We start from the raw sequence: 69,407 nt of genomic DNA, 5'->3' as shown, positions 1-69,407 counted from the left end.
TTTCTGTTTGGACCCATTAGCTGGCTCTTTCCATGTGCTGGGATCTCCTGGGAGCAGGGTAGGTCTTGCCGTGTTTGGACATCACATAGGTGTGATGTGGCTTGCAAGGGGAAAGGGATAGTAATTGCATTGAGTTGAGTTCCTCCTCGGCTGTGTTAGCTAGCCATAAATAAGATTGCATTGGCACTGTCAGATATGTTCTGTTACAATAAATAGGGAAATGTGTGGGATTTTTCTTTGCCTTTTCTAAGAGAAATGTGTCAGTTCTCCACCGATGGACTGGCTGACCTCTTGGGACATGCCACCAACAGGGAGCTGCCATGCCTGAGCTCAGGGCTGTTTCCCCTGAGGGAGGACATAGTTCATATCAGCCGTGCTCATGGACTGGGATTTTCCTGAGGATTCCCATCCTGAGGTCTTCTGACACAAATAAGGGACCAGCTGGGTGTCGGGGTGGAGGTGCATGAGGTGGAGGAGTGGTTCAGCCTGTACGCTGTCAAGAGGAGGAGCGGGTATGTTGCCCCGCTTGATCCAGGGCAAGATCTTCTGCTGAACAAGGGCTGGGTGCTGCTGGATCATGGCCCTGAGAAGGATGCTGGAGAGGGCAGGGGGTTGCAGGAAAGGCTGTGGTGGATGTTCAGTGCTGGGACAAGAGTTTTGGTGCATGCCTTCACTGCCAGCTTCCCATCTCATATGTGCTGCTTAACCAGTTTGTCTACAGCAGTCCAGTTCCTACCTTTTCATCGTGGGGTAGTGGTGCATGCAGTATTTAAATGCAGATTACCTGGCATGGAAACACTTCATCTCATACTCGCTGGTGCTTAAAAGAGTTCTGTAGATTGTCCAGCTTTTAAACAGCTAACTGCAGAGCTATTGGCATGTCTGCAGTGGAGGCTCGAGACATACATTTTGTTGTAGGCCTGCAGAAGATTAGATAATTCATACAGATCTGCTGACAAGAACAGACTTTGACACAGACTACCTAGCTTATTGCCAAATCCAGCCAAGCCCCTGGTAGGCAAGAGGAGCGTTTTTAGGGAAGTGGAGCCTTTGCACTGAGCCTTGGGGAGAGGCAAAGCCCCAGGAACACAGTGGGTAAAGCCCAGCCATTGAGGAATTCTGGGTTTCCACCACTTTGGGGGGAAAAATAGGCACAAAATGACCCCCTCTAAATTCACTCACCACCCAGAAGTAGCTGAGCTCTGACCCACAACACATCTCCAAAGCACCAGCCCCCAGGGGATGTCCACAGTTGACTGGGGGAGAAATAGGCTACCTCTTCACTCTTTCAAATGCCCGTGGCAAGTAGAAGAGGAAGACATCTTCTGTGGTGCTGGTCTGGCCAGACCTGATGGCAAATGTCCTGGTTCACCAGGGCCTGTGGTAGGCACATCATGACCACCTAACCAGGGCAGTTGCTCCACCACCACCAGGAAGGGTTTCTCTGTGGTCGTACCCCCAGCAAAGAGCCCCAGATTGGGCAGGACAAGGTGCCCATGGCACCCACTTCTCCTGGTCCTTAGCTGTTAGCCCGTAACTCCGGAAGTAACTGGCCACCAGCCCTCTGCGTGGGAGAAGGACGGGTGGAGAACAGAACATGGGCTCAAATCCAACACGAAGGACTCCCACCCGAGGCTGGCTGGAGGCAGCGCTCCCGAACGGTCAGGTCAGGAAGACTGGACCATCCTGACCCTTCACTCTGCTATGAGATGCTCAACCCCGCATGTGCTGCACCTCTCCCAGGCTGCTGCTACGGTCCGTCACCGAGTGTCTGGGTGCCGAGGGCATGCCAGGTTTTGCGACGGGATTGCGTGGGTCAGAGTTCACAAGTGCTGGTGCACCTGTGGAGTGTGCATGGTCTGAGGATGAAGCCTCAGAGGTCCCTTCCTGCCCTTGGCCAGGTGCTTGCCTGTCACCTCTCTGTGCTGCAGCAGTACCCATCTCACACCCTGCCCCTTGCACAGCTCAGCTCTTGCAAGCTACACCAGGGTTAGGGGAAACTGAGGCTGGCAGGAGAAGGGTCTGGGGAAGGCAGAAGGTCTGCATTGCTGCAGGCTGGAAGCAAAAAGCAAGCAGCACGAATTGACCCCGCCATCCCCAAGGCAAGCAGGGAGCAGGTGACCACATCCATCAGGCTCCTCCACGCAGGGTGGGACCTCCCGCGCCAGGACCCGAGGGCTAAGGTCATGCTGTTTATTTGCAAAGCTGCTGGAGAAGAGCTGGCGGGTGAGCGTGGCCCCAGGTTTCAGGCCACGTGTCAGCTGTGGCAGGGAGGGTCAAGCTCTGCTGCCGGATGGGTTCGCCTTTCGGGATGTCTTGGGATGGGTGCCTTGTGCACGGCTGAGCAACTGGAGCAGGAGACGCGCCTTGCTTTGGGGCGTCCCAGGAGCGGAGCTCTCCTCCGGCGCTCTTGGAAGGCCTGGCGTTTCCTCCTCCCCGCGGGCAGAGGCAGGGAACTGCACGTCCTCCCCCGGCCGACCTCTCCTGCAGGGTCAGCAGGTCCCCGCTGGCCCGAGCCGCAGGAATGCTGGAGCACAGGCCGTTCAGATGCCGCGCTGGTTAACTTCAGCCTGAGTGCTGTGTTCATTTAAAAATATCCTCTGACAAATACCTGCACAAACAGGGGAAAAAGAAACCCCACCTAACCCTTTAAAAAAAGGCATCTAATTTTCCACAGGACGGAGGCATATTTTTTTGGCGTCCCTACCCTGGAGCTGCTCCGAGTCTCTTGCCCACCGCCGTGAGGTTTGCAGCTCCTCCGCTGTGGGTTTGCAAGTGGGGCCGAGCCGGGAGGCTGGAGTGGGAGGGAGCGTGTCCTGCCCAGCGCGGCCCCACGGGGTGAGGCTCGCAGAGATGCGAGCACCCGCCTCAAGCTTCCCGGCAAGCCTCTGGCACGGCAGCACAGGGAGCGGGTCCTGCGCTGACCCGCTCGGCCGCACCCTCCTCCCCGCCTTGCACCGGCTGTTTTCCGCTCGGGGTGGCTCCCCGTGCTCCAGCCGGGCTGGCAATGCCTGCGCCGGCGCTCGGCATCTCGCCTCCCTCCCAGGCAGGTGCAGGTACTGCCCGGCTGGCAGCCAGCTCCCCTGGGAAAGGGCTGCGATGGGGTCCCAGCAGGAGGGGGATGCCTGGCGCCGGTTGGGGCTTTGGCAGGTGAGGGATGTTCCCTGGCACGAGCCTCAAGTCCAGGTGCGTGGTTTGGAGGTGAGAAATGCTTCTCAGCACCACTTCTGCCTGCTAAAGCTCCGGCTGGGTTTCGTGGCACTGGAGGCTATGGGTGAGAAACTCCCAAAGCACGAATGGGCTGCCCATCCGACTGGGAAAAGGAGGTGAAGCAGTGGCTCAGCACAACGGGAGAGTGCAGCCCAGGGAAAAGCCCGGTGGGGACCAGGCACAGGGTGCAGATAGACTGGGACAGGGCTGGGGTGCCCAGGCTCTGGGGTGCCCAGGCTCTGGGTGCAGGACTCAGCCCCGTTTGGTGAGCTGGAGGCAGTCCTGGGGACACCCCCACTTTGTGGACATCCACCAGCCAGCCAGCCCCGCGCTGTGAGCACTGGCTCAAGGGGAAGAGCCACAGGGTTGCCTGGGAAGGGGACCAGGGTGTGCGTGTCCCTGCCACGGAGCACAGCCCTCCACCTCACCGAGGCACAGCAGAGGGTCCCGAGGTGCTGGGAGACACCCAGCCCTCCAGTGTCTGGCCCTCCTGAGCATCCCCAGCTCAGCCCCCTCTCTGCAGGCTCGCGCAGGACTGTGACATTGCCGGCTAGGTCTTTGCCTCTGTATGGGCTCCCCTATGTCCTGCTGGGACCTCTCTGCTCTCCCTGCACCTGAAGTAGGGAGGCAGGACCCTCAACACCGGCTGGGGTGTGTGTGGGAGTGGGATGGACGTGAGCCCAGTGCAGAGACCCAGGAGCTCAATGGCCCTGGCAAATCTCCTGTCCGGCTTCCCAAGATCAGTGCAGTGCTGGTACAGTGATGCTCTCAGCTCCCTGCAACCTCTGGGATGCAGGACCCACCTGGATCTGGTGCTGTGATGGGGTGAGACTCTCACGGTCACTGTAAGAGTCAGGTTTGTGCCTTTGGTGGAGGTAACCTCCCTCTTGCAGCGCAGCACTGGCAGCAAAGCCCAGCAAAGTGTCAGCTGGCTGTACCGAGAAATGCTCTGAGTGGGCCAGATGCTGACCCGTGCTCATGCTCGTCCCCACGCTGTACCCCCATGCCTCGCGGCACACACTGACGATAAACACATTTCCCTGCCACGGTGACCAGCAGCACTGCCTCCTCCACCCCCCCGGTCGCTGGCTCCCTGCCCCACGCATGCAAAGGATGCTTCATTCCTGGTTGATGACCGAGCCGCCTGCCCAGAGGGTTTGCTCTCCGAGGGGCAAAGGGACATGGCTGGGCTGCATGGCTGGTGTGGTGGGACAGCTCTGAGGGGCAGCAGGAGCCCAGAGCTCTCCTCCAGGGCTCTCCAGGAAAGCGTCAGAGAGCCTTGGTCCTGTCTGAGTGGCACGGGGCTGGCTGTCCCCATGCAGTAAGTCAGCATGGCTGGGAGAAGGTCCTGAGCACTGCAGCTGGGTGTTGGATCCCAGTCTGTGCAGTGTAGGACAAGGCTGGGTGGCTGTGGAAGGGCATGGGAAGGCCTGGAGCAAGGGATCTTCAAGGGTCTTGGGCATCTTGGGTCATTCCTGTCCTCCTCCTGGCTGCTGTGGGGACAGAAGGGGCTCTCTGGAGCGCATGGACACGCAGGGACACAGCTCTGCTACCAGGGCAGTGTGGCCCAGGGCAGCCAGAGCAGCCCAGCTTGGGGACAGAGCGGGTCCCAGCTGGAAGAACCAGGGCCTTTGAGCAGGTGCACGTGTGTGCATGTGTTTGCATGGTGCACCTGCATGCGCGTGTGTGTGCATGCATGCGCGTGGACATGTACATGCATGTGGGCACACATGTATGTGAGTGCATGTAGCATGCATGTGAGTGCACATGAGATTGCACACATAAGCATGTCAGCAAGTGTCTGTATGCATATGTGTGCGTGTGCGCATGCATGTAAGTGTGTATGCCCATGCTCCTAAAGCCTTGTTTCTTTGCTCTGGGGTCCTGCCCACCTCCCCTTTTGACGGGCAGGGCATATGTAGCCCCCAGACCTTTCCTTTGGAGATGCAGGTATTTATATGTGAAAATACGGAAGTGTGTTCAGTCCCTGCTCAGTGACCTTCAAAACCATCCAGCAAATTCAGCTTGGACCGCAAGCCCAGCCAGATGGCCCTTCTCAAACACGCTGGCCGTACAAACTGGGGTTTTACTCTTGATTCCTGCTCCTGCTCCAAGGCAGGCTCGTGAAACAGCGTATTCAGTATGTGCTCTGGGAAGGCAGCCACGCAGCCCCGCTCCGAGGAGGAGGCGGTGGGGAGAGCGCCAAGCCGGGGTGGGGAGGGACGACGCAGCCACGGGCCGGTGGCCGAGAGGCTTTGGGGTTTGTAATTGAAATGTGAAGGACAGAGTGAAGTTTGGGGGATCCAAAACTGGAGGGGAGGGGGCTGCGTGCGGGTGTGCGGGGCTGGCAGCGCTGTCTCCAGCCAGAGTGGCTGCTGGGTGTGCGAGCAAGGTGGGAGGTGGTGGGAGACATCTCTGAAGCTAATGGGGAGGAGCCCGCAGGGGCGATTGGACCACGGGGAGCTGTGCAAGGCCAAGGGTGACTCCTGAAGCCCAGGAGAGGAAAGAGGAAACCAAAATAACATCATCTAACGGAAGGGAAGGGTTAAAAGACCTGTCAGAGCTGAGCCTCTCTGAAAACATGGGAGACAGCTGGAAAAGACTTAAATAACTCTTTGCTGTGTGTCTGCAAGCTGTGGGTGCCAGCGAAAGGTAGTCTTATTTCTGATAATATCTGGTCTGACACACTCAATGTGTTTAACAGTTTTCAGTTCACTCAGGCAGATGAGACTAACTAGGAAGCGATCACACAGGGATTCCTGGATGCTGCATTAGCATGCAATCTCCGAAAGGAATGTTTTCGCCTCTAAATGCAAATAGAGGTCGAAGCTGTTGAAGAAGCTGTGACTGATCTCAGTCTGAGGAATCAATCTTGCAAATTTAGGGGTAGCCTAGCCCCTGATGTGGATGGGCGAAGCCCAACAGGGATGTTGAGGACCCCCCTCCCCCCGGTGTGGTGCCTGGAGGGTGTGCGTGGAGCTGGCTGGTGGGGTGTCCGACAGCAACAAGGAGGGACACTGGGGCAGGTGGCGATGCGGGCGATGTCCTCCAGGTCAGCAGGGCCCTGGCAAGGCACAGGCAAAGCAGAGCCTGGGGACGAGGGGCATGCTCCCCGTATGGACCTGGGAGGTGGAGGGGCTCCCCGCAGGCGCTCAGCTGCCAGTCAATGCTTCCCATCGGGACTGGCACAGCCCCGCTGATGACCTCGCGGGTGCTAACGGCGTAGGGATGCATCCACACAAAAACTGGGGCTCTGGCAATGGTTTTGTGCCCTCACCTGTGGGACACCAGGGCTGGGAGCCGCCCGCATCCTGTTCAGGTCTATTGCCAAACAGTCCTTGCCTAGATGATGAGGGACTCTCTCTGGGGAGACAGGGACTGTGACAAGTGACTGCGAGCTGTCAGGGTGATGCTGAGCCCAGAGGAGCTGATGAACCTTTTGGTGTGGAGACAGGGAATAGTGTCTGGAATAGGCTGGAGGGATTTTACTGCCTTTGTGTTTGGCTGTAGTAGCTATGCCAGGAGGTGAGATTAGAGGGTTCATGAACTTGTTGCATGACATACACTGTTTTCTATCCAGGAAAGGTATATTTAATCACATGGAATTAGCATTGAAAACTATTATTAAGCATTACTATTATTAAAGAACAGATTTTTCCCTAAGCGCTGTTCTGGAGCAAAATTTAATACCGATAGTGTACATGAAAGGTTGGTCAGAAATTTTCCACTCAACTCATATCACATAAAAAATGGAGCTATCAGCTACACAAGACTATTCCTAAAGTGGCTGCTTGGCTTTTCAGCAAAACTCCAGCACTTCAAAATGCAATGATTTTGGTTTTCAACTGAAAACGTTTGTTCTTGAGATTTCCCCAAATAAAAGTTTGAAAATTTAGTCCTGCTATGATGCACTTGGTTTGACATGTGAGCATGAACGTGGGCACGAAGGAGGGGACAAACTCTGCTGCTGTTGAACTGCTTGTGCCCCTTTCCCAGACTAAGGCTTCAGCATCAGCCCGTACGAGACACCAGAGAATCCGACCCCAGTGCGCAGGGGTGCGTCCGTCCCTCCCCATCTCTCCCTTTCCCAGCAGGATGCAGGCAGCTTTCCCTCCCCGCTGCAGCTCCAGGAAATGACTCGGGTGCCTGGCAAGCGGGTGACCCAGGTCCCTCCTGGAAACGTGCTCTCTGCACGGGGCTGAAGGAAAACATTGCCTGGAATAGTTTTTCCATCAGAAAACTGGGTTTTATTGAAATCAAATCCTTCCCTGGGAACCTGTCGATTTTGCTGCCATTTTCTCCAGGAAGAAGTCTAGCAGAATCACTTTGACTTTCTTGTTTCAGCAGTGTCAAAATGTTTATTCCGATCATGTCAAAACACCAAGCTCATTTCAGGAAAGTGAAAATATTTCATTTTGACTTTATCATTTCATTCGCTTAACTTCCACTTTATGTTCCGTGAAAGTATTTTTTAATACGCGCCGCTTGAGATCCTTTTGCACCGCAACATCCAGGCGCTCTGTGAGGAGACGATACTGGATCGTCACACGCGGCGTTTCAAAGGCCCGAATTAGCATTCGGGTGAATTTTCATTTCATGGGAAGTGCTGCACGTGTGGCTTTGCTTCTCAATGCAGAGCAGACGCCTTGAACGCTGCTGGGATTTTCTTGGTACTTCCCCCCCTCCCCGGCCCAGCTCTCTGCAGACAGTCATGGGAAAACCTGTCCGCTGATTCCCGTTGGGATCACGGGGCTGGTGGGGCGGCCTGAGGTGAGGGTGATGGGCTGTGGGGTGAGATGGGCACTGCTCGGTCTCCTCTCACCCAGCCAGACCATGGTGCCAGGGGAGAACCCTTGCAGTTGGGTGCCCTGAGTTGCAATGCTGAAAGCTGGATTTTTCCTTGGCAGTGAGACAAATTGGTCACAAATGCAGTCCCTGGAGCCTGCTGGTGTTTTTTTGCGTGGGCAGACATCCCCATCTGCCTTCTAGCGGGGCACTGCCCAGCGCAGTCCCTCCTCGGCTCCCACGCTGGCTCCCACAGCTCTGCCACCACCCATGGGGCACTGTTCTGGACCCTGGAGCTGCTGGGCACCCCCTGGCAGGGATGGTGAAGGACATGGGGGCTTCAAAACAGCCTCAGGTGTAAATCGGAGCGGGGGGGAGGAAGAGGGCAGTGGGAGTCTGTGTGGGATGTTGTGGGAATCATTCAGGTGGAAGAAAGATGGAGATCCTGGTAGGACAGGAGGTGATGCCAGTACTGGGCAAGGGCACCAATCCTTGGCTCTGCCCAGAGCTGCAGGGGAGATGGTGGAGCAGGGGCTCAGGCTGCACCTGCCCTGGATCCCAGCAGTGAGGAGATGCCTGGAGCAGCAGCCCACGTCCTCCTCCTCCTCCTCCTCTCACTCCTCCTCCTCGTCCCACAACTGGCCCCTCTCCCTTCATGCCTCCTGTTAGTGGGTATGATCCCCCCCCCCCAGCTCTGCTGTCTCGATTCCCCCTTCACAAGGAGGGTTTGCCCTGGGGAGCAGATGCTATGGGGCTTGGCATGGTGCACGCTGGAGGTCCTCCTGTTTGGATCATTCTGGGACTGTTCAGATCAGTTTTGCAGGTGACTTGCAGCAGCCAGGGCACTGGAGCACCCATCCACCGATGGTGGGCAGTTGTGCTTTCTGGGGTGCAGTGCTGGGACAGGGCAGCTACAGGCCCCTCACTGCCACCCTCACTTGCAAGGAGCAGCTCACACGTGCATGGTGGGACGTATCAGAGCTGGTCCTGCTCGCTCCATCCCCATCCAGCTCTCATTTTCCCTGTCAAGTCTCATTCTGGACAGATCCATGTAAGGCACCCCTTCCCTTCCTCTCACGGAACGTGAGCTTAGCATGATAAACAAGGTGTTGAGTGGCATCATCAGCATCAAGAGCAAACTGTCTCCGAGCCCCATTTCCTAGCCAGGTGGGAAGAGGGGAGGGGGGCACTGCCCCCCCATGGGACACCTTTGCCCAGATGCTGCTGGAAGCCAGCAGGGAAAGGACAGAGCAGGGAGTTGCACCAGATGGTGGCTGTACTGGCCGTGGGAAGCAAGTTGGAGAGAGGGGTGTGCCTGGACCCCGCAGCCCCAACCACCCCCATCACCCCCTTCCCTGCTGCTGCCGCTGCCCGGCTGGGCTCTGCTCTTCCCCCCAGACCTGCTGCTCTGGTGCTCGCCCCGGCCCCCAGAAAAACAGGGCCGGAGGAGCAGGTGAGAGATGTGGGAGGGTTCTGACTAACAAAAATCTCTGAAATCCCAGTGTTTACCCTGCAGACACTCCCTGCTTCCCGAGGCATGGCCATGCAGTGTGGCGGGTGCCTGGCACCTTGGATTGGGCAGCCGGGACCAGGGGGCACCCCGGGGTGTGAGGGAGAGGCGAGGCAGCTCGGTGTCCCCCAGCTCTGCTCCCAAGACTGCCTCTTACCATAAAGCGATGGATAAGTAGCAAGCACTGCTGCTTAACGGGGATGGTGGCAGCATGCAGCTGGCTTGATAGAGATGCTCCTGCCTGGTGCCAGGCGGTTAAGTGATAATTAACCAGGTGCTTGGGAAGGTGATGCTGGAATCCAGCCCCGCGTTGCTGCTGCGGGGTAGAGGGCTGAACACCCACCTCTGTGCACCCCAGACCTTGGTTGGGGCCACGTGCACCCAGAAGAGTGCTGCTCTGCACCCTTGGGGCCAAGCGAGGAGGCCAGGGATGAGACCCTGGGCAAGCCAGGGATGGGAGTACTGGGCAGCTTTGGTTGCTTTTAGGTGCAAAGAGCCATGAAGCCATCCAACACCTGCCTCTCACCTTCACCACCAGCAGCCATCCTTGTCTGCAAGGGTAAATACTGGGGAAACCAAGGCAGCAGACGAGCAAGACCGGTGTGTTTCTGCAGCATTAGGTATTGATAAAGCACCGGGGTGACCTGGCAGTGCAGGCAGGGAGGTCTGAGCACTGTCACCCAAGGGATGAGGTGGCTCAGGGTGATTGCAGGGAGATGCACCCACTGCAGTGGAGAAGTGCTGCTGGAGAAACCGAGCGGCACCGGGCAGGGGGAGGCACCGGGCAGGGAGAGGCACCCATGGGAGCAGCACGGAAAGGGTTGTGCGGGCTGGGACCCTCCTGCCCGGCTTGGCACTGGGGAGCTGAGCTCGGGCTGGAAAAACAAGGCTGGAAGAGTGGGTGAGAAATGTGGGAGGGTTTTGACTAATGAAGGAGAGACTGAGGGAAGAAACACTGCCAGGCTCCAAGTGGGCAAAAGGCTGCCGAGAAAAGGAGGGAACGATCCTGCCTCTGGGCCCTCGGCATGGGGGAAGGACACTGTGGGTGTAAAGCGTAGCAAGGGAAATTTGGGATAGATCCAAGCAGAAACGCTGCAGGGAGGAGGGAGGCACAGGAGATGCGGAGGCTGGCTCCACCCCAGGGTCTGTAGGGTCAGGGGGGGTCTGGGGTCAGGTCCGTCCCCAGGCTGCTCCAGCACTGCACACGCTGCAGCCAGGCTGGCCGGGGCACGTCTGGTGCCTGCCTGCACCAGCTGAACCAGCTGACGTGGGGCTCGGCCAGCAGGTCCCCGCCGGCACGGCAGGGGCTCGGGGAGTGCAACACCTCAGCCCCCAGCTTGCTGGGATGTGTCCCCAGGGACAGCTGGGGCATCTGCAGCCACCGCTACCGCTGTGGTTGTGTGAAACAGAGCACTTGTCAAGTCCCTCCTGTATATCGTATTATATTTATTATATTATATTATTATATTATATTTATTAGATTATATTATACTTTATTATATTATTAGAGCTGTCAGACCAAGCACTTTCAAGGCTGGAACCATCAGCTTCATAGTTGCTTGGGTAACCTTAGCCCGTCCCCTTGGACAATGAATGGGACTGCAGGAAAAGCATTGCATGTGACTGTGGCATTAGAGACACTGTTACAGGCACAGCTGGTGGCAGCAAGGGTGACAAAGCCCCAGAGCAACCCAGGGTGCTCGGTGACAGTGTCCGCAGGGACAGCGAGGCACGGTGGGTGCGGAGGGATGGGTCTGCAGTGGGGACGGTCAGAGCAGGCAGCGTGGGGCAGGCAGGCAGCGGTCCCTGGGGACACAGGGGAGGCTGTGTGTGTGGTGGGTAGGGGCTAAGGGCGGGGGGACGCAGCTGCTGCAGACACCCATGTCCCCAGCGGGTGCAGGGGCAGGTGTGTGTCCCCAGTGGGTGCGTGAGGAGGGGTCTGTCCTAGTGTGGTGCAGGCAGGAAGGTGGGTGTGGGCAGGGTTCAGGCGTGTGTCCCCAGTGGGTGCTGGAGCAGGTGTGTGTCCCGAGTGGGTGCAGGGTGAGAGATGCGTGTGCACGCCCGTGGACACGTTTGCATCCTCGTGGGCGCGAGGGGAGGCATGCGTGTCCGCAGGGGTGCGGGGGGGGGCGGGCATGCAGACGGGCAGGGCTGCGTCCCCGGCGCCTGGGGGGCAGGAGGGCAGGCAGGTTCCGATGCAACGGGCTGCCCTCCCGCCTCGGGCCTTGCCAGGCCCAGCACGGAGTAGGGGGGGCTGCGGGCATCCGCCCCAGCCCCGGGTGGGCTTTGCGGATCTGACCTCATTGCCACCTCATACCCCTGTGGTGACATCGTCGGGGCGTCACCGGCCCCGCCGGGAGCCCGGGCTGTTGGGGACAGGCAGGGAGCGGGCTGGGAGCCCGGCGGGGCCCGGGGGTGCGAGCGGGCGGGTCGAGGCCGACACCCCGGGACGGGATCCCCTGCGTGGGCGCGGCCCCTCCCCGGAGTGTGGGGGCGGGGCTTCGGGATAGGGGCGGGGCTTACGGGGAGGGGGCGTGTCCTCCGGGCAGGGGCGGGGCTGTGTGGTTTGGGGGCGGGGCCCGCTCGCCGGGGTCTCCCCGGCTGCGCCGACGGGGGCGTGGCCGCGGTGGGCGAGGAGGCGAGACCCGTAGTAAAGGGGCGTGTCCCGCCGCCCGGCCGCGGCGGCCGCGTTGCCCGGGGTGACGCGCGGATGCAGCCGGCACCCCTGACGTCACCCGCGGGGAGGGTCCGCTCCCCCCCCCCCGCCCCAATCCTCCCTCCCCTCAGCGGAGGGTCCCGCCGGCGCCGCGCCAATAGGCGGGCGGGGGGGGCGTGTCCACCGGGCACCTCCCGCCAATGAGGCGGCGGCGGCGGCTCGGGGCAACAATGGGGGGCGCCCGGGGCGCACGTGGGGCGCCGCCGCCGCCGGGGGTCCGCGGCCCGGGGAGGTGGCGGGGGGGGGAAGCGGTGCCGGGGCTCTCCATTCCGCTGCGCTCCGCGCCGTCCCGCCCCGCCGCTGCCCCGTGCGGCGCTGGGGCACTCCCCTCCCCCGCCCTCCTCCCGCCCCTCCGGGCCCTCCCCCTGTGTCACGGCGGCGCCAGCATTCGGGGACAGGCACGGCGGAGGGAGGGAAGGAGGGAGCGAACGAGCGAACGAACGATCGAGCGAACGGCGGCCGTCCCAGCATGTGGCCCGCCCGCGCCGTGGCGGCAGCGCGGCGGCGGCGGCGGCGGCGGGCAGGTGCGCGGCCGCTGAAACGGAGCGGGGGGGCGTAGGGGCGGGGAGCCGCCCGCCGCCCGCCCGCCCGCCCGCCGCCGCCCTCGCCCGGCGCTGTCAGGTGCGTGCCGCCCGCCAGCATGGCTCCGCCGCGCCGCCGGACTTAGCGCTGGGCCGCCCGCCGCGGCCCCGAGCCGCCCGGGGGGAAGCTGCGCGCCCGCCGTGCCAAAGGCTCCCCCCCACCACCACCACCTCCATCCCGCTTCTCCCCGCCCAGGTGCCCCGCCGCCCGGCTCCGGAGTACGCCGGTCCCCGGCCGAGGATGCCGCCCGCCGCCGGCCGCTCCGGTTCATCTGTTGCTGCCTGACCGCGCCGCCAGCCCGGTGCAGCTTCCGCCGATGGATGCGGCAGCCCCCGCGCCCTGCCCGCCCGCAGCCGCCCCGCTGCCTATTGTGCCGGGAACGACTCCGGAGCTCCGCGGCTGGTAAAAAAAAAACAAAAACAAAAAACCAAAAACCAAACCAAAAACCAACCCCCCCGTCTCGCCCGGGGCCGGAGAGGCGACTGATGAATATGCAGCATCCCCCCCCGGCTCGTTTCTCCCGTTAGCCTCCCGTTTCCCGGCGCGGAGCCGGGCAGAGCCGCCTCCTAGAGCTCCGCCGGACTTCGGGCTGCACCCCCCGCCGCCTGCGCCCCTCCAGGACCCGGGCGCACGGAGCGGGTCCTCCTTCCCTTCTTCGCACTCCTCTCCCTCTCGTGTTTTTGGGGTTTTTTGTTGTGGTTTAATTTTTTAAAAAAAATTTTTATTTTTTTGGGTGGAAATCGACCGTAACTCCGGGGAGAGGGTTGTTGGGGCGGGGGGGTGGGGGGGTCGGCGGCTGGGAGGGGACCATGGAAGAAAAGCTTCAGGCGCATCAGGTGGAGATCGACCCGGATTTCGAGCCGCAGAGCCGGCCCCGGTCCTGCACTTGGCCTCTCCCCCACCCCGACTTCGCGGCGGAGGAGGAGGATGGGGGCGCGGCGGGAGGACCCCCGGCGCTGGCGGCCGGCGGCGGGGAGGGAGCCGAGAACGCGGCGGCCCCGGCGGAGCGCAGAACCGCCGCCGCCGCCTCCCTGCCGCCCCCCGGCGCGGACGTCGGGCAGCTCCGCAAGGCCAAGACCTCCCGGAGGAACGCCTGGGGCAACCTCTCCTACGCCGACCTCATCACCAAAGCCATCGAGAGCTCGCCGGAGAAGCGCCTCACCCTGTCGCAAATTTACGACTGGATGGTGCGATACGTCCCCTACTTTAAGGATAAAGGAGACAGCAACAGCTCCGCCGGCTGGAAGGTACCTGACCCCCCCACCCCCCGACCCGAACCCCAGCGCAACTTTCCCCCCCCCTGCTCCCAAAGACGCTCCGGAGCTCGGACGCTTTCCCCGGGGCAGCCGGAGCTCGCCCCTGGCTGGGGGATCCCCGCTACCCTCACGGTTGGGGGGGGGGGGAGGGAAGGGATAAGGGCTCGGTCAAGTTTTGGGGAGAGCCGGTGCCTCGCGGCGTTGCGCGTTGGACCCGGGGTGATGTGGTTGCCGGTTCCCCCGCCGGCCCCGGGCTGGGTGGCCCGGCAGAGCCGGAGCGCCGTGCGCCGCCCTCCCCGGGGAGGGGGCGAGAGGGGATGGCGGCAGGGAGGGTGGTCGCGGCCGGCTCTCCCGCTGCTGTGCGAGCACCGGGGAACGGGGAACGACGATCCCGCCGCCGCGGCTCTGCGTGTCCCTGCCTGCGGGCACCCCAGCCGTGCCCGGTGCCGGCGTGCCCCGGAGGACACCCGGAGGGAGGGCTGTCCCCAAACAGGTGTCTCCGGGCTGGCTTTTATCCAGTTCTGGGTAAAAAGACGTACTTTTACCCAGTACGTCTCCCCTGTCTCAGCCCCCGCCTTCCCGGGGGCCGCGTCCCCCTCCCGGGGGGCCACGCAGAGACCTCACGGCCCCACGCTGCCTTTCCACGGCTCTGCTCGGGGCTGGCACCGTGGGCTTGTCAGAAATCCCTGGCGCGGGGAGCAATCCCCGTCTCGCTCGGTGCCAGCCAGGGCCGCATCGCACCGACCATCCCGGTGCCGGGTCCTGGGGGGGGCCGCACCGGCCCCTGCCTCTCCGGCTGGCGCTCGCCCGGCTTCGCGCTGGGGAGGGGAAGAGATCGCCTGTGTCCAGATGGTGTCAGTAAAAAAGAGAGGGTTTCTCTTAAGCCCTCCCCTAAGCCCTGTCACCTCCAATGTGATTAGTGTGTAATGAAGCTTCGGGGGCTCTCACACCAGCCTGCGGTCCCGGCACGGCGTGCCCTGGCTCCGTCGGAGGTGGCCGGACCTGGCCTGCCTGGCGGGGAGTCCTTCTTGGTTGCAAACGGGGTTCTTTTGGGGCGGGGAGGCCGGACTCTGTCTGTCTGCGGCACCTGTGGTCGGGCCGTGGGAGTTGGTGTTGCGTGGACTGGGTATCCGCTCTGCCTTGCCCTGCTCGTGGTGGGTGAGCAGGGGGCAGCCGGCGTACCCCTGGTGTGGAGATTCACCGGGGGAGGGTGTCAGGGGCTGCAGAGGTGATGTTTGCATGGGGGCCACTCGAACCTCCACCTGGGGTGAGATCTGTGTGGCACTGGGTGCACGCTGGGGGAGAAGGGCCTTGCCAAGACTTGCACTCATTGGGGACAGTGTGGGGACATGCACTGATGGGGTCTGGGGGCGTCATGGGGAGCTTTGTCAGGACTCTGGACTGGTGGCTGGGAGGGCCGGGATGAGGAGGGAAGGGATTCCTGGGCAGCTGTGCGTGTCACTGGGGGTGTGGGATGCTCGGGGACCCCCCCAGCCAGGTGTCTCTGAAGGGCAGGCCGGGGAAGTGAGGATGAGAGGACAGCGCTGGGAGCAAGTTTCTGTGCCCAGCCGTGGCTAGGCAGGAGCGGGGAAGGGTGATGCTCATGTCTCCTGGTACTGGCATGCGAGCCAAAGCCGTTGAGCAAAGCCCTCCCCGGGTGGGAAGGACCCTGGCTGGGGATGGCAGGGCCAGCAGCCGTCCTTGTCACAGGCGGGTGCTGGGGTTTGATCCACCCATGGCTTGCATGGGATGGAGGAGTGACCCGTGTCCTCTCTGGGTGTGCCAGGCTGAGCACAGGAGACAGTGGCAATGCATGAGTGTGTGTGGGTGTGCAAGGTGGCACAGGCTTCCCATCCCACCTATGCCAGCACCAGGTTTGGCCGCTGGGTAGGGACAGGCTGTGACGGCAGTGTTGCCTGCCTGCATCAGTCCCGGCAGAGGCGACCCTTGAGGGCATCGTCCCGGGAAAGCAGGAGTGACCTTTCCCTGTGTCAACTGTCACCCGGGGAGGTCCCCTGATGACTCCCAGAGCCATGGGAGGGCCAACACCTTCTCCCGGCAAAGCCTCCACCAGGGAGCGTGTGGGAGCAACACGGGTGGTTCAGCCCTGTCCCTTGCCCCCCACGCCCTTCCTGGTGTCCCTTGGGGTAGGAATGGTGCCTGGCCTGCATCCCTATACCGGCACTGCCTGGGCTGCTACCCTGTCACCTGGCGTGGGGTTTGGTGGCTTTCTGAAGGCGGCTGCATCCCCAAAGGCTTTGTGGTGCATGATGTGTAAGGGGGGAGGACAGGCTCAGGGTCCAGCTGCTGTTGGGCATGAAGAGGCATTTGCAGGGGCCGCTTGCTTGGGTGGACTCACCTGGGTGCACCCCGGGATGGGACGCTCTGCACCCTCCTGGCCTGTCTCTGGGTCAGAGCAGTTCTGCTGTGCCTCTGCCTGTTGCCCCCAGGCTGTGGGCAGGCGGCTCTGCTGCCCAGGCTGCACCACTGCTGCCTGCTCCCTCCTGGCAGCCCCCCTTCCCCTCGTGTTGGCACCATGGCTTAAACCTCCCAGCCCAGCGCTTGGCCAGTCGCAGGGTGGATGGGAGGGCCAATGGTTGCCCAGAGAAATTCCCTGCCTGACCTGCCTACACATGGGGCCGGGTGAGGTGGGTGTCCTGGGGCTTCTCCTGATGCTGCAGGTGCCCGATCCCCAGCTGGGGAGGGTGGTGCGAGGGCTGGCAACAGCCCTGGGGTGAGAAGCGGCGTGCGGAGACCCCCTTTGCTTGGTGGTCTCGTTGGATACCGGCGTGTCAGGGGTTAAACCCGGGGGTGCCCCTGCGCATCCCTCCTGGGGCAGGCTGGCAGCTCATGGTGCCATGGGACTACCCTGAGCGCTGGGCAGTCAATTTTGTAGTAACGAGCTGATGGCGGCTTATTAAAGAGCCCCTGGAGATGCCACATCCCCTCCTGCCCCAGGCCTGGGAGAAGCATGGCAGATTTAAAGCATTTCATTACCCAGCACAGCGGTGTTGGAGGGGGGTCTCGGGTAATGGGCTGCTCCTTTAATTAGCTCCTTTGCAGCCTCCCTGCGCTCGGGAGAGCGGGATGGCAGAGGTCTGAGAACCCGGCTGAGGGCACAGCATCCCCATGGGGCGCTGACTGTGCTACCGCTGGTCTGGCAGGACTTCTCCAAACCCCCTGCCCTGCTCCGGCACTGGGGAGGGCTTTCCCAGCAGGACCCCTTCCCGCAGCCAGCCGGCCATGGGGATGCTGCATCCGTGCCTGGCCGTGGTGTCCGATGGGTCTGTCAGGGATGTGTTCCCCCAGGCTGGTTAGTTATCTCTTGGAGGGGAAGGATGCTTGCACGAGGTGTCAGGCCTTTCCTTCCCTGCTGAGCTGTGTGTTGCATTACATGGTTTTATGGTGAGGTAAACTGAGGCACAGCATCTACCCACCTCGGCCATGCTCAGCATCAGGACCAGGACACAGCCCTGTCTAATAGGGAGGGTGGGATGCTCCGGCTGCTGCCCCCCTGAGCTGTGTATCCCCCGGTGCTCCTCATGCCGCAGCGGGCTGGGATGGCACGTTGGGCTCCTACACTGGGAGCTGCTGCTGCTTCCCGATGAAGGGCAGCAGGCGCCTGTTGACTGACAGATCTGCTTAATTAGGGAGTTGTTATTTTATCAATTCCAAAGCGCTTGAAGTTTTCTGCTCCAGCTCACGCTTTCCACTTGTTAATGGGAAACCAACACCCTCCGTCAAAAAGGCAGTGGCACTGATGCATTTTAAAGGTTTCTGCTTGCTCCGGTTTGACATCCAAAATATAACAATCAAGCAATCAGCTGGTGGATGCCTGTTTGATGCGGCTCTGACAGCGCTGAAAACCTTAATTTCCCAGCCCTCCCCTACACCTCCTCCTCCTTTATATCACTGGGCCGGTAGTGTGGTGAGCGGGGGGCCGGGGCTGCTGGGTCCTGCTGGCCCACGGGAGCCGGGAGCCCTGTGTGCTCAGGGCTGGGGACTGCCGTGGCCCCCCAAGTGCCACCTTCCCCTTTGCTGGGCAGGATGGAAATGAATTAGGAATAAAAAGGGGTGGAAAGAGTATTTGGGTGGGAGTGTGGTCTGAGTGCCCCTTGCTGCCCAAGGGTTTAGGGTACACTGGGGTGCTTCACCTCCCTGCTGAGCATGGAGACCCCTGAGGGACAGCCCCGTCTCTGCTAGTGAAGGGAGGCAGACCTCAACCCCACCGGGCACTGTACGGACACAGCAAGAGCATCCTTTAGGGAGCTGGTCCCGGCTCTGCGTGCTCTGTCACTGATGCCACCCCCTGCCCAGCCCCTGGGCTTCCCCTCCTGGGTGGGGGCTAGTGCATCTGCCTGGGACATTGCTCCGTGCGGCTGGAGAGGCTCGAAACGAATGGGGACGACTTTCCCCTTGCAAAGGGCAGCCCGGGTGCCAGCGAGGGAGTGGGTGGTGCCGTGGGGGATGGCACAGTGGCGAAATGAGGAGGATGGGGTGACACAGCTCTGGGGATGACGTGGCTCTGGAGCACACGGCGGGCTCGCTCCCATTTGCACTGGGATTAGCAGCGTGAGTGCTATCCAGCCCCGGGGGGCTCGACAGAGGGCATGGCCCGGGGGTACCGGGTTCAGTACGGGGGCTGCCCGGTCAGGGCTCCCATCAGGGCGGTTTGGCTTGGCTCGGCTCAGCTCACGTATCCCCATCCTCTCCATATATGGAGATTTTTCCAGCAGCGCGGAGAGCCCGATGCTCCCCGGAGAGCTGCCCACGGCGGGAGCAGAGGGGCAGGGAGAGCCCGGCCGTCCTGGGGGCTGAGCAGGCCTGGGAGGAACTGCTGGCTCCTTTACTGGGGAAACCCCTCTGCTCCCTCCCCCAAACAGCCCCCGGAGAAGCCGCCCCGGCTCTCCGATCAACGCGGGCGTGATGCCCCTGGGATCCTTCCAACGCGAGCAGACCCCTCCACCCTTTCCCATGGTACAGGTGGGGTCCCTCCAGGGTCCTGGGCTGGGCTAGCTGACCCTCAGCATCATGGGCCTGGAGCAGGGGACTCCTCACCTGTCCCCAACTTGACACAGGAATGGGGGAGCCTGCTCGTTCCCCCCCGCCAAGCTGTTGTGATGTGCTTTGGTGCCGCTGGCGGCACGGCCGTGAGGGATCCCCCAGGCTCCTCTCCTCCTTCCTGCCTCGTTTTTCTCTCTCCTTTTGGAGGTTTTCATCTTCCTTCTAATTTCCCCCCCCCCCTTTTCTTCTGGAATCGCTTTTCATGCAGTGCTAACTGCTGAAGTAACACAAACCTGCTAAATGGTCTGGCTTTATGATAGCATAAAAATGATACTACAGCAGTGAGTGGGGCTTTATTAAACCCAAGGGAAAGGCTCCAAATGAACAGCTTGCTCTGCTCTTAGCTTCCCCCCCCCCATATTTTTAATAACCGCTGGAATATAAACTACAGTTAAGATCCTGCGGACTAGAAGAGTGCTCGCAGCCCGGCGTTATCTCCGTCCATCCCCACACGCGGGTCCCTGTGGGAGCGAGCTGGAGCTCCTTGGCCCTGGGATCCTCACTGGGATGCTGCCAGTGGCGGGAGGTCCCCTGGGCTTTGGAAGCAGGATTGGACCCCTGTCACCACCATGTCCTTGCAGAGGGAGCACGCAGCAAGGGGATGAATCTTCCCTCTGCTGCAGCGGGGTCCAGGCACGGTTGGACATTCAGGCACGGTCAGACCCCCAGGCCACCCCCTCCATCCCCAGGGTCCACCCCAAGCCCCGCTGCTGCCGTGCCCTTAGGTCTCCTGTGTGGATGCTCTGGAGCTGGGTATGGGGTCTCCCCCTTACCCTGCCACCCCACTGCACCCTGGCCCTGCCTGCGGGGAGGCAGCTGCCTTCCCCCTTGCCCTCCCACACCCACCGGCAGTGGGCTTGATGCTCCCCAGTCATGTTACTTTTAATTAGTCCGACACTTCCCATCGGTTTCTCTCTCCTGCTGAAGGTGCCTGATTAGTGCCGAGGTGAAAGGCACTTTGGGTTACGGAAGGACACGCGGAGAGGCTCGCCTGTCTGCCGCTGAAGCTCATTTTGGACAGCATCTGTTCATTATTATGTGGTGCCTTGGCCGGGCGCCAGCCAGGAGAACTGAAAGCCCCGGCACAAAGCTCGCTTTCACCCGCTGCAGGGAGGAGGAGGAGGAGGAGGAGGCGGCAGCCGGTGCCGGGAAGGAGCATGGGGACCCCCAAAGCAGGCTGGTCCCTTCCCTCCTGGAGGGGATGCTCCAGTATCCCAGAGCATCCTGAGCTGTCCCCTGCTACAGTTCTGGCCGTGGATGTCCAGCCCCGCCCCCCCGGGACCGCTGGCTGTTCCGTGGGCTGGGGGCAGGGGGGGAGGCAGCTCCCGGGGGATTAGCAGCAGGACGGGGTGATGTTGGGGTCTGCTTGGCCGGTGCCTGCTTTTTCTGGAGGGGGCTTATCCTTCCCATCCCCGTGCCACCTGAGGGATGGTGGTGCGCTGTGTCAGAGCTCGGCAGCGGGGAGGCTCGCAGGCTTTGCTGCCCACCGGCCCTCTGGGTTCGGGTGCCGGGGTTGATGACCATCCCTGCTGCCTCCACCGCTTTGTGCCCATCAAGCCAAGGATGCAGCAGCGATGGAGCCCAGCTCGCAGCTCTGTCCCCTGGGGACAGAGGTTTCCCAGACAGCCCCGGGTGCTGGCAATGGGGGCATGCAGGGGGATGCCAGGATCCACTGCCTGGGCTCCCTGGTGCAGGCAAACCCTTGCCTACGCCTGCCCATGGGGCTGGGCAGAGCATGGGGAGCTGTGGGCAGTGATGCTGCGGGGCGTCCGCCACCTGTGCGTGCATGTCTGAATTTGCATGTGTTCCCTCGCACGCCTGTGCGTGTGCATTTGGGGTGTGGTGCGTGCACACGCGGTGCATGTGCATTGGGCTCACCACGTGCGCTCCCACGTGCGCTCACGCCCGCACGTTGCAATCAGATGCGCATCGGGTGTGCAAGGGCAGCGTGGCGAAGGAGCCTTGAAGGTGCTTTGGGCTGTTTTGTGCTGCTGCGTGGCCCTCCTGGGAGTGTGGGTGGGTGGCAGCATCCCCCTGTCCCCAGGGCATGGGGGGGCCTTGCTGTGGGGTGGGTACCACAGGGGCTGGGTGCTTTTGAAGGCTCAGCCGTGGCTTGGCAGGCGGTTGGGAGCCTGAGCCGGGGCTCCAAGCAGCCACCTTTGATTTGCTGGGAAAAAAAAAATACAAAAAACCAAACCAAAACCCCAAAAACAAAGAAAAAAAGCCAACCCCAAGACAGAGAAGAAAGGCGAGGGTTGTTTGGAGCCGCCTGCCACCTGGCGCAGTGCCAGCCCGGGGACGCTCTGGAGCAGACATGCCAAGCTGTAATTGCAGACAGGCTCATTTCAAGAGACGAGACGGTTATTTTTAACTCGCGTTAAGGTAATGCACTGATCTCCTGCCTGCTGGTTCAAAAGTTCAACCCACCCCCCCTCCCCAAACCCCCATTTGCTCGCCCACCCCATCCCAGTACCCCCCAGCTGGGCTCTGGGTGCCCCCCTGGAACACGCATCCCCTTGCCCATGGCCCCGTGGTTGGACAGCCTGGCGCTGCCGGACAGCCTGGCGCTGCCAGACACCCCGGCCCTCCCCGGGGCAGCCTTTGTGTCTCCCGGGGAGTCTGGCTGCTCTCCCGTGGGACTGGGAGGAGGCTGCAGCCGGGGCCAGCCCCAGGGTATGGAGGAGACGGGCGTTCGCAGGGCTGTGCCAGCTCCGTGCCCAACCTCGGCGCTGCCGAGGACCCCCGAGGGATGGGGCTGGGGATGGGCACTGTGTGACAGGGTGCCAGATCCTGCTTGGAGTCCAGTGGGAAAGCCTTGCAGTGCTGTGAGCGGTGGCACGGCTTGCTCTCTGAGGTCCCCAAGCACTTTCTGGTCACGGCTCCGTGTGCTGGTGGCCATGCCGCCCTGGGGGCCGCTGGTGCCTCCTCCAGCTGGCAGGGACGGCAGGGCAGTTCGGGGGTGGGGGGTGCGGGTTCCCCCCTCCTTGGGCTTGCTGGGTGTCCCCACGGTGGAGGGCTGAGCCTTTGGGCCACCCGCCTGGTTGGACCGGCCACCAAGCCCAATGCTCCGAGTGCCACTTGTCGGTCCTTGCAAGGACCATGCAGCCACCTCAGCCCTGGCTGTTGGCAGTGGGAGAGCCCAGAAGTGAGGTGCAGGGATATACCACCTCTTCTTTTTTTCCTTAAAACATATTGCAAGGTGTCAGGAGGGCCTGGGTGCCCTCTGCTCCTGGGGGAGCAGCTTTGCCACCCTGAGACGGGAATGTCACTGGCTGCATGGGACCCAAGCGGTGCCAAGCTGGGGAGCATGGGGACGAGCCTGGCACCTGCTCCCCAACCCTCTGCCCAAACCATGCGAACCGAAAGTGGAGCAGAAACACTCCACAACACGTCAGGTTTGGACCTGTAATAGCTGTAATTAATCTTTTGCCCCCCCATCAGCCTCCCCCAGGAGCTCAGCCACTGGAAGCCGGCAGGAACAAAGCCCTGGGGCGCTCCTGAGCAGGAGCAGCGTGTCCGTCCCCCTGTCCCCAAATGCCCTCTCGCCCTGGTTCGTGGCGTCAGCAGTTTGCCAGACAGCTGGGAACTCCCTGCATGGCTGAGATGTCTTTTGTCCTCGGCCGTCGCATGGCTGGGACTGCCAGCTGCAGGTGCTTCGCTGCTCCCCCTTCCCACTGCCATGGCTCGGCATTTCCCTCCCATTGGATGTAGCTGTTTTCAGCCGGAGCGCTGAGGTTTGAGGTTTGGGGGCACCCGAGGGGAGCTGAGATCCACTGACCACATTTCATGGCGTTTCGCTGCTCGCCCGTGCTCGTCGCTGGCCCCTGTGGCAGCGCATCGTCTGCTGGAGCCGATAAATCAGGGGGAATAGCCTGGCTGCATCAGCGGTGAATTGTGGGGCCATTATCTGTAATGAGTTCAACAAGGATGGCATGGCAGGAGCTGCGGGGGGAGCATTACCGGGATTATTCCTGGACTGTGACCCTGGCAAAGCGGGAGGCATCTCCGAGCCCAGCAGGGCGGCAGCTCCACGAGTGGTTTCGCAGCCACGAGCTTTGCTGCTCTGCCTGCGCGGACCCGCGCGATGGGGAGGGCTGCCCGCCATCCCCTCTGCGTGCAGGGACGGGGAGCAGAGGGGTCAGGGGGGCCATGTGGGTACCATTGCCTCTATACCGGTGTCTGTCGATGCTGGCGGGAATGGGCACCGCAGCAGTGTGTGCTGAGGTTTGAGCATCCCTGGAGCCTGCCCGGGCTCTCGGATGTGGTTGGTAGCACGGGATTGGAAACACCCAGTGCAGCCTCTGAGATGGGAGAACCGGGGAGACCACGATTGGGACTGTGTTTGCTTGGGACTGTGCTTGGACCGCACTTGGAACGATCCTTGGAACCACGCTTGCTGGGGACCACGCTGGGGACCACACTGGGCACCTCCTTCAGCAGCGGGTCTGCTGGGTCCTTCCCCTGTGGGCGCAGGGCCCCGGGAGCCATCCTGTCCTGCTGTGCAGCCGGTCGGAGCTGCAGAGTGCCAACGGCTGTGGGGAGCAGGTTTAAGAGGGATGAAGCAGGGCAAGTCCCCAGCTCTGCTATGCCACGCCGATGGGTTTGGGCAGCCGGGATGCCTGCTGTCACCTCCTGCCTGCAACTCACCTGGCTGGCAGCCGGCCCTTGTGCCCTCCCTGCCTCAGGTGGAGAGTGCGTGTGGGGATGCAGGGAAGGAATTAACAAGCTTGCAGAGCGACAGGATCATAAATTTAGGCTTTTTTTTTTGAGACTGTCAAACCTATGCCTGTCCCAGGGATGTAAGACAGCATTTTATTGCTGCCTGCTTTGATGGTTGTTCCCTTCTCCTCTGCGGCTGTGATTTATCTCTGCACTTTGCGCTGATTGGATTAGAAGTTTAAATGCTAAGGGTGCATAACAATATATTTTTCTTATTAATATTAAAAAATCATTATTGGATTTTTTATAGTTCTGTTTTGAATTGAATCCCCTTGCTTGATTTATTCTCTCTCCCAGAGTAGAATTTAATGCTAATAGGAACAATCATTGCTTTGTTTTGAATCTTTGACTGTTTGGAAAACTTTCCCTGCAAAGGGAAATTACAGCATTATTAAGAGTCCATTAAAAGAGGGTTTGCCCATTCCTGGCTATTACCTGCGAGCTGGAGAGAAAACAAAAAAGCAAAGACAAAGAGTCTCTTTTGCAGGGCTTTCTGCTTACACCCTTCGCTAGCTGTAATGCAATTATTGTGCCAATTATTATAATCAGCTCTATTCTATCGCAGGTATTAATTGCAGGTCCCATCGGCTTGATTTCTTGCGGGACGCCGGGCGGTGAACGCGTGTGCATGGTGGCAGAGCGTGACTTGTCCACACTCACCTGCGCACGGGCGAAAGGCAGGGGCTTGGCTGCCTGCGACAAGGGGCGATGGGGACCGCGGGGCTGCTCCACTTCCCGCTGGATTTCGTATTTTTAAGGCAAATATGAGAAGCACGATGGCAGCCCCTGGCTGATGCCTTTTGCAGTGTGTCCCCAGGGCTGTGGGTACCAAGCGGCAGGATGCAGGATGATGGATTTCCTCCCTGTGATGCCCTTGAGCGGTGCCCACGCATGGGGACCAGCCATCGCCCACCCAGCGCCGTGCTGGCCCCGGGTCCCAACACATCCTTGCAGTCATTCCCGGCGTCCCTTGCTTTCAGGCAGCTGCCTGTAGCCCATGGGGCTCCAGCAGGCAACGGGGCTGGGCACATGCCCCACGGGCAGCCCTGGAGAGCAAAGGCAGGCAGGCAGATGAGAACGGGGCAAGGACCAGGGCGGGGGGGCATGATGCCAGGCAGCTTGAGACGTGCCCGGGCTCCACGCACAACGCTGGGACGGGTGCAAACGCGGTGGGGAGCTGTGCCAGGCTTGGCATGCAGCCGGCACGGTTGGCAGGGGGAGCACAGCCTGCCCAGGCACGGCTGGGGCAGGCCTGGTCAGCTGCGGCCCCGGGGAGTGCCAAGGCGGAGTGGGGCGGCTGGGGTGTGGGGCGGCTGCAGGGTGTAGGTGGGAGCGGCAGGAATGTCAGCCCAAGGCACACAGGGTCCCGCGTCGGCATGCACCTCCCTGCAGCCCTGCACCGTACCAGGCCACCACCCTGCATCCCAAAACCTGCACCCTGCTCCCCGCAATCTGATCCCCAAACCCTGCACCCCAGAACCTGAACCTCGCACTCTGCTTCCCAAACCCTGCACCCTGTACCTTGCATCCTGCACCTCGCACCCCCAAACCCTGCACCCTGCAGCACCCCCCAGACATTGCTTATTGCAAACCTGTACCCACACCCACTGTGCACCCCCTACCTTGAACCCCCTCTTCCATGCACCCCATACCCTGAACCTGCACACCCAGAAACCCACCTGTGCTTGCTGTACACCCCGTACCCGCACCCCACTGCCCCCCTACCCCCACCCAGCCCATCCCATACCTGGAGCTCATCTGCCCGCCATGCCCTCCCTGCTAACCTGGGGCCACTGGCGCTGGGAGGAGGTGCGGGCAGGGGGGCTGCGGGCAGGAGGGTGCCCCCACACCCTGCGCCATGGGCTTGGCATTGCCCAGAGCTGCTGTCCCCCTGCCCTCTGCCCCATGCATCACGTCCTTGGTGAGGTCTGCACCTTGGAGTCACGGCTTGGGCGCTGCCACCCACCTGTTGGTGGGATTCCCAGTTGGCCCCGCGCACCCTGGGCATTGGGAAGCTCCATCTTCCTGGCCACTGCGTGTGGGTGACAATGTCCACGAGCCCCGGTGTGCTCAGCTCTGCCTCCCCGACCTCTCCGTGTTGTGTGGGTTATGGGGTGTCACTGCAAAGTGCATCAGCTGGGAGGGAACCCCTGTCCCCCCTCACGCCATGGCATGCCAGCACGAGCAGTTGGCACGTGCACCACCATATGTCTGGGGGTGCAGTGCTGGCCCTCTGCAGCGATGGGGTGGGGGGTCCCCAGCACACCCCTGCGTCATGACCCATGACGATGTGATAGGTGTTAGGAGAGCGCTCCCACTCACCCCGCTTTCCCACTGTGTGCTGCCAGGCCGGCAAAATAGTTTTTTTCCACTGCTGACAATGCCGTGGCAAATGCATGTGGCAAAACAGCAGCCCTCAGTGTAATGAGAAAATGCCAGACGGGTGCGTCAGATGCCGAGCTGGGGGGAGCTAACCCAGCCACGCCGTGGGGTCTGGCTCACCCCAGGGATGGGGCGAGGAGGTGCCGCCTCAGACCCCTCTGGAGCTGTGGGACGGGCCCCTCCTCGCGTGCTGTGCTGGGGAGATGCTTGCTCAGAGGTGGTCCAGCCACCTCCCCACTGCCACTGGCACAGCACTGGGGCACACGCGTGCTCCCCCCTTGCCCCGTGCTGGCGGGTGGTACCAGGCACGGCCCCGGCGGGGCTGCAGGTACCCGGCAGCATCCCTGGCTTCCAAGCGGCGTGTCCTTAGGTGTCCTCCCACAAGCCGGGACCGTCTGGCCGAGGTTTCCCATGCTCCGTTCACAGCCAGGCAGCGCTGGGATCCCAGTGGTAGGATCCGCTCGCCCTCCATGCGTATTTTTTGGCTGACCCTCTCTTGTTTTTCCTCCATCCCGGAGCCTGAGCGCACCAGCCAAGGAGCGGCTGTACGGGGAGGCTGCCTGCCAGGCCCCCGAGCCAGCTGCGAGGCTGAAGGGTTTATGGCAGCAGCAGCCCCACGTTGGGCTCGCGGTGGTGGCTGTGGTTTTTGAGGAGGGGGCCTGGTGTGGGGGGGTGTGGGGGGTAATCCCAGGATGCGCAGCGGGGTCCTGGCAGGTACCTCAGTGCCCGTCCCCAGGAGGCAGGGACATGTCTCTGTGCCCGCACAGGGCTCACGGGGGGGTGACCCCACTGCTGGGATTTGAGGAGCAAGATGGGGAGATGTGGGGTACCGTGTTGTGGGAAGACTGGGGTGCCGGGAGATCCAGGGTATGGGACTATGCAATGTGGGGTGCAGGGCTGGGAAGTGTGGGGAGCTGCAGCCGCCATGGGGCAGCAAGAGGAGACACGGAGTGGGCAGTGCTGGCAGTGGGGCCAGCCTGGTTCCCCAAAGCTCCCAGTTTAACCAGCAAGGCCCCGGCAAGGTACCCAGCTGTGGGGATCCAGGACAGGGTCCCCCTCAGGCAAGACCCAGTGGTGGCTCCTCAGCACGGGGGCAGGATGCCCAGGGGCCCCTCCCACCTTGCTGGGGCACCGCCATGGTGGCACGGCCCCAGGGGGATGGGGACAGCAATGGCCTCGGTCCCCGTCCCCCTCTCCCTGCCCCCCAGCCCTCTCCGTGGCACAAATCCTGCTCCTGCCTGTAGAGAGCGAGCAGAAACAGGGGGCTCCTATAATTATCATCGCGCTTTGAATAATTCATAGCAGCATTACTCCAACAAAGCCTCTCCCTGCCCCGGCTCCCTGCCACACCGCCTGGCAAGCACCGGCCAGCTTTGGGGGTGCCACCAAGGGGTGGGGGGGGCAGACTGGCCGGGGTGGTGGGGGGGACAGAAGGGTGTCATCTGCCACCTGCTGCCAGGGTTGGCACGGGCAGGGAAAGGAGGTGGCGTGCATTCCCCTAGCAGCATCGCCATCCTCCCCCCTGCTCCCCAACACTGCGTGCCTCAGTTTCCTCCTTGTCATGGTGCCGGGATGCTGGGTGAGCAGGACTGGCAAGTGGGTTGTTTCACTGCCTGGCTCAGGACACCCCATCTTTTAGGGGGGGGGGTGTCTCTGCACAAGCACACAGCACCCCGATCCCTCCAGCCATTCCTGCAGGGCTGGATTAGCCCCAGAGGGGTCGAGACCCCATGCAGCCAGGGTGGGCTGCGGGGCCATGGGCTCCTGCCCTGAGTTCCTGCAAGGCCAGGAGCAGCGAGGGGTTAAATGCAATAAAGCCGGTGTGAAACTTTTGGCTGGGGAGCTGCAGGCAGAAAGTGCATTTGTAGCCGCAAGTGGCCGCCTTGAAGACGATCCAGATCTGTCTGGGAGCCGTCTGCTGCTAAAACCCTTTGATCCACTTACTTCTCCCTGGGGAGCTCCCTGCAGTTCTGGTGCTAATGCCCCCATGGCGACAGGGGCTTAGCTGCCAGACGGATGCAGGAAAGACCCCCCCTCCCACTGCCAGGGAGGAAAGCAGCTGCAAAAATGAGGGGGGCAAAGAAAGAGGGGCTCTGGGACACAGGAGCGATGCCACCGGGCTTAACCTGTGGGGTGCTGGGGGTGGGAGCAGGTTTGGCTGTTCCCAGGCTGTGGGCAGAGATGGGAGGGATGGAGGGAGCATCGTTGGGTGATTGCCATGATGCCAGAGCATGGGGGGGCAATGGTGGTGCCATCATGGGGGGTTTGCATTGTTGGTGGCTCCCCAGGACTGCAGATCTGGGGGCTCCTAGTCCCGTGGCCGACTGCCCCAGCGCCAGGCCCCGTACCCAGCTCGGTGTGAGGACATACCGCTCAGCAGCCAGACCCACCAGTGATTTTGGGGGTGATGAGGGCCCGGAGCGGCTCTGCTCGGGCGAGTGTGTCTCTTCTGCTTCCCTGCCGAGGCCTGGGAGCAGGATGCAGCCTCCTGGGGCTGGGATGGTAGTGGTGGCATGCGTGGCTGTGGGGATGCTCTTAGGGATGCAGTTCCTATTCATCCCCACCCTTTACGGCTCCACAGCCTGGGTTTGTGGGGCAGCACCATCCTCATGCCCAGCTGTGCCCGAGCGTTTGGGGTTTATCCCGATGTGTATTTGTACCCATTCCCAGCGTGCATGGCACTGGGATCCCCGTGCTGGATGTGCTGCGCCAAGTCAGCGGGCATGGGGATGGCTCTTGGGGTCAGTGAAGGTTTGGGGTATGGGGAGCTGGGTTTTGGGCAATCTTTGCTGGTGAGGAGCTTTTTTCCACAAAGGAAAAGCAAATTTGGGTCAACCAGCCCAGATAGCAAATTGGCTGAAAGGGGAAGGCAGGAAAACCGGCAGCGCTGGACAGGTGGGAGCCAGATCCTGCGGGGTTAAATGACGTATTGGCAGATTGGTTCGCAGGGAGTACTTTGCTTTTACTATAAGAAATGTTTGAGGACAGGGAAGCTGAAACAAGTGCTGGTCTGTGCCCTGTCCTCCCCAGATCCCCGTCGCGGATGGGTTTCACCCCTGTGGCAATGGGGATGAGTGTCCTCGGGGGGGTCCCGGGAGGGGAGCAGTGCTGTACAGCATGGGGAGTGATGGGGCTGGCATAGTGCTGAGTCCTGCGAGGGCAGACTTTCGTGTGGGCTGTAACCTGCACCCCACATAACACTCACAGGCAAGTTATGGATGGGCCCATTAACCACGGGCTGCAAGTCTGTGCACGGAGCAGGCGAAGGGGCACGATGTCCTCCTCCCTGCTAGGGGATGCTGCTTGGGAGCTGGTGCTCTGGCCGGTACCTGATGCTGCCTGCGCTGTCAGAGATGCTGGGCTGCCCTGCCAGCAGGACGGCTTTGCCTCCGCCGCTGCCAGCAGCCCTGGCCACACTCGCGGGGAAAGAAAAAGCCACCCAGCCGCGGGAGAGGCCGGGGACGGTCACGGCCGGGTCCGGAGGGTGCGCGGAGGGGCCGCGGAGGGGCCGAAGGGGTGGGATGGAGGTGTGAAGGGAGGCGAGCGGGGAGCGAACAAAAGCCGCATTGAGTGACAGCGCCCGGCCGCCCCGCCGCCAGCGGAGCAGGAGCCCGGCCAGGAAAAACAGGGCCTGGAGCGGGGAGCACATCGTGTCCCTGGCTGGGGCCGCCGGGGCGCTCGGTACATTCTGTAGCGGAGGAAGCTGGCGCAGGGACGGGCTGGCTCCCTGGCCGCTGCGGTGCGGCTGACCCCGGCGGGTTGAGGCGGGGGGGACACGGGGGGGGACACGGGACCCCCCCCGGTGCTGCACCCTGCAACCGCACTGCTCGCCGGGGGTCCTTGTCGGCGTTACGAGCCCCGCTGAGACCGGCCAGAGCCCCCCTCTCCCAGCCGCTCGCTGGGGGGCGGGGGGGGTCGGAGGCTCCTCGGTTCTGGGTCAGCACTGGGGGAGGAGGCGATGGGGCTGGGGGGAGGGATGGGGACTGGCTCGCAGACAGCGAGCGGGCGCCGTGCCCAGGAATTCGAGGATGGTTTGCAGGCTGCGCTGCCCAGGCAGCAGCGTCTAATTCAATTAAAGCTCAGTGTCACGAAGCCGGGAGGCCGGCAGCGCGTGGGAGCCGGGTGGGGGCCCCCGCGGGGAGTGCGGCCGTCTGAAGGGCTGCCAGGTCCCCCGGGAAACAGCCCGGACATCAGTGGGCTGGGGGTGTCCCGTCCCACCCCCCAACCTCTTCTGGGAGAGCTGGCACGCCAGGCACAGGGTCGTACCCACGCTGGCATTGCTGGCAGGGGACCCCCTGGAGCTGCTGGAGGTGTCACCCCCCAATTAGGAGGTATTGAGGCATGACTCTGGGTGCTCGGACCCCTCGGGACGGGCTTCCAGGTGACAGGAGTGGGGAGCAGCTGCCTTCCTGCAGTGACATGTGGCTTCCCATTGCTTCCACACCTCCTCCCTGCACCCCAGCATCCTCCGTCCCCCTCCCCGACACCCCACCCCAGCCCTGCTGCGGTCCCCATCCCCTCACTCTCCCCAGGAAAAACCTAAAATTAACGATCAGGAGGGCTGTGGATGGGGTTCAAACCCTTGTGGTTTAGGCGCAGGGCATTGTCTCCCTGCAGTCCAGAGCTGATTTGTTCCTGGTGGTCTGGGCACCAGTTCTTCCTGCCCCTCTTTGGACATTTTGTGATCCCCCCTGACCCCCGTTTTTGGTGGCTTTGTTTCTAAGTGTCTGATTCCTCCAGCTGAAAGACAAGACCCCGCTGGCAACGTAGACCCGAGGAGGGTCCTGGGGCCATGAGCACCTGCAGCGGCTGAGCCCAGCAGCCCGTGGCATCACTGCCAGTGTGCAGGCAGGGCAGGTTTTCGGGGTCTGTAGGTCCAGAGAGACTCATCAGCGCTAAAAACCAGCCCCAAGGATGCTGCATGGCCTGATGGAGCAACTCCACCCGCCTTGGGGTCCTGCTAGCAGGAGAGGAGCCAGCCCCCTCGCAGCACCCATCACCCATTGCTTGGGCTTGGTGGCCCCTCGGGGCTGTGGCAGTGCTGGGGTGGATCCGGCTCCTCCCTCGAGTGACACTGGGACCGGCTGCTCCGGCGGGCTCTGGCTGATGTAATTTTTGCCATTACAGGTAAAACGGCTCTGCCTTGGGTGGCGAACTCCTCCGAGATGGGCAGGAGGAGGGTTGTTATGTTCTTGTTGCTTTGCAGCATCCTACAGGGACCTGCTGCCTCCTCAGGTGTGTCTGCTCCTGCTCAGGCTGTGCGTGGTTGCTGATTCATTTTCGGAGCTGTGCAGAGGGAGTAGAGGCCGCACAGTGCATTTTACACCCCACCCCACACCCCCCCCAGCCCCTGTTGTGGCTCCGCCAACTCGCTACCCGTGGTCCCGCTGGTTTTATACCTGGTCTGGAAGCATCCCTGCAGCATGCTACCTGCCCATTGCCTGCAGACAGTTCGTGTGCAAGCACAGCCCAGAGACCACAGTGGTGGGCTGCAGCTCTGGCTTTCCTGCACCCTGTGTGCTCAAATAGGGCTCGGAGAAGGTGGACACCCTGCCTGGGGTAATGGTGCATCCCCGGTGCGGGAAGCAGCTGAGATTTACAGCTGGGAAAGTTTGGGGCATTGGGGGAAATCTTAGGGCGTCCCTGGTGCTTCTGAGCCCCGGGAGGGAAAAGCAGAGACTGTGATTAATCTAAAGGCAACCCAGGAGTGCTGTTGGGGGAGTAAAGCTCCCCCTCCCTGGGGTGGGATTGCTGCCAGACCCCCAACAGAGCACTGAAGGATGGGCTGATGCTGGGGAGCTGCAGGCTGGGGAGCTGCAGGCAGGGGAACGCATCCCTGGGCATCGCTGCGGGGAGACAAAGCGAGCAGGCAGCGGTGGGGGATGCAGCAGGCAGCAAGACACTCGCACGGGGCTGGGACGCAGCGGCTCCTCTCTCCCTGCTGCCACCAGCCCAGCAGAGTAGCCCCCGGCAGGGTGGCAATGTCCCCAGGGGAAAAGCCCCCTCATTGTCACCCCCTCATTGTCACCCTGCCAGTGCCCCGGGGGGGGGGTGGCAAGGTGGGGGCAGACCCCATTGCCTCCTTTCCCCCCCAGGGCATGACCCATATGGCACAGGGCAGGGACCCCCTTGCAGGAGGAGAAGGCAGACAAAGCTAGGGTGCATCGTTGGGCCCCCCACTTCCCCACTCTCGCTTACCTGCGGGATGTCGCCCACCGTTTCCCTGGCAACAGCGATGGCATCCCGAACACCTCGGGCAGAGTTTCCCTGCCTCCCCAGCGATGTCATCTGCTGTTTCCCGGGTAACCCAGCATCCGGGAGCCGCTCTGGCAGGCAGGTAGAGGAGGACCTCAGCCCACCCACTGCCTTCTGCTGTGCCCAGCCGTTCGCCACCTGAAAGCAGAGCATTGGTGGAAGGGCCGTGCCTGTGCCGTGGCCCGTGGTGGCTGTGGGTGGCTGTGGCTGAGTGGTGGGGACAGGCTGGTAGCCAGCGCTGCCTGTCACGCAGAGAGCCGTGTCCGTGCCTCTGCTCCCTGAAGGTGCCTTGTGGGTCTGCCTGGCGTTGGAGAGCCCAGTGAGTGGGCAGGGTGGGAGGAGAGGCATGGCTGGGGGACATGGCACCCACCCTGTGTCCCACCCCATCCCTGCACGAAGGGCTGGGGACTGTGGCTGGGCTTGTGGGAAGTCGGTATTCCCGAGGGGAGAAAAGCCAGGGGAGGTTGGAGAGTGTCTGGGTCGACTGGTAATTCCCTTTCCTGGTTGCCTTTGTGTAACTGGTCTTGGCAAGAGGCAGTAAGCTCCAGGAGGGCACTGGTGAGGCATATTGAGCATCCCACTTTGTGCTAGTCCTGGGGCTGTTTTCCTTCAGGCCGTGCCCTTCATACTGTGAGCCCATCCTGGGATGAACACAATGAGCAGAAAGTGTCCTGGGAGCTGGCATTGCCCCCCTCACTCTATAAACAGCTTTGCTCCATCCCATCCCAAGTGGCAAATCCCTCTGCCCTGACGCCAGTCTCTGAGAGACCAGAAGCCCCAGTAAACCCTGCCACAGCAGGGATCAGCACTGGGTCCCAGGGCAGGGGAGGTCAGGAGCCTCGCTGGCCACGAGCACCCCGGGACGGTGGCAGCCCCACGTGCTTTCTCCACCAGTGGATCACGAGCCTGGAAAGTCCCTTGCTGATGCAGCAGTCCTCAGCCCTGCCCGGGCCAGCTGCGGGAGCCCCAGCCCAGGCGCTGAGGCGGGGGGGGATTGTATTTGGATGAAATTGGAGCCTGCGGCGCTGCGGTCGCCAAGATTTCCCCACGGATCCTGTGCTCTGCCCTGTGCGCGGGGGCCAGGGAGGTGAGCGCAGGCAGGAGCTGTTGGCTGGGGGTTTTTGGGGGAAGCCACGGCCCTGGTGGCACCAAGACCCTCTCCTGCATGACCCCCGCTTTGGGTGCACCACCGGGGGCAGGGGCTGGCTCGCTGTGCCCTCGCCGGTGCTGCCTGCACCGAGGGGATCCAGCAACCCTGTCCTGCTGTGTCCCCAAGGTAGGGGGATGTCCCAAGGGTGCTCCCCCTTTCCAAACCCGCTGGTGGGGCTGTGCTCACAGCACCAGCCCTGCAGAGTGCAAGCGCACCAGTGCAACCCTGCGTGTGCGAGCGAGCGTGTCGGTGTGGGGTGACACCAGGAGTCCGTGGGCTGCCCGGTGCCTTGCTCAGCCGCGGGGGCAGGACTCGCGGGCAGGGCTGTGCAGGAAGCCCAGCGACCCGAAAAGAGCTCAGCGGGTGCCTGGAGGCTGCAGGGTGCCAGTGGTGCCTGTGCACCCTGTAGGTGGGGAGCGTCGGGGCGCGGGAGCCTCCCGCCCCGGAGGGTTTTACCCTGCCCTGCAATAAATGGCACAAGTCCCCATACTCGCTGGGGCACAGGGGGGCTTGCAAGCCCACCTGCCTCAGCTGGGCAGCTGACGTGCATGGGGGAGGCCTCCCCTCCTCCTGCTCCCTGCGCTGTGAGTAAGCGCAGGCTGGCGAGACCCCAGCACGAGGAGCTGCGGGGGTGGCGGGGGGGGCCCATAATTAGCAGGTGCAAAGCAAGCTGCTGCCGGTCGGGTCAGCTGAGTCACCGCACAGCCGGCGTGCGTGCCGGGGCGTGTGCCTGTGCACGCAGGCGTGGGCGATGTGGGGCACGGGGGGTGGGTGCTGGGGATGGGGGGCTGTAGGATGGGGTGCAGGGAGGAATATGTGGGCATTGTGGGGAAGGGTGGGCCGTGGCTGAAGGTGCACATGTGCGGGGTGAGTGCATGCTGTACACCTGCATGTGTGACCAGGAGGGGTGTGTGACACCCTGCTGCAGGCTGCTGACATCCTGAGCAGCACTGTGCGACCGACCTGGCTCTGGCTCTGGCTCTGGCTCAGGCTCCTCCAGCCCTGGGCCGATCACTGCTTTTTCAGTGCCCCCCAGGAGAATGGAGCTTTTTCCATCTCCCTTCCAAGAGCATGTTTGCTTTTGGGTCCTGTTCAGCACCAAATGGGGGCTGGGAGCCCCTGGGGAGCTCAATGGCTTCCCCCATGGGGCACTGCTATGGGTGCTCCTTGGGGCTAAGGCAGAGCAGGGATGGACCCCCCCATCCCTCTTCTCCTCCAGGACCCTGTCCCGCTCACAAGCCACCCCCAGTCATGAGCCCCTCATCCCACATACTGTGCTAGTGACCCCTAAGAGCGTCCCCCTCAGGGAGACCCGCAGGGCACTCTGGGGTGCCATCACCCCCCTGCCATCTCCGGGGGTCCTGCAAGCTGTGAGCAGGCGGCAGGACATGATGTCTGGGGGGGTGCTGGGCTGGCCCTGGGGCACAGGCGGGGGCTCTGCGGCATGGCAGATGGCAGATGGCCGTGGCAGACCTGACTCCTGGAGCAATGGCTGTGGAGCAGCTCTGACAGCAACTCCCTCTGCTGCAGCCCCCTCTGTGCCTCAGTTTCCCTTGGCTGCAGGCAGCCCTGGGCTGTGTGGGTGAGGGCAGTGTCCATCCTTCCTGCAGCCGACAGGGCGCTGCAGGAGCAACCCCGGGGCCCTGCTGTGACCTTGCTCCGATTGCGTGACTTTGGCTCACCGAGTGTATGCTGGGGAGGGCTTCAAGATGTGATGAGCGTGTCACGCGGGATGCTCGGGGCAAGGGGGCTCCGGTTGGCCCCCCCGGTGTCTCGCCATCTCTCCCAACAGGGTCTGTGTGTGGCAGGGACCCTGCGGTGCAGCCCCAGGCACAGACGGAGACTTTTCAGCTGCCTGAGCGACATTAAAGGCATGGCAGGCTTGGCCCTGCTGGGAGCTCCCATTCCTACGCGTCTCGCCCCGGGGTCCACAGCTGAGCCTCCCTGCCTGCGTGGGATGAGCAGGCAGCAATTTGCCTGCTGTTGTCACCAGTGCCCGCCTGCTCCGCAGGACCTGGGGAACAGGGATGCTTTCCAGGGGCAGTTTCAGGGGTGCCTGATGTCCCTCAGGTCCCTGCGGCACAGGGTGCCAGATTTGGTGGCATCTCGGCTGTGCCGGCATCTCCGGGTTGCCTTTCCCTTGGAGGGGACGTGGTGCACGGATCTGGACCCGGTGCCTTTGGGCTTGCCTGGGCCAGGAGGGACATCGGGGTGAGGCCGTTTCCCACTGTGCTTCTGACCATGCAGGGACATGGTGACAGCCATGACAGCAGCTCATACCACTGCCTCCCCATCCCCATCCTTGTGGGGTGCTGGCTCCTGGCATGGTGTGTTTGCCCCTGCCAGGTGGGTGACCACGGGGGTCTCTGCATCCCGCAGTGGCCAGTTCCTGCCTGTTCCAGTGACACGGGGTTTTGTGCCGTCCGTGTCCCATGTACACACAAAAAAAATGAAGTTGGAAGTGGAAAAAAGGGATTTGCGTGGGTTTTGGAGGGTTTCTGTGCTGCAGCATGGGCTGGCGTGGGATGCTCTGGCTGAAAGGGCTGGTGCGGGGCCAGCTGGCACCGGTGGAAGGGACAGGGCTGGACCCAGCCCCAGCCAGCCCGGATGATGCTGGGGAACACGCCATCTCACAAGGCTGAACTAGGTGGGGTGGCTGGATCCGGCCCATGGCGGGCGTTGCTGTGGGCTGGGGTGTGGAGCAGTGTCCTGCGAGGGGACAGCCGTGTGGGGACAGCAGGGACAATGCGGGAGCCTGCCAGGACGGACAGGGGTGCCAGGGGCTTGACCAGAGCAGGTGGGCCTGACACTGCTGTTGGCTGGAAACTGCTCATTATTTCACAGACATTTTTAAAATAGTGCTTCTTGCAACATTTCTGTGCTGTACAGCAGGTCCCTGTGGCGAATATTTTCTCCTCTCACTCAAAGGCATTGCATCACTAAACCCTCCCCTGCCCCACCTTTGGGGCCTAAAACCTGCAAACTAGTACAAATACTTGTTTTCTCGAACAACTGGGATTTTTTTATCGAAATAAAACTGTTCCATGAAACATCTTTTGGCCAAGAGTGTTTGGTGGCAGGGATGCCCCCGCTGTCCTGGTCCCCAGCCACCTTGGGGCTGAGAGCCCCAGTGCTCCCAAGCCTCTGCCAGCTGAACTCTCCAGCTGCGCTTGCTGGTGGCAGGATGAAATCTCTGCAGGTGTTTCGGAAGAAAAAGGCACCTTTTTGTGCATGGCGAAATGAGCACCTTATCTCCACGGGCTGCCCTGAGATGCATCTCCATGCATGTGCCCAGGGTCTGCTGCCTTTGCCAGGGAGTTTGCAGGGCGCGGGGAGCCCTTCCCTGCTCTAGCAGCCAGCACAACCTGCTGGGGTCCTGGATGGACACCTGGGACACAGCATAACAGAAAGGCTTTGGCTTTGCTCCTTGGGCTTCTCGAAAGACCTGTGGCCAGAGCTGGAGGTCACAGCGCAGAGGGACTCACTGCTCCTCCGAGCATCCCCGCAGGGCTGGTCCCCAGTGATGGCATGGGGCCACAGGGCAGGCAGGGAAGACCTGGAGCAGAGAGAGTCCTCGGGGAACATGTGTGCCCCCATGCATGGCCCCGTGCCCAGCTTGCCGTGCTTTTTTGGGTACGGTCCAGCTCTGACGTAGATCACAGGCTGAAAAGCCAGGGCAGCCTTGACCGAACAGATTGGGGGGGAGGAAGAGGCTGGATGCAAAACCCAGCGGGGTTTGGGGTTTCTGCTGCTGCTGCTCAGGTCAGCGGGTGCTGCACGTGGTCGGTGCGTTCAGGCAGGACAGTGGTAGGACGGTGACACATGGCTGGGACCGGCGTCTGTCCCAGGTAGCCAAGTGATCCAGAGACGGGGTTGTCTCCCACGGGTGCCCGAGCATCACTGTGCAAAGTGGGATAGTGCAGGCTGAGCCCCACTGCTTCCCTCGTCTTCCTCCTGCGCGCTGCAGGCGATGAAGAGGAGGCGGGTGGTTTTGTCTCCTGGGAACAGCCGACTCCTCTGCCTGATGGGGTTTGGACCCCCCCCCCCCCCACGAGGGCTCAGCATCCTGCTTGGGGTGCCTTGTGCGTCCCTTGAGGGTGCCGGGTCTCCCCGGGGTGTCTCAGCGTGGTTTTATCTGCCTTCCCTTGCCTCCGGAGCAGCTCTTATTTGCTCTGGGTGTACTCAGCGTGGGTACAGGCAATGCTGCCTGCAGGTGCCAGGGCACATGTTGTCCCCAGCCAGCCACAGCCCTGGTGCTGGGCAGCGGGGGGGGGACAGCCAGCAGGGAGTTAAAATGGTACCCGAGGAAAAGGGAGTGTGGCTGCTTTAATTATTTGGCTGCGGTGAGAACTTGGTGTGGAGGAAATTGAACCCAGGGGAAAAAATACTGTAATTTCATGCAAAAATTACATGGCAGCTCCGAGTGATTTACTGCAGCTATTTTGGTGGCCAGCTCTGGGGTGTAATTAGAGTATTACTGGATAAGTGGCTGATGGTGGAGAGGGTCTTTCCAAGGCATCTCACCTGGTCTCGTGTGTTGGAGAGGGGTCCAGGCAGGCTGGGACCATGCTGCTGGGAGGGGGCGTGCTTTGTCCCCAAAGGCAGGGAGGCTTGATGTCTCTCACCTGGATGTAGGTACCTTGCAGAGCATCCCTGGCCGTGCTGGCACCTTGGGGACCCTTGCCAGCACCCTGGGGACCCTTGAGGGAGGCTGTAGGTCTTATCCAGCTCTGGAGCGGCTTGTGTGGGGGGATGGCACAGCCGTGGGTCTCTTGGGGAAGGGGTTGTGCAGGCTCAGCCTCACCAGACGGCTGTGCTGGGGGGATTTCTCAGCACACGGCTTGGTGCCACGGCATTTTCTGGGGAGCTGGGAGAGGACGTGGTTTCCAGCCATGAGCGTTGGCATGCCGCTGTCTGGGATGCTGGAGCTGGCTGGGTGCTGTGCTGGACCGGGAGGGTGGGTGCTGCCCGGGGTCTTGTAGGGTGCTGCAAAGGGGCAGAGTCCAATCCCGTGCTCGTCCCGTGCGCAGCAATGTCTGCTGCTGCTCAGGTCAGTCCCCCAGCCCGTCCTCAGCATCCCCATGGGGCTGGGTGTGAGCAGGGCGAGCAGCGGGGTTTGGCACAGGTCCCTGGAGCAGTGCTGTGCCCGGCAGCACCGTGAGGTCCCCCTGCCATCTGGCCGGGGCACGTGGCCCGGCAGCCTCTGGCTCTGCTGCAGCCTGAAGGCAAGTGGGTGACCGTGCCAGGACCAGCCGGTTCGGAGATGGGCGACACACGGGCACAGCTTGTCTGGTTCCTAACCCCCCCTTCCCTCCTTTGGCAGTGCATTGCAGGGCAGGGATACGGGCCGTGTGCGGGGCTGGAGGCAGGCAGGGCAGGCAGGCGGTGGGCAGAGGCCATGGGCTCAGCTGCCTGCTCTGCTCGCAGTGTGCGGGGAGATGTCCCTTGCTGGGCTCAGCCCTGGGCTACACACCCCAAAAGTGCAGCCCATGCCTTTAGTAAGGGGGGCTGTGAGGACAGTGACACTGTCGGGGCAGGCCACCGCCTGCTGAGCCCCTGGTCTCCCACAGGAGGGTCCCTGAGCTCCCCAGCCCTGCCTGCTCCCTGCCTGCTCCCTGCCTGCTTCCCCAGGAGGCGAGCGCCTGCTCGTTATCTGCAACTGCCCTGGTGTGATCTAATGAGCCCTTTGGGGAGCACGTGGGGTGGGACAGGTGGTGCTGGGGCGATTCACGGAGACGGCGGTTCTGCCGGGGAAGCAGAGGGATTACTGTGTTCCACATCGCACCCAGGGCTCCTCCTCTGCCCCCGCGGCCCCGCTGGTCCCCCCGGCAAAGCCTGGTGGTGCCAAGGATTGATGGTATTGGCTGGGAAGGCAGCAGGGTCTTCTCAGGGTGATGGTTGGGGCTGCCTGGCAGGATAGGGCTTGGGACAGACACCATGGGGTGAAGGGACTTCTCCTGTGCCAGCCACACCAGGGACCGGCTCTTCCGGCCCCTCCTGTCCTGAACCAGCTTGGGAAGGGCTGTGCCTGGAGGACGAGGAGGTGTCAAGCAGAGCCCCAGCAAAGTCACGGCAGGTTTGGGGGCTGTGCTGGCCCATCAGCAGAAGTCCAAGGCTTTGGCCAAGGGAGGAGCAAGTTGAGTGGGGAGTGTTTTTGAGCAGGCTGTGGGAGCTGCATTCACCATCCAGGTGTCCCTCCAGCTCTGAAATCACCCGATGCCAGTCCTGATGTTGTCCCCGTACATCCATCCCCTTTGCCCCAGGCTGTGGTGGCCCATCCCATGAGCCACCTCACTGGGACCCGGTGGCTGAGCTGGCGTGAGCCCCACTGGCCATAGTGGGAAGATGCTGGTGCTGTGCCTGTCCCCTGGACAGCAGGGAGAGGCTGTCCCACAGGGGATGGGTGCTGCGGGTGCTCCCGGGCTCTCAGCAAAGTGCCTGGGGGTGGAGACAAGGCAGGACCCAGCGGGGCAGGGAGGATGCTCCTGGTTTTGAAGGGGACATGGAGTGATGGCAGCTGGCTAAAATAAACTGGCTGCCATGGCAACAGCAACACTCCCATTGCAGAGCTTGGTAGCAACCAGCTGTTTGGCAGCAGCGGTAACCAGGGCCGGGAGAGGGATGCTCGGCCATGCCTGCCACCTCTGCTTTGGTGGCACCCCTGCCACCACGGGGATGCTTCCAGCCTGGGCATAAGAAGTCTCGTGATGTGGCCGATCTGTCCTCCGCCAGCTCCATCCTGGCTGGGGGGGTGTGCAGGGGGTCTCACCCCATTTTGCAGCCCTGGCGTGCAGAAAGGGCTGAGCCAAGCACCCACCCGTGGCTTGGCACCCACCTGGGTCTCTCTGGCTTGCCCCCGCGCTGAGCCAGAGTGCGTGGAGGCTGCAGAGCGCAGGTGCCTGGGTGAGCATCCCCAGCCGAGGGCTGTGGAGCAAGTGCTGGGCATGGGGGGCTGCCCGGGGCGGGGGGCATGGGGGAGCGGTATGTGGTTTGATTTGCGTCAGTCACTTCTCCAGTGGGCTTGGGAATCTCTTGCAGAGCTCGTGGTCAGGAGGGGGAGGGAGGCACCGAGCCAACTGCGAAACACAAACTCAGCTGCCAAGTCCACAGGGGCAGTGTGTGTGTGGGGGGGTGCTGTGCCAGGATGTGCAGCCTGGGCTGCTCCCGGGGGGGCTGCACCGGGGGTCAGACCTGCTGTGAGCCATAAGGGGTATTGCAGAGGTGGGCCAGGACCGGCACGGGGCCAGGCAGGGGATGGGCTTCGCCTTGGGGACCCATCCAGCCACCACAGCACCTGTCTGTCCTGAAACCTAGCCCGGAGCCCAGGCAGCCCCAGCCAGGCTTGAGGGGCGGCTGGTAAGTCCTGGCAGCGGGTTAGAGTCACGGGGGGCGGTTTCCACCTGGACCTTCTCCTTCAGGAGAGGTTGGTCTGGGGCACGCCATCACCCAGCCCCAGGGAACGGCAGAGGGATGTGGGCAGGGCGCCGAGCGAGCATCTGGCACAGCCTGGCTCCACAGAGCGGGTTCCCAGCTCCACTCCTACACTGCAGAGCACGGGGCTTGCCTGCAGCCAACCTTTGCCCCACCGCATCGTGGATCTGTGGGGCAGGGCAAGAGTGGACCCCTCCTGCCCGGTCCCTGCCAGGCTCTGCCCCTGCGGAGGGGTGGCACAGAGAGGGGCCGTGGGGGGGCTGTGAAGGGAGGGATCTGCAGCACGGGGTCCCCTGTAAGCCCCAGCGCCCGCCTCGGGAGTGATTAGCGGCTCCTAATGAGATGCCGGCTGGGCTTTGAGCTTGCCGTGATGCATGGGGAGGCGGGAGATGCTCTGGCCCGGCCATGCTGAACAGCCTTCAGGCTCCTCGCGTGTCAGCCACCTGCGACGGAGGGCCCGGGATGGACGCGGCCCGTCACGCCTCTAATGGGCATTTGGTTCAATTAACAGCACGTCAGACCGGCTCTGCTCAGGCGATGCACTGACCCGAATACGCTCGCCTTCACTCGGCAGCCGCCGGCGAGACCCCCGCGGCAGGGAGGCGGGCGGCCTCCCTCTGCCCCTGCCGTGCCCTTTCTGGGGGCACCAGGCAGCCCGTGCGGACCCTCCTGCCCAGCTCCAATAGCGATGCCCTGGGGAAGGACGTGCTGGGGGGGGGGGGGCGACAGCCCTGGCTCCCCAAGGGGTTGATGTCAGACAGGACCCGGGTGCCAGCTGGGAGGCAGCGAGCTGGCTGCTGGGTGCCCGAGACAGTGCGAGGGGCTGGGGGGGCTTATGGGGCACTGAGGGGGGCTGGCTGTAGGGTGCCATAGGGCACAGCAGAGCTGATGCAGTGCAGCGGGTTTGCTATGAGATGCTATAGGGCACTGCGGAGATGCAGCTCTGGGACACTATGGGGAACAGCGTGGGGTGCTGTGGGGCGTTGCAGAGAGATGGTTTTGGGCAATGCAGAGGGCTGGGCAGGGGGGTGGTGGTGGTGCTATGGGGCTGTAACATTCCTGTGTGCTATGGGGCAGTGCAGAGCACAGGCTGCGGTTTTGGAGCAGAGGAGATCCCCTGCACGTGGCAGCTGCTCTAAACTGCCTCACCAACCCCTGTGCTGGGGGCTGCTCCATTCCAGCAAGCCGGTGTGTGCCGCCCGAGCCCTGGGGGCAGCGAGGAGATGGGGAGATCACGGTGGGCTGCTCACAACAGAGAGGCTGGCGGGTATTCACAGCCCTCCTGAGCTCGGCGTGCAGCCGGTGCCAGCCTGCGTCCCATCCTTGGGGAGCTGGAGGAACCTCGTCACGCATTAGGCTGGATTTACAGCTGCCTGGCTGCCCTTGCCCCAGCTCTCTCCTCCGTGCCGCTTCCCCCACCTGGAGCTGGTGCTGGGTTCACCCACCCATGCACAGAGGGCTGCCACAGGGTGGGCTGATGTGCCAGCAGCCACTGGAGGTGATGGGGGTCTCGTCCCGCTCCCTGCCTCAGGCACGGCGCGGGGGGTCCGGCTGCTGTCAGCACAGGGCGTCCGTCCTGGTCACGAGCATCTGGGGTGCTTGGCATGCCTCTGGCACGTGGGGCATGCTGCCGCGGCGTGCCAGCTGCCATCTGCTCTCCAGGCGTGGGCCGTGCTCAGGATGCGGCGCGTTGGTGCCAGGGCTGGTGGGCTGCGTGAAGCCACCAGCCGCATTGGGCAGGATGGTGACGCCAATGGTGGGGAGTAGGGCTGGCCATCCCCAGGGGATGGTGCCAGGAGGCCACGGTGATGGCCATCCTGCACTTAGGTGCTGGTGCACACGGGCAGCACCTTTCTTGAGTGAATATGATGTCTTTGGGGGTGTCACCGGTGACTGTCCCATGCCATCACCACCCCTGGATGGCATTGCCCTGGATGGGGCACCACCGGGGCTGTGGACAGTCTCTGCCCACTGGAATTTTTACTCCAGTGCTGGCAACTTTTATGTTCGAGAAGTAAATAAGCATCAATTAACCCCCAGAGCCATCCTCATGCTGCCAGAGAGCAGCCGGCAGAGCGCTTGTTAGTGACCCTGTCGCTGCTTCCTCCTGTTAACCAGCATGTGAACCTCTGCCAGGTAACGGGCTCATTAGCTGTATGGACCAGCAGCACAGACAGATGTACAGACCCTGGCCAAGGGGCTGGGGCTCGCTGGGAGCGCGCGGGGGCTCTGCGAGCACGACCGGGCTGTGCTGCCATCGGGAGGGGTGGGATGCATGGGGAGGAGGCTGGGGCTTTGTGGTTTTGTGGTTTTGCTCAGAAAAAACCCCCAGGTGGCATGGGGACAGCAGGGAGGGGTGGCAGCCCAGGGACAGGGACAAGGACAGCAGCCGGGTGCAGGGGATGTGGCAGGGACAGGGGCAGGTCAGCAGGGTCCCTTCAGTTGCTCTCCCCAGCTCTGGCCCAGACCAGGACTTACACAGTTCTGATCTCACTTGAATTGCACTTGTTTCCCCCACCCTGTGCTCTCCTTGGAGCATGCAGGAGGATGTCCAGCCCCCCTTTGCACCCCAAGACCCGTGGGCACCTCAAGGCTGGAGGAGCAACCCCTGGGACATGCTGCTGGGGTGCTGCTGGTGGTGGGGATTGGCGAGGTGCTCGGGATCCTGCAAAGGGCACGTTTGTGCCTGGGATCGGTGCCCATCGTGGGGGTCCCCCAGCACCCCGCTGCCATGTCAGGCACAGCCTCGCCAGACAGCGTCTGTCTGGTCAAAAGGACACCGGGGAAACGCTCCCAACGCAGCAGCAGCAGCAGCAGCAGCAGCATCACTGCTGCCAGATGCAAATTGATAGTCAAGTCACTCATCCAAACAATGGGGTCCGGCTAATCCTTTTACAATGGGACTAATTGCTAATCAGACCGATTTCACACTGGCTGTTCCCCTGACAATGAGGCTCCGTGGAGAAGGGCTCCTGGGGGGGGCAAGAAGGCTCCGTGGGTGCCCACGGCTCCCCAGCCCCCCATCCTCGTTCCAGGCCCTGCAGCAGGGCCAGTCCCCGGCAAACAGGCACCAGGATGGCACCAGGGTCTTCCATCTTGGCAAAGCCTCCAGCAGCTGGTGGCCAGGGGCTGGCATGGTCTCCAGCCTCATCCTCCCTGGTGTCAGCCAGGGCTGAGCAGGGCTTGGGTCCATCTGCAACACCTGGCAGCCCTGGTGCCACCTACAGCCATTGCCTCTGCTACCCAGAGCATCTCGTGCCCCTCCACAGAGTTACAGGGGTGAGGGCTCCTTCCCCTGCGCCGTTTGGGTACCACGGGCTGTGGTGCTGCGTCGGGCCAGGATGCTGGGAGGGTTTCTCTGCTTTGGTGAGGAACCTGAGCTGTTGGGGTGGGGCAGGCAGCGAGGGGGTGCCATGGGGGCAGACGGGGACAAGGAGGGAAACACAACAAGGGTGCAGGGCATGGCCAGCCCTGCAAAGGTGCGGGTTGCTGCGAGAAGCGGTGCAGGGCTTCATGTCGCAGTGCAGAGAGGAGCAGAGCAGTGTTGGAGGCATCGTGGGAGCCCCGGGACTGGCACCAGCCTTTGCCTGCTCCCTCTGCACCCTGCCAAAATCTGCCAGACCCTGGTGCACACCCCTGCCAAGGCAGCTGCTGTCAGGGAGGTTTTGTCAGCCCCGATGTGCCCTGCACATCGCCGCACTGCCAGGGGCTGAGCCCCACGCTTGGGGCCATGCGATCATGTGCTGCTCCCTGCCAGCCCGGGGCTGGGTGCTGTGGGACGCCGGGTGCTCAGGGGGCTGCCGGGGGCTGCCGGGGCGGTGGCAGGTGAAGCAGGTCCCTGCCTGCGTGGTGTTAATAAGCTCCTGGCCCGCCCCTGTGCAGCCCACTGCCCTGCGCTGTGCACCCTGAGCCATGGCCAGCCGAGCACGTCGGGGTGCTAATGAGGAGAGAGCCGGGTTCGTCGTGCCTTGCACTTAATTGATGCTGTCTTTTGGCTCTTAATGAAGATCCGCTGCAGAAGAGGCAGCAGCCTTCCATTCCCTCCTCTCGCTCGGGCAGCCAGACCCGCCAGCCTCCCCCGGGCAGCCAGGTCCCCTGCTCAGTGCCAGCCTGGCCCTGGGTTCATGGTGGTGCTGGGTGCCTGGGTGCCCTGCGCTGGAGCTGCAGAGAGGGAGGCAGTAGCAGAGGAGGAGATTAGCACTGCACTGAATGTGACCCCTGTCCAGCCGTGGCTTTCCCAAAGCCCCCAAACACTGGCAGCTCAGTCCCAGCCATGGAGGGCTGTGGCATCTCCTGCCTCCTGGGCTGAGCAGACCTGGGGAGCGCTGGCAGCGAGGAAGCAGGGGGTCTCCAATCCTATGAGGGGCCCAGCAGCAGCTGGGCATCACCCCAGCAAGCCCTGCTTGAGCATCCCCAGTCCCCCAGGTGATGTGTGTGGGTGCCACGGGGCTGAGCTGGCTGGTGGCTCTGGCTCTGCAATTGCGGTGACAGCCATGTGCTCTGCTTCTGTCCCCCGCTGCTTGCACCATGGCTTGGTCACCCGCAAGGGGAGCTTGGGTCATCCTGGGGCTCAAGGAGGGGTGTTTGGGGGGGTCAGGGAGAGCTCTCCCTGCCAGGCAGGCTGTCCCAGGGCTCCGCGTGCTTCAGCTGAAGGCAATGAGCGTCAACACTGGCAGCCACCACTGCGGAGGGCAGCACGTGTCATAACCTGTTCCCTGAGCTGTGCCTGCCACGGCCTGCCCCCTCCCCAGCTGTGCACGGGGCCGTGCAGGAAGGGGTTAACAGCTAGCCCATACCTGCAGTTGCATTTTAAAGATGTGAAATTAAAGCCCGTAATTTATTCTCCCCACACACGAAGGAGCAATTAGTTCTAAACACGGCTTAATCAGTCAGCGCGAGATTGATTTCTGTAGACTTGGATTTGGTGGCTGCTGGCGAGGAGCCAGCCTGGGAGCAATCTCCAAATAAATGAAGTGCAGAGAAGTAAGCCATTACATAATATGATAGATGAGGCTGGAGCTCACTCTCCTCTTCATTAGTATTCCGCTGTACGCCAGCAACGGCACCAAACTTTCTCCCCGGCACCTTGGCTTCTTCCCTCTCCTCACCCCTCTGCCCCTCCTGCAGCTCGGCAGGGGCAGGGGGAGCTGCCCGCCTCCCTTCGGCAGCCCCTGCCCGGCCCTGAGCCCGCGGGCAGTGCTGGAGCAAGGGTCTCCACACCACGGACTGATGCCTCTCCGGGATGTTCTTCCCTGCATGTTGCCTTTCCCCTCTGGACCCTCGGGAAACCGAGGTGCAGGGAGCTGAAGTGGCGTCCCATGAGCTGCAGCAGATCAGCAGCAAGAGGAGGATGTCCTTGTCCCCTCTTCTCTCCTGGCCAGAGCTTTGAAGGCATCTTCCTAGGGTCACCCCAGCCTGTCACCCCACAGGGCAGTGGCAGCTGCGCATGCTCGCACTGGGACGTGGCCCCTGGTGCAACCTCCCTGCCTCCTCCTGCCTTCTGCAAGGGCAGCCCTGCTCCAGCCAGTGAGCTGCTCAGAGCTGCAGCAGCAGGAGCAAGAGCAAGAGGAGCGGGGTATTGCTCTCAGTAAGAAAAGCCCCTTGAGGTGCTGGATGTGGATGCGGGGAGCCAGAAGTATCTGGGGAGAAAGCAGTCCCCAACCAGCCCTTGTGTGGGCAATGGGGGCTGTAGCTGGCTTTGCAAACCCCCCGTGCTGTGGTGCCCGAGCCTCTCGGGCAGGGTGCATGCCTTCTGTCCTTGCCACCGGACCCAGCCTGCAGACGGGCAGAGAACCTCACAGGAGGTGACAGGCATTTTGGGGTCAAGATCTCACTTACATGGTGCTGACAGGTCGCTTTGGGCTGTGGCGGTGCAGACGCACACGGCGCGATGCATGCTTCTCCCTGCCCAGTGATGAGGGAGGAGGGGAGCTCACTGCAAACTGATGTCGGGCAGGGAAAGTGGTTTGGAGCCAGCTCCAGAGGGCTGGTGCCCAGTGGTGTGTGGGCAAAGGGGGTCCCTGTGCCTGTGGAGCTGGTGGGGTGCCCAGTGGTGGGGAGGGGGAGGCTGGGACCTCTGCAGAGGTGTGCATGGGCAAGGCTGTGCTGTGAGCATCCCGGTGGGCTCCGCTGGGCACGTGCGTGGCCAAGGCTGGGAGGAATGGAGAAGACCAGGATCTGTGCATGGTCCTGACTGTGCCCCTGCTTTTGTTGCCTCCTCACCTTGTCCCTCCCCAGGCTCCTGCCAGGGAAGAAAAGTCCCCTGAGACCTGGCCCTGCCTGGTGCAGGTCCCTGGGGCACGTGCTAAAGACTCCACTGTCATGACAGTAGTTGCACTAACGATAGACAGCTGATAAATGCAGCAAAGGGCCATGACCCATGGGCATCCAGGGGGTGAAATGTCTGGCAATGCTGTGGGAGAGACCCACCAGCTGAGCCCTCTGAGCCCTGACCCCTCCAGCAGCGTCCCAGGGGATGGAGCCCAGGTCTGCCATGATGCCCCATGTCCCCCCCACCAGCCCTGCGATCATCCCCCCCCGCCCGGGGAGCTGGAGCCACTGCTGACCATCCCCTCTGTCCTTGCTGTCTCTGCAGAACTCCATCCGGCACAACCTCTCCCTGCACACCCGCTTCATCCGTGTGCAGAACGAGGGCACCGGCAAGAGCTCCTGGTGGATGCTGAACCCTGAGGGCGGCAAGACCGGGAAGACGCCTCGCCGGCGGGCGGTCTCAATGGACAACAACAGCAAGTTCCTGCGGATCAAGGGGAAGGCCAGCAAGAAGAAGCAGCTGCAGGTGACGCAGGAGCGCGGGGAGGACAGCCCATCCTCCCAGCAAGCCAAGTGGTCGGAGAGCCCCGCATCCCATGCCAGCGACGAGTACGATGCATGGGCGGACTTCAGGACGCGGGCCAACTCCACGGCCAGCACGCTGAGTGGGCGCCTGTCGCCCATCATGTCCAACCACGAGCCGGATGAGCTGGAGGAGGATGACGGTACCCCTTCCTCTCCGCTGATGTACCCCAGCCCCTCCAGCACCATGTCTCCTTCCCTCAACGCCCGCTGCTCCGTGGAGCTGCCCCGGCTGACCGACCTGACTGGCACCATCAGCCTGAACGAGAGCCTCGGGGAGAGCATGCTGGAGGACCTGCAGGATGGCTACACCATGAGCCCTTCACAGCAGCTCCCCCCGGCCGCCTTGCGGCAGCGGAGCTCCAGTTTCACCTTCAACTCCAAGTGCTCCACCATGGGGGCTGCCACCAACACCTACTGCGGGACTATCTACAGTCAGCCGGCCATGAGCCTCATGCGCCGCCTGCCCATGCAGACCATCCAGGAAAACAAGCAAGCCACCTTCTCGCCCGTCAGCTCCTACAGGAACGCCTCGCTGCAGGACCTGCTCTCCTCCATCTCCTACGCGCACAAGGAGAGCATGGTCCCGGGGGACCTGCCCCTGCCGCAGGCCAGCCCCATGGTGCCGGCCCGTGGCCACAGACACAACCCGCTGCTGTGCGGGAGCGGGGAGCAGGGTTTGTCCTCCTACCCGTCCCACTCGGGCTCTCTCATGAAGAGCAACGCTTTGTACCACCCGTCACCAGCCGGTCACCACCCTGCGGTCAACACCAGTGCCTTAGCTAATCCTGTCAGCCTTATGAGCTTGCCCAGTGACACGTGCAGCATGACAGCCATGCCGCACCACGGGCATCTGCATTCCTATGCTAATAACCAAGGGGCACACATGAGCTTGCTGGATTCGCTGCAGGGCCCCTACCCGGGGGCTGTCCACCCCCCCGTGTTGGGCCAGGACAGGTTCCCAGCAGACCTGGACCTGGACATGTTCAATGGGAGCCTGGAGTGCGACGTGGAGTCGATCATCCTGAATGACTTTATGGACAGCGACGAGATGGACTTCAACTTTGACTCGGCTCTCCCGCCACAGAATGGGCTCAACGTGCCCGTGCTGCCCGGGGGTCCGCAGCCCACGAACCAGAGCTGGGTGCCCGGGTGACGCCCGCCTCATGGGGGGCTCGCCACCGAGAAGCCACGAGGGGAACATTGAGACTAACTTTTTTTTTTCCTTTCTCTTCTGCCTTTGTTTGTTAAGATGGGCTAGAGCCATCGGTCTGAGCTTGAGGTCAAACATGAAACACAAACCGTAGGGTCAAATATTGAGACGGGGTAGGGCCCCCAGCCCCACGCCACACACGTGCCCGATCTGCTGGGTCCTCCCGCAAGCATCCTCCAGAGGACGAAGGGCAGGCGGGTGGGAGAGGCAGCTGGAGCTGGGCGGGTCCAGGGGAAGGAGCAGGAAAGGAAACCCTTTCCAGATGGAAAAGGTCCCCGCTGCGACAGTGCCGGTTTGATTTGTGCTTGGGTTGGGTGACGGAGCCCTGGTGGCTGGTGGCGTGGGAACTCCCTGCATGGGCATCCCTTTCTGGAAAGGAACCCTTTTCTCTGAGCTGCCTTTGGAAATGAGTGCTCTGAGTAGAAGTGTCAGGAGCGGGGACCTTGCCCCGGGGCAAGGGGGGGCTCATCACCCCCTAAATCCTGGTGGAGATCTGAGCTCTGCCAAGCCCACACGCCCAGGCCACCTCTACTGCAGGTCTCCTTGCATGGCTCCAGGCAGGTTTTCTTCCAAGCAGTGAGAAGGGGGGGTTGGTGATGGAGGGAAGGGTGCGCAGTCTGCAGCCCTGAGAACAGCATCACAGTGGCCCACATGCCCACCGGTAGCTGGAGATGCCATGGTCATGTCTACCCATGGGAAAGCTGCGGTACCCTGCCCAGAGCAGGCGTGGTGCACACTCCTGTGCATGGTGCACAGCCCCGCATGGGGTGGTCCTGCTGGGAGTGACGTGCTGCTGGTGTGGGTCCCCCATGCTGGAGACTTGGGCAGCTCACAGGTTCGGGGAGGGGGGGCGTATTTATTTGATTTCATGCACTCTTTTGCCATTGAGTTTTTGCATTGGAAGGAAGAAAGGGTTGAGCTTAGGAAGAGGAGGAGAGAGGCTGTGGGCAATGCTGAGGGTTGGGCCCTATTGCACGTCCCATCTTGGCTTGGCCATGGCTTTGGGTGTTGGATGATGGGGTGGAAGCTTGGGGGCCATGATGTGGGTCATCCTCGAGGGGGGGTTTTGTGTGCATGTGAGGGAGGAATGCGGTGGCCAGGCCTCCCGAGGCAGCGTGGGGTCCACCCTGCCCCAAGCCTGGGTGACCCACGCTGCTTCCCCCATGTGCAGAGCTCAGGGAGATGCCACAGGGCTCACAGCCGGGGCTGTGGGGTTCCTGGGGGTTGCTGGAGTGACTCCAGCCGGCAGCCAGCGTGCCTGTCCTGGGGGGCTCGCTGCCCGTCCCCAGGATGCCAGGAGGGCTGGTCTGGGGGGATGGAAGTACGAGGGGTCAGCCCTGGTGCTCCATGGGATGGGGACCATGATTCACACGTGGTCCGGTTGTGTGTTGGGAGCCCAAATCAGCCCCACAGCTCTGCGGGGCAGGGGTGGGCCAGGGACCCACTGCCATCCTGCACAGCTGGGACGAGGGCTCCCAGCTGCGGGGCCGCTCACCTGTGGTTTTTGGAGTGGGGCAGCCAGGCTGGCTGATGGGCAGCTGGAGCGGCTGGCCTGGAGGAGATGGAGGGGCTGGGAGGAGAGGCTGTGGGAGCTGCTGCTCGGTCCCACGGGGCTCTCTGCACATCCTGTCTTCCTCCCGGGCACCACAAGCTTTCCCTAAACCCCTGCCCCTGGGCTGCAGCAAGGATTAGTCCACTGAACCAGCACGTTTTCCTTTCCCAGCTCTTCCTGTCTCGCTCCAGCACCACCTCCTCTACCGTGGTGCAGGTGCTGGGTCCCACCGAGCCATAGCGGAAGCGTGGCTGCTTGGAGCCAGGGCAGGGTGGGACCCGCGGGTGGGCACGTCCTGCTCCTCTCCTGACCCACGTGTCTGTGCAAAGCATGACAGAGGAGCCCCACGTGCCACCGTTCACCTTCGCCCTGGGCACACGGCGGGCATAGTCTCTAAAGACATTCGTACAGGTTAATTAATTATGTTTACATTATTTGATCATGTACAGAATTTAATATATTCTATTATATATAATCTTTCTTGAATGCTTTTTTAAAAAGGATTATTCTTTGGTCAGGATCATTACCGCATTTGTTTTATACACCACCTCTCGTTTCAGGCATATTTAAATCGTTGGAAACCGATTGCAAATGGCTATTTAATACCTGGCACCCCAGCTCTCCAGGTGGGGTGTGCAGCTAGCGGGGAGAGGCAGGGAGGGCAGCTGGGGCTGCCACGGGAGAAAGGGGGGCTCTGCCCCCAAGGCATGGGAGAAAGGGAAGGGGTCCTGGCTCTTCCAGGCACCCGATCTCCAGGCACACATCCAGCAGCACACCAGCATGCCAGGCAGCGTGGGCCAGCTGGGGCTCACCCCGGCAGCTGGGCATTTGCAGATGGGATGCTCAGGCACAGGGACCCCCCCAAAACCCCTTTGGTTTCACAGATACGGGCTGACCATTGTCGCGGAGGGGAAGCCGCACCAGCAGTAAGAGAAAAGCCCCCCTTTGTCCCACGCCTGCCCCGCTCCCCCCGGCTCGTCTCCCCTTGCCCTGCCGCGTGGTGCCCCTGGGCATCCCCCCCCGGGGCACGTCCCATTGCGAAGCTGTCTTTGTGGTTCGTGACCGTGGGGTTGTCGTGTGTGCGGTGGAGTCGTGTTGGTAAGCGTCGTGTGTACAGTCGTCGTGCGGTGCGAGGGATGGCGGGCAGCGGGAGGCAGGCACAGAGCCCCCCCCAAAGTGGCTGGGACCCCGGCAGGAGCGGAGGTGGCTGGAGGGGAAGGCGAGACGGGCTGGCCCCGCTGCTGCGGAGGGGAGCAGAGCTGAGGGACCAGGGGTGCCGGGACCACGGTGCCCGGTGAGGTGGTGGTGATGGCGCGGGGGTGTCAGGGCTGTGCTTCGTGCCCATGGGACAGGCGGGTCCTGGGGGTGGCTGGCCGTGCACCCGTGGATCCCACCACCCCGCTGCTGGTGCTGCTGCCAGCACGGGGAAGGGGACCCCAGGGCTTTATTTCACTGTCCAGCAGTGGTGGAGGCTCCGGGTTCCCTCTCTGGACACAGGTCCCCGAGCACAGGGCACCTCACGTCCCACCTTGCTCGGCTTCGGCCTCCCCACTCCATCACCCCCTCTCCCTCCCGGCCCCCCCTGCCCCACAGGACAGCCTTTGGGGACAAGGAGCATCCACTGCTCCCAGCCCTGCTCCCGCCCAGCCCCAGCCCTGCCCGGAGCGAGGAGCCGGCGTCGAGGGGACGCCGAAGGTGCCCCACCGATCTGCTTCATACGGCGGTTTTCGGTCCGTCCTTTCCCTCATATTTATAACTGTACAGACTGGGGGGGAGGGTCTCTGACAGGCGTCATCTCTCACCACACATCTATCGTAGGCAATGGTAACTTTCTTGATCGTGCTATTAGAGTTTGTGTATGTGGCTATGTAAAGAACTGTGTATAGTGCATTGTACAGCATATTTTCATGAATAAAATTGTTTTAAATATTACAAGGTGGGGCTGCTGCCTTCAGTGTTTGCGTGTGTCTGGGCTGAGATGGGAGGGACAGCGCTGGGACAGTGAAGCTGGGAAGAGCCACCAAGGAGAAGATGTGACGGTTGGTGAAACTGAGCTTGCACCCAGCATGGGGATGGTTGGGCTGTGGAGGTGTCCATGCAGTCCCACCTGGACACAGACCTCTGGACATCATCCTGGGCAGCCTGTAAACATATATATTGATAGTGCCCAGCTTGTGGAGGTGCTCATGCCCTGCACCTGCTGCCACAAGCCCCCTCACTCTCTGGTGAGGCTCCCTGGGTGCAGCCCCAGCCACTGGTCTGGAAATCCCCCTTTTCAGCAGCTGCTGGAGCTGTTTGGACTGAAACTTCCCCTTCTTGTGGGTGAATTTATCTCCTGCCCTGGAAAAAATTTTCAAAGTGACTGGAGGCTGCAGCTGCTATTTTGTGTGATGATTTAGGGTCCTGGCTCCTTGGGATTTAGGGTCCAGGGTCCTCTGTGGTTCAGGGATGGGTCTCTGCTCTAAGACCTCTCGGTCAGGCCCAAAACCAGGACTTGGCCACCCAAGGGTCTCCCCAGCGCCCATTAAAGCATGCTGGAGAAGCTGAAACCCCTCTGAGGTTCTCCCAGGCACAGAAAGCTGAATATTTCTCTGCTGCCAGGCACTGAATGGGGCGAGGAGACGGGTCCCCTCCGAAACCCCTGTGCCCACTCCAGCAATGTGGCCAGACAATCTCTCCGCCTCATCCTCCCTCTCCTCGGGCAGATTTTCAGATGGCTTCTCTGAGGGCTCTGCAGGGAGAGCATGACTTGTCCCAGGCCACTCAGGGAGGACTTGAATTCAATTTCTCCCTCAATAAGCAGCTAAAAGAAAGGTAGGGATACTGAGGCAGCCTCCAAAATGAGACCTATTTCAAAATATCTCCACACCCACATGGTGCCCAGGGGAAGGGGCTGTTGGCTTCGGTTTGCAGGAGCCCATGCACACCATGCACAGCGTCTGAACGATACGCATCCAGCATATGGCACTTGTGCCCAAGCACGCCAGTGTCACCAGCTCAGCCACCTTCCACTTGCTGGTGTTGCAGGTGGAGCATCTTTCCGCTCTTGCAGATCTGGCATTGTCCCCATGTCACTGCTACGTAGTGAAGTGCAGGCACGGGGGGATCCTGGCAAGGAGGCTCGAGACACCCAGTGCTTGCCCAGTGATGGTCTTTTGTTAACTTGGAGAAAAAGTCATTAGCGTGGCGGGGTGGTCGTGTCTCGGAGTGCTCTCAAAGGCCTGGCGCATCCCTGTAAACTGGTCCCTACAGATCAGTCCTGGACAAAATGATGAAAGGGGAAGAAGGAGTTCCACTACTAAAGACTTTCCTATCAAAGTATTCAATTAGTGCAGAATCTAATTGCTGTGGCTCAGCGGAGCAGAGGGTTTCAGCCCCTGACCCAGCAGCGAGCCTGGCTGGGTGCGGAGAGCACTGTCCTTTGCACCGGGCTGTCACGGGGCACACGGGGACCTGGCACGGCTGTGCTGTGGGGTGAGTGATGCATCAGCAGCTCACAGCGAGTGGGGAGTGTGGGGTCTGTGGGAGCAGAGGGGTCCCTCTTCAGTGGCTGAGCTCCCTGGGACCGGAAAGTGTCTGTGATGGGATGTGGCTTTTGTGTCCTGAGTGGGCAAGAGGTGGGAACAGCCTGAATGTGCCACAGGAGAGCTGCAAGGGCCCAATGGGATGTCACCCCAGTCATCACATGAAGCTCAGATGCTGAGGGCATAACCAGGGTGTTATCTGGAGGAGGATGCTGGGATCCACGTGTTTCTTGTGGGTTTCCATGGGGATTTGTGCTTGACATGAAGCCACTCACACCTCACTGTAAGGAAACCTGCAACGTAACGCAGGATCCCCGCAAAGCCACGGTGATCACAGCAAGCCATCAGATGAGGGGCTTGGGGCTGAACTGCGATTAGCTCAGCATTTTGTAGGAGAAAGGGGCAGAACTGAGGCCAGTGCCATCAGGGCTGGAGCAAAAGACACCAGGAAGGGTTTGGGGGCTTGAATACCATTGCATGAGCTCCCACTGCGAGGCAGGAGAGGAGACAGTGGCTGCAAATGGCCTGGAGGAACAGGGACCCCCTTAGCACACAGCACTGAGATGGACAGATGATAGAGGGTTCCCAGAGAGTGGGGCCAAGAGGCAAATGGGGCCACGCAGCCTCTTGGTCCTCCGTGTCATCTGTGCCATGCAGGGTCCTGTCTCACCAGAGACGTGAAGCCAGGATGTAGTTCTACCAAGAGAAGGTCTTTCACTCTTTATGTCCTCCAGGATCCCTGGCCAGATTTTACACCATCCAGAACAAGACATGAGCACTGGGAAAGCAACTCCAGAGAGCAACAGCAGAGTAAATGTAACTTTTATTGACATTGTCCCTTTCCACTGGCATTATTAGCCCTTTCCACAGCAGTCTGGTGCAAAGTGCTCCCCACTCTGCACATCACCCCCAATGTCCCCCCCAGCCCCATGGGCGACTTCCCAGCAGGACCTCCCCTCCTCACAGTGGGTGCTGCTGGGACGCAGACATCCCAGCGCATCCTCCCCATCATTGGTGCGACCTGCCAGGGAGGAGAATCCCCTGCAGAGCCCTGCGATGGCAGTTTGTGCCGCTGCTGTGCAGCCGAGCCCATGACCTCTCCAGTCTGAAACCACCCTACATGGTGGTTTGAGTTTTCCTATTTTTGTAAGAAAACCTCACATGGCACCCAGGTGACCCGATGCTGTTCTCTGTGTCCTCAGCAAACCTTTCTACCTCACCAGGGAAACTTGTAATCTTGGATTTAAAGAAAAAAAAAAAACCCAACAGGAAGAAAGACGTCAAGTTGGTTTGACAAGATCTATTTTCCATAAATCCCTGTTGATTGGCATTAATTATATCACCCTTTCTGTTTCTTTATTCATTGCATTCCATATCAGCCATTCCATTATTTTGCCTAGGATCAATGTCAGGCTGACAGACTTGTAATTACCCACGTCATCCTGTTTCCCCTTTTAAAATATTAGGCCAACCTCCACTTTTCTCCCAGGGCCACGGAAATTCCTGTGTGCTCTGCACCATACTGAAACTCAACGGCAGTGGTCCAGGACGTGCTTCAGCCAAATCTCCTGGCCGGTGGTTGTCCTCCCTGAAAGACTGCAAACCCCCAGTGCTGGGCATCTCCCGTCAGCTGGTGAGCAGAGCCCATTTCTTTGCTCCCCATGGTTGTCCTGCTTCCAGACACTTGTCAGAGCTGTGTGCTGACAGCTTCTGCCTGCTCTGCACGCACTGACCTTCTCCCAGAGCCATGTCCTAATGCCACCAGGAGCCGGGCAGCTCAGCCTTCGCACAGCTCTCGGTGCACTGAGAGCCCTTGTACAAGCGCGAGCTGCAGCCAGCTGCAAGGGTGGGATTTGATGTTGTGCCGAGAGGTCGGACAGGATGGGTCAGTGGCTGTTCTGGTCTGAAACGTGTTGGGAACGCAGCCTGGCTCGCTTCCCACCCAACCCCACTCCTGCGCCCTTCCCAAGGAGCGGGCTGCTCTGCTGCAGGTATTTCAGCCCTAACTTCACCTCTCCCAGCTTCCCTTGACCCTGTGCCCAGCCCCACTTTTGTCCTCAACTCCATCTGCTCCCTGTGCTCTCCGCTCTGCCCACATCTGGCCTCCACCTCGAGCTCTCTGCTCCCTGGCAGCTCTCATGTCCTCCTGCCCTTCCCTGCTGCCCTCCCTTCTGCCACTTTCTCAGCCTCACCACGCCATGATGGGAAGAGGAGCATCACAACATCAGGGTAAAGAACTGGATCCCACCAGTACCTCTGTGATGGTACATGGGTGCCCTGGATGTGACCAGCCCATCATGCAGATTTAGGAAGCCAGGGTGTCGGTGATGCCCTGGCGTCCTGGTCTGTGGATATGCCTTCCCAGCCATGGACCAACCAGATGTAGTTCCTGGTGCAACTCTCAGGCTATGGATGGTTTCCATCTGGCTGTAATGATGGACTGCTCTGCACATGTCCCACCCTCCGTCCTGCTCTGGGGATCAGGAGGAAATGGTGGAGCGGGACCGTGTGGCAGCTGTGCGGTCTTGAGCCAGGAACACCTGCAGACCAGGTGCTGGCAGCACCCCACTCCCGCAGCCATCGCAGCAGAGATGCTGTGCTCGCAGTGCTGGTGACTACCACTCTGTCAGCTCTCCTTGTGTCCCAGCCTGCAAGGATCCACTGTGGAGGTCCTCAACTAGGATGGACATCAGCTGGAGGTGAAGGGGATACCAGATGGCAGCGAGCTGGGCTCAAAATCAGCTCTGGGTATGTGCAACAAGGCTGAGAGATCAAGACCTAATCCACCAGCTGATTTATCCAGTTCGCACTGGACTGCCCTGACTGCCCAGGGAACCCTTTGAGAAGTTGCACAAAGCCCATGGTCCATGAGAGCTTTTCTTTCCCATTCCACACCTTAAAGTGAGCTGGATGAAGTCAGCAGGGCTGAGGAAGGTGGCTGGCCTGGCCCATGCCTGTGCAGCCTGGAAGACATTGATTAATATCACTGGGCAGGGGAGGCTCTTCAGAAAGTGTTGCCCAAGCTCTGTCCTCCAAAGAATGCCCAAACCATCCCAGCGAGCGGATCTGCCAAAAGAGCAGGAGATGTGTGGACCCCTGAGCATCCATGCAGAGCTGAGGGGAGGGGTGTGGGAAGGTGGGTGCTGTTGGGGGAGAGCAGGAGGAGGCGATGGACTGGGTAGGGGCAGGGAGGGTTTGGTAGAGTCCCTGTAGACCTCCTCAGCACAGAATTGTTCTGACATGGGGAGCTCTGGGATGCAAGGAGCCAGGGGGCCCCAAGGCAGCCCAGTGAGGAGGTCCTGGTTGCCATTGACCCCATAGCCTGGATTCTTCCTGCAAAAAGGCCTTCACCAGGGCTGCACTAGTGCTGTAGGTGAAGGGCAGGGAAAGCCATGCACCCACCACCTTCATGCTGAGCTGCAAGCTACCATTGCTGTGTCCCATTCCTGCAGGCAGCACCAGCCCATCCAATGGCACAAGGGAGGAAAAAGGGGTTTGGAGCCAAGGAAGGCTGAGACTGTTCAAGCAAAGCATCGCCAGGGATCTGCGTGCTGGTGGGAGGCAGGGGGCGGGGGCAGCCCATGGGGAGCAGCGTCTGGCTGAATGGGCTCATCCCCCTGGCCCCACAGCAAAGCTGAGCCACCCCAGGCACTGCCCGCGCTTTCCCACCCCCCCAGAGCATGCAGGAGGAGGAAGGAGAGCTCAGCATCCCCACTGAGACCCAGGGAATGAGGAGAGGTGGAAATCCAGCATCTCTCCTCTTGTCCCCGCTCTGCCTCCCCACACCACCTCTGCGGTGCCCGTTGCCTTGCTGCTTGTGAGCAAGGACGTCCTCACGGGGCGAAGGGACACATCTGGAGCTGCAGAGAGATTTGTCTTCATTTACAGGCTTTGGCTGAGAAAGCAGAGTGTCTCCAGCAGCTGGGGCAGTGTCTCTGACCCTTCCCACCCCATCCCACCTCGACATACCCAGGGCTGGTTTCATCTCACTGGCGTTGGCTGTAGGCTTGTCCTGAGAGGATACTTTGACATATTTTGCTATTATATGAGATAACTGGCACTTGAGAGGCTTAATTGGAGAGCTGCAAAAGTGTGCTGCTTTCCACTCCTTTGAAGACAGCGGTCCCTGCGTGGCCATGAATACTCTCTCCACTGCACCAGCAGCTTCCCTATTGCCCCTGTGTTTCGTTAACTCGGCTCCTCAGACTCCTGGATGAGCCGGCAGGATCCAGCCTGCAGGCACATTGCTGCTTTATCCCTGGAGCTGGAGGTCGGGTTCTGGGGACGGGACAGGGTCTCCCGTGGGCACCGGTGGGACGGGAGCCAAGCTGGGGCACAGCATCTCCCTCCTCGCGATCCCACGGGCAGATGCGTCCACAGACACCCTTGGAGCACACAGAAGAGGATGAGGACAGAAGGCTATAGACAAATAAGGAGGAAAGCCTTCAGGAGCATGTGTCTGTCATAAGATATTCCCTTGCAGAAATCTTGGAAACCTTAGAAAGAGTTTTTGCTCAATGTTATTAATTAAGGCAAAAGAATCCCCATATGGAAAGAGAAACAGTCAAGTTATATTTTTGCTAAATACGCGGCACCATATGGTAACATACAGAAAATTGGCCACATAGGCAGCCTAGAATATATGTTACCATATGTTCATATGTACTTTATAATTTCTTTGTTTTTGAAAGAGGGCATTGTCTTATGGGGCAAAAATGAGCAGCCCACCCCAGGGAGAAGGAGAAACATCACAAGCTGCTTTTGCTGAATTAAGCCCAAGGAAGCAACCCAACCACCTGGCCTGGGGGCCGCCTGTGCAGGCAGGACGGGTAAGACAGCACGAGGGCAGTGTGAGCTTCTTCCCCGCTCCACATCCTCCACCGTACCTCCTCGGCATGGGCTGCACTGCTCATAACCTGTGTGTGCAGGCTGGGGAGACCCAGAGGAGGAGGAGGAGGAGGAGAAGGAACGAAGAGCCTCCTGTTTGTGCTGTCCCCAGGAAACCTTAATTTTCCTACAGCAAAAGCATGACGGGAGAGAGGGAAGGATCTGCTGGGAAAGCAGCAGAGACCTTGGGAAGACACGGAGAGCCCCTATCCACAGTCTGTGAGTGCAGCACAGGACCCTGTGTGCGTGTGCGAGGGCCGGGGTGCTGCTGGGGCGTGCGAGGCACGTTGCAGGAGCACAGATTGTGCAAACGCGTGTTTCCCTGGGGAGGTGGCTGCGGGAGGAGGGGTGTACATTTTGCACTGGGTGTGGGTGAGCGTGCACCCACACGTACACACCCCAGACGCTTTCTCATCAGCTGTCTTGCATCTCACGGCCCCCCGAGGGGGTTTTGCTGAGCAGCCAGGTCAGGAGGCAGCTGAAAGTGAATCGAAGCTCCAGCCAGAACCTGCTGGGATAGAGGTGCTGGTGACTGCGTGTGCCACAGCCACAGTGGTGTGCACGGGGTGGCTTTGGGGCTGTGCCCACATGTGCTGAGCTCTCATTGAGCTTGTGCCCCGAAATAATTGGACAGATGATCTCTGAACAGTGTGTGCATGCACGTGCATGCACGGGGAGCTGCCATTAACCCATGAGGAGGTTATCACAGTGGAAGACAGCCCACGGCGTGGTGTAATGTCCCCAAGCAGCCAGAGGCTCAGGTGTGCCCCCGGGAGTGCAGGGCTGCAGTGCCTCCCAGATCTCCCTCCAAGGGGACAGGCCAGCTGTGCCCCTGACAGCAGAGCGCTGGCACAGAGGTTTGTTGTGCAAAGGTGCCCTAATCACTTTATTAACTGGTTTTTTTTTTTTTTTTTGCTCCGTTTTCCCCTCCATTTACCTTTAATCCTCCTTCAAGGACACGCTGGAGTTTTGCCTTTCCAGGCTGCCGGCATTGCACAGAGCTGAGCTCTGGACCCTGAGCACAACCCCAGCCCCAGCAGCACCCGGTCGGCTTTGGAGAGCCCACGCCCTGCAGCTCCTCATGAAGCTGTAATTTAATCCACAGCCCTGAGAGCACAGTTTCAGGGCTTGTGGCCGGCTGATTAATAGTCAGTGAGTCTGCGGGCTCCTGGCCTTCCTGACTGCCCTGCACTGCTGCCGCTGCAGAGGTTTCAACGCAGAGCTGCAGAGAGCCCTGCCTGGCTGGCACTGCAGAGACCAGTGCGGGTGATGCTCTCTGAGCAGTGGCAATGCATCCCCGTTCCCAAACCCACCAGCACCCTGGGCTGGGCCCTAAAAAATTATGCCTGGGGGGGAACTGTGGGGCCACAACCAGGTGGGCAAGGCAGAGGTCTCTGGCACCACTGGATTTTTGGTCCCAGGTTTGTTTGCAACTCTGGCACACAACCCATGACTGTGCTACAAATTCACCTGGCAGCTGCTAAGCACTTGCTGTAAATGCAAACCTCCTCTCCAGGTTCAGCACCGGCCCCTCTTGGTGGAGGTTGCTCAGCTCTGCTTGTGCATGGGAAGGACTCAACTGCAAATGTGTCCTTTGGTCCCAGAAAGTGAAGACTGCAGTGAAACTGTGTCTCCCAATGCAGAATAAGGGCTGCTCCCGTCCGAGTGTGAGCTGAGGGGGTGACACCTGGTGTCCCCATCCCATCCAGCATCCTGGGGGCTGTACCCACTCCCCACTGTGTGGGGGACAGTACAGGACCAGTGCCGGAGACTGCATCTGTCCAGGAGCATGTCATGAGTTGTACAGTCCCTGGCACTGGGCGCTGCAGCTCCGGAGATGATCGGGAGATGCAGGAGGCCCGGAGGCTGTCTGCCTGGCCCAAAAGTGCTTCATGGGTTATGACAGGCTTGGGTTGTGCAGGGGAACACATGGGATGTGGGCTGAGGCCCTGGATCTCATTTGCAAGCACTGTCCTGCAGGAACCTGCGTGGAGGAGAGGAGATCCACAGGGTGTCTGGGGTGGACGTGAGTCCTGACTCCCTGCACGCTGCAGGGTCAGTACGGGAAGGGGCTCCTATCCCTGAACCCACAGGGCAAGCGCTTTTAAGGGGATGAGCTTTTCCTCACTGGCTTCTCACAAGCTGGAGCGTGGGCTGTGTCTGGAGGAGGGGGGTTGTGGCCGGCAGATCCCAGCGCCCAGGGCTGGGACGCAGCGCAGGGCACTGTGCACGGGGCGTCTGAGCCCCTGGTGCTCGGACCACATGGCCCCTGCAAGGCAGCCTCCAAACCTGCAGCCATGCAGTGACACGGTCCCTTCGGGTGGCCGGAGCGGGACGTCTCCAGCTGGGCCAGGGAAGGACCCTCTGCAGGGGTCTGGCTGGGTGTCCACCTCCCCAGAGAGCAGCGAGCCAGCGGGGAGGTAAAAAGCAGGGTGCAGAAGGAGCCAGGGCTGAGCAGAGGCCCCATGCCCCTGCCGAACGCTCATCTCCCACCGCAGGCAGGGGCAGGCAGACCTCCCCCCTGCCTTTGCGCCTGCCTCGGAGGCCAGCAGGACCTCCCTCTCTGCCGGGGCAGCCTCTCCCCAGCACGCAGCGCAGCTGCGAGCCCTTTGTGCCAAGGTCTGGGTGGCTACTGCCGCCCAGCCAGCCCTCCCCACCGCCCGCGGCGAGTCGGACTCCACACACGCAAAGGCAGGGCTTGCTTCCAGCCCCACTTCTAAGCCCCCCCTTGGCTTTGGAGGAGCTTCATTAAAAGGAAACACAAACCAGAAGCAGAAGGAAGCACTTTTAAGTTGCTGGCAGCTTTGCCTGTCTATGAGTTATGAGGTCTTGCTTTATTCATGGGGCAGAAAAAAATGCTTATCTCCTCAGAGTCCATTATGTTTCATTTGGAGCCCGGGTGCAATCGGTGCTTTGGCAGAAATATCCCCTTGCCCCGCTCACCCTCCCGAAACTTTATCTCCCTATTTCATTACTGGGAGTTGCGCTCACCCTGGTTTATCAGCGATGATGGAGTGGATTGCTGACTTCTCTGCTGTCCTAGCAAAAATGAGGATGGAGACATTCTGCTCCAGGTTCCTGCTATTTTCAGAGACCTTGGCTGCATGATTTATTCATAAAAAAGCCATTATTTATGCCAAAGAAAGAAGACAGAATGGGTTAGCTTTTTAAGTGCTTATAATGCATTATATGGTACCTTAGCCTGCCAGACATCATTTATAATTGTAGAATCCCTTAACCTCCTTTTTCTCTTTTTCCTACCCTTCACATCAGTGTGGAGGGTGATAGCAAACTCGGTAATTAGCAGAAGTTGACAGATGTGGCAAGGAGAGGTAAGGTGAAATATCATCGAAGGAGATGTTTCTCCAGCACCTAAGTGAAGAAAGACCCTCCCTCCTCCCAGCCTTGATCTCCCAGCACAGGCAGCACAGGGAACTGAATGCCGCCACGAAGGCATTAGCTCACAGGGTCTGACGCTGGTGTCCGTCCAAGCCTGCAGCTCCCAGCCTCTGTCTTTTCTGATGGCCATGTATCCCAGGTGGTTCCCTTCTCAAAACGGGTCCTGTGGAACCCATCCCTGCTCTCACTGGGAGCCAGCACCTGCGGGTGCTCCAGGTCCCCACTGCTGCTCCAAGCACCCTGGCCACGGGGGTCCTGGTGGAGGTTGGACCAGCCCTGGGACACCCCGGGAACTTGCTGTGTCACAGACATCATGAGGTCCTGCCAGCTGCTCACCCTCACTGCAGTCCTGGGGAGGGAGTTCAAGCTCCAAGCCGCCTTTCCTTAGCTGTCACACAATGAAAACAAATGTCAGGACAGTGTCAGTCAAAAAAAAATCCCAAAACTTGTAAAATGTTGCAGCATTAAAGAGCCGGGGGGGGCTTTGGGCTGAGGCCAGGTACAGCTTGGGGTTGGTGCAGCCCTTCTCGAGGCAGCAGGGAGGATGTCCTCTACAGCATCCCACTATGAAGTCCCGAATTGCCTTGGGGTGACATGGTAAGCCCTCAGAGAAGGGGAGATGTGTGCATGCAGCGATGGCCTGACGGACAGTTGCTCCTCTCAGCCATCTTCTGTTAACACATTTGCAGCTGTTTGGGCCACAGTGTCTCTCCAACGGGAGCTCTTGGGTTTTATTCCTGCAGCTAAGAGCATGTTGGACCCTGTTGCCCGAGCTCGGTTGGATGGGTCCCTTCCAGCCAAACTGCTACGTCTTTCTACCATCAGCCCCGGCCACGCAGCGATAAATGCCAGCCCGGGCAGCACCGGCACATCCCTCTATCTCCAGAGCTGAGTCGTCTCATGCAAAACAAGGCACTAAGGAGGATTTTAAACATCTCCGTGTTTCTTGGGTCTCCTGGTCTCAGGTAGCCTGTGTCTCCACATCGCTGCTCAGGGTCCCATCAAGGCTGAAAGCAGCAGGAAAGGACATTATATCCTGGGGCCTGGAGGAGACCACGGCATTCCCAGTATGACCCATTCTGGGGTGGGTGCAGAGGTGTTTTAAAAAGCAACTTAATTCACAGATACTGAATCTATGGTGTGTTTGGGACCGGCCTGAGTAGCTGCCCTGCACCGGGATCCCATCTTTGCAAGGACAAAATTCGTGGAGAGGGTGGTCCCAGCAGTGTGGGCAATGCCCGGGAGGGAAGGGGCTGTTTCCACAGGCTGTGGAGGTGGGGAGGGCTGCCCGGTGCCTTCCCCACGGGGTGCAATGTGATGGCCAAGGGGACAGAGCCCCCCACCAGGCCACCCCAAATCAGGGCGGGGGGCCATGCTGTGCACATTCCCACCTGGCACGAGGTGCCCATGCTCCAGACTGAGAGACAAAACGCGAGAAAAACAATTAGCTACTTGGAGGTGAGAGGCAGCCTTCCCCTCCGGCTTCTTGTCTAAGCTGGTTTCAAGTAGGAGAAAATCCCCATTAAAAGGCAGTGCCATTTCCAAGATCCTTGAGTTCAAAAGCAGAGACAGAAATCTCAGCTCTGATTTTGCTTTTTAAGCCTAAGATAAATAAAAATGTAAGAGACGGGAAATAATGTAATGTAATCATCAAGGAGAAGAGAAACCAAAGGCTCAACTCTCACACACACATGCAAATATAAACACACACACAGAACGCATTTTAAAACCAATTAAAATCCCTTTGCAGAGAAAGCTCTTTCACCCACTCTCCGGGATACAGGCTATCTGCTTCCTTGGCGCGCTGTATATGAATAATTAAAAGCTAAACATATGTTAAAAAATGCAAACAGTACATGATCCTGGAAACTTCCCCTCCTTATTATTATTTCCACAAGAAAGCTGTTAAATGGTTATAAAACTTGTGAAATACGCCAACCTTGGCATCTCGTGCGATTCCCTGCTTTGGCTAGGAAGGAGTTAAAACCATTTGGCAGAGACTAACCCATTAGGCCTAATAATTATGAAATTATAGAGGTACTCAGGTGACTGTTAATTTCACACATACTGTTCAGCTCTGTGGCTAATGAGAGCCTGAAGAACTCAAGTGCCTCATCTTTCTTGTTGAATGGTGACCTGCAATTAATGAGCTTCTGCAAGAAAAGGCAGCATTTTGCACTTGGGGCTAATAAGATGGCTTTTGTGCAGCAGCATTGTGATACCAGGAGCTTTTGAATGAAGATTAAGAACTTTTCCCCTTATTTATTTATGAGTGCTACACAGTCCAAGAGACCACACATGCAGAGAAACGGCCCTGGTGTGAGTCTTGGAAGAAACTTAAGAGCACAGTTGCTCCAAGGCAATGGCAAAAATCCCCCATCTCCTGCACTGGGTAGTACTAAGATGGAGATAGCTGGGAAACGACTGCAGAGTGATCACCTGTGATGGGGAGGAACAGGGCAGGTGTGGTTCCAGGAAAAAGAAACGGACCGACACCTCCCTTGCCCCTATCGGTGCACACATGCACGCTCACAGTCATCCATCCCTGCAACAAAGACCCCAAAGTAAGCCCCTCGCAGCCGGGAGTCACCAAGCACAACTGCCTTCGTGGCCATCTCCAGTTCAGGACCTGCACTGAGACCCTGAAATCAATCCCAGAGTTTTCCAGAGATGCCAACACAATTTCTGCCTGTTTCCAGCCTTGTATAAGTGCTGTGAAAATTGGCCGGCTGCAGTGTGTGTGCACGAATCCCCAGGGCTATCGCTACTGGGCAGCAGCAGCCCGGTTACTCAGCCAGGCAGTCCCAGCCCAAACCCATCGGGCGGCTGCAGCTCTCCAAGCGCACACATTAGAAACTGAGATCTCCCTGCCCTCGCTCTGTCAGTGTTTGTATAGTTATTCTTGGTGGCAGCATTATCATAATCATTATTATTAACACCAATTTTATCTTTAAATGCCTGCTTGCATTGACATTTGCTTTACACACAAACATATGAAGTAATAAACCCCTACCACCCAAACCCAATGAGCCTTTTCAGGGTGTTCACTCAATCACCCGTATTTGAGCAGCTCAGAAATACCTCCTTCAACAGACCCGACCATTTTCCCCTCCTTCAAGTGACCGCTTGAAACTTAACCTCACTCCAAGCTTGAGCGGTGGCAGAAAGAGGAGAAGCTGGCCCAGGAGGCAGGTATGCAGAACAGCAAGCTGGGATCCAGGAGACCAGGGCTGCCTCTCTGGTCTTTGTTCACTGGCCGTGCATGGTCCTGCGGAGGTCCAGTGGTGCCTTGCTCTGGTTTGTGCTCCTGCAGTTCCCTCTCATTAAAGTCTGTGGCCTCTCCAACCTTCTGGAGACTCCAGCTGATCTGCCAAGAGTTTCCCGGATAAAAGTCTTATGGAGGAGATTGCTGAACATTTTCCTCAGCAAGGTCTGTCCTCTCTTTTTGCATAGGTACTGGTTCTCCATGGGCACATTCTTCTCGTGCTGTTTTGCCAGGATGAGGTGAGGATGGTGGGTTCAAAATGCTTCTCAGGCCTTGACTCTGCACAATAAGCTGTGAAAGCTCTTGGCCCCAGGCAATTGTTATTTGAGGGTAGCATTGTTGCTCTGGCAGCTCTCTGAAGATGCTGGCTGTTGTCTCTGTGCCTTCAGAAGGTGGTTACTGCACCACAGGCATCCTTCAGGACAGTCACCCCCTGCTTGACACCCCTCTTCCATGGCTCTTGTAGGAGCAGAATAAAGAATGGTTTATAGAGAAGCTGCTGACCCGGTTCCAGCAGGTCCAAACCTTTCTTTAAAACCTGCTGTGAATAGCTGCTCCTTCATTTGCCCCAATTTCTTTGATGCTGCAAACAGGGCACAAAGGTCTCTGCCTGGTGGGTGTCTGGTAGGTGTCTCCTCACAGTAATTGCTCTGCCATTATTTCTACACTCTAATCTGCAAGTGCTTGAGACAAGAATGAACCTCTGCCCATGGCACAGAAAACCCCATGGGGCCCTGTGCTGGCCAGACCTATGGGGTGGCCAGGGATGACAATCCAGAAGAACCTGCAGCCAAAGCAATACCTCCTCTCTGCAGAGAGCAGGCAAAGGTCCTGACCCGGTAATATTGCCCATGTCCTGCTCTAGTTGGATACTGGACGTTCCATCGGGCCTGGGAGAGACACCAGGAAGGTGGCTGCTTCGAAGTCATCCCACAAGCACAGGTTGTTCCAGCAAACTGCAAGGAGAAGGGCTGTTTGGGGAGGTAAGGAACATCCCTGGGGCAAGAGGCCTGCTGCTGTGCCCAGCGTGCCTACTGAGTCCTCCAGCTCCACTGGGTGAGGCGACCGGCCGGGTCCAAGGGCCGTTGGTATCAGTTCAGAGATGCCCATCAGCTCCTGTTTCTCTGTTCTCTGTGAATACCACCACGCCGGTGCCCAGTGGGCACACCTACGTGCAGGCAGTACGACCCTGCACAGACATGCTCCAGTAATGACGACCTGACCCCGTGGTTCCCTGTGGTTTTCTCCTGTCACTGTGATTGTGACCTTGGTCTTATGGTCAACCAGCCACATAACCATGGCTGTGCCACTGTGGCGCAGGGGCAGAGTTAAAGTCACCCCATGGGTTTGAAGAAAACAATCTTCCTTTCCAAGAGCAGTGGATTTCACTCTGTCAAGACATCCTGACTTCCCACTGGTTTCTCCTGTCCCCATGCTTCAACCTCCAGCATCACCAAACCTGAAAATCCTTGCAAGCTCCCCTCCCAGCACGTTGTCCTCACTGCATTTCTTCCTGAAAGGCTGCAGTGCCTGGGATGCTCGTACAGGAGATACCCACGCTCCCTCATCTTGCATCCTTCCTTCTCTCCCCTGTGTGACAGCAGCACACACTCTCATGTCTCCATCAGAGGTGGCATGTCCCCAGCCACCCATCAAATGCTGAGATGCTGGTGCACACTCTCCTCAGGGGCACGCTCCCCTTCACTGCGGTTTGGAAGCAGCCAGCCAGATCCAGTGAGATGCTCATCTGCAAAGCAGCAACCTGGGGCGGCACAAACTCATTTGCATCCCGGTGTCCCCCCGCCCCTGTCAGGGACCTCGGCGAGACGACTTCCGCCAGCTGACAGAGAAAGAGAAGTGTCGTGTCAGGGGGAGCCGTGCTGATGAGCTGGAAGGAGGACGTGCGCGCTGTCAGGAGCTGGCACACGGCTTTCCATGGGTGGCCTTCGGTTGTTTTGCCTTCTTATATTTAAAGTCAATCATGTGGCTGCGTGCAAGGCACCCTTCACCAGAACGAGGAGGAAGAGAGGCACTGAAATGTATCTGACAAGGTGGGTGATGGCTGCCCTCCTGCAGAGCCTTGGACAAGCTGGGGGAGGGAACATGGAGGAGTTCTGCTCCCTTAGAGCCCTCTTGGGACCGGGAGGGCTGCGGGGCAGCTGCCTCCTCCCAGCCCTGTCCAGCAGCCGCTGCTCTCCTCCCAGGTCCGGCCAGCATCCCCTCCTTCAGCCAGAGACAACCTCTGTCATTGCCTGTTCCTTTTCCTGGGCTTGCAGAGATCGATGTTCCCTGGCTGGTGTGTCTCTCCCTCCCCCATGAAAACCGTATTCAAACATTTTGCTCATTGGTGCAATGACAAAATAAGAACAAGCTTTTGAGTCTCTAAAATCATTGTTTTTTCTTTGTGGAAGAGCTGGAAGCCCAACACTCATAATGCGATGATGGGGTAGAGCCCGAGGCTGAGCTGGTGTGTCTCACAGGCTGTGCTCCTGCATGCACATCCCAGCAAATGCTTGGCCATGCTGTCCTGTAGGACTGCTTCAGCTCACTGTTGGGTTTGCCTTCGTGTGGCCCCTTCCCTGTCTCATTCCCAGGCTGCTAATGTAATGAAAAGAAAATCATGCTGGAGCCAGGAGGATCACTCAGTCCCATGGGCAGCTCAGTCTTGCTGCCAGGTAAAGAGCCAGTGCATCTGCTGCAGAGCTTCCCAAACACTTTTTACCATCTGATGTCTGACTTCTCTCTCATCCACATTTCTGGAACTTGCCTGGGAGAATATCTTGAGAAACCCCTGTATCTGGATACATGACACCTCCTGCTTCCCCCTCTGCCAGGCCTGCTGCTCTGCTGTACAAGGAAATTAGATTGTGCAACACACTTTGCTTCTGACAAACCCAGGCTGGTTGTTACTCATTTCCTTGTTATCTACTACAGGGTTGCAATAGCTTGTTTGATTAATTGTTCCAGTGCTTTTTGGGGAATTGGAGTTAAGCTGACTGGTGGGGAAGTCTTGGCTCTCCTGCCCCGAGTTTGCTCTTTCCTGACCCCAGGAGCTCCTTGTCACGGCTAATTGCAGCCCCAGGATGACCCTATCCCATCTCTGAGCCCCCCCAGACCCCACCCGGTTAGCTGCTGCCCCTGTGCAGCCTGAGAGCTTTCCCCATTGCCACCCATCCTGTCTGGACAACAAGTGATGGAGAAGCTAGGAACACCTTCACCCTTCTCCAGCCACCCCTGGCATGCCTTGCAGGGGGGACCCCCCTGGTGCCGATGTACCTGGGCACCCCAAGGCGTCTGTTCAGAGCTGTAGTGTGTGTTGTGGGGGGATACGAATGGCTCCTGTCCCTGTGTGCCTTCTCCCATCTCCTGGGACCTTGGCACATCCTAGGAAGGGGATGAGCAGATTTCTGCTGTGCTGCCATCGAGATGAGCCCCCGTACTCCCCTTGGAAAGCACAGAGGCCCTTGGTCAAGGGAGTGGCACCGCTGAAACCACACCGTGGAGTACAGAGCATCTCTGCAAGGGCAGGTGTCTTCTGCAGCACACACAAAGAGCTGCACGGGACCTGGGCAGGAGAGATGAAGGCTGGACCTGTCTCGTGTCCACCAGCAACCATGTCTCTTGTCAACGACGATGATGCAGCCTGTGCAGAGCA

The 69,407-nt window shown here is 60.5% G+C and overlaps 1 protein-coding gene across 1 annotated transcript; it reads left to right on the top strand.

Moving 5' to 3' along the window:
• The first annotated feature begins 13,612 nt into the window (after positions 1-13,612).
• On the top strand, positions 13,613-52,579 carry FOXO6 (forkhead box O6). Its single transcript, XM_054802707.1, has 2 exons — positions 13,613-14,050; positions 47,656-52,579. The coding sequence occupies exons 1-2, from the start codon at positions 13,613-13,615 to the stop codon at positions 49,066-49,068; spliced, it is 1,851 nt and encodes a 616-aa protein (XP_054658682.1). The 3' UTR covers positions 49,069-52,579.
• The last annotated feature ends 16,828 nt before the right edge of the window (positions 52,580-69,407 follow it).

This window comes from Grus americana, chromosome 23 (assembly GCF_028858705.1).
Source record: "Grus americana isolate bGruAme1 chromosome 23, bGruAme1.mat, whole genome shotgun sequence".
Lineage (NCBI taxonomy): Eukaryota > Metazoa > Chordata > Aves > Gruiformes > Gruidae > Grus > Grus americana.
This window is presented reverse-complemented; position numbering and strand designations above follow the sequence as displayed.

Bases quoted from the DNA above. Each gene is read 5' to 3' on its own strand.
- FOXO6 (XM_054802707.1), top strand. From the start codon at position 13,613: ATGGAAGAAAAGCTTCAGGCGCATCAGGTGGAGATCGACCCGGATTTC. The intron at 14,051-47,655 runs GTACCTGACCCC...CTGTCTCTGCAG, and splicing joins ACAGCTCCGCCGGCTGGAAG to AACTCCATCCGGCACAACCT.